Source organism: Pecten maximus, chromosome 10 (assembly GCF_902652985.1).
Source record: "Pecten maximus chromosome 10, xPecMax1.1, whole genome shotgun sequence".
NCBI classification, from domain to species: Eukaryota; Metazoa; Mollusca; class Bivalvia; order Pectinida; family Pectinidae; genus Pecten; species Pecten maximus.
Genome location: NC_047024.1, coordinates 37,977,024 through 38,049,112, shown reverse-complemented (window position 1 = coordinate 38,049,112; position 72,089 = coordinate 37,977,024). Strand labels below are relative to the sequence as shown.

Here is a 72,089-nt window from a genome sequence, read left to right as displayed (position 1 = left end):
ACAACCATCCTCTTATTACCCCTAGCTGTTGCGAATCCCAAATAAGCAAAACAGTCAGCAAGACATCCCCGTTCGATCTCACAGAGGCACAGTTTTTATTATCTTGTTAGATTACAGAACCATTCTTGTTTCTTGCACAAGCCGTGCTTGGGATGAAGAACTAATTTTTTTACTACAAAACGTGAACAAAATGGCGACAAGATACGGTAACGAATAGCTTGAGGTTACTAGATTATTTCTCAGATTCAAATAATGCAAATAACCTTCTGTCGTAGCCTCCAGGGTGAACACTTATCGACAGATGAATTAGATATAGTAATGTAGTAAGGATATATGTATGAATGCGACACGGAACAATAAGCTAATACTTCCTCTCCGGTTAAAACTCGAAAGACCAGAACATTACATACCAACGGTAAAAACACAGATCGTTGCAAAGCGAGGTCGTCACTTGAGCCTATAATTAAATCATTTGCTAAAAATAAAAACATGGTTAACCAGTAACTACCTTCTTAGGAAAGTCATTGTCGTATAAATCTTTAGTTGAGCTTTCATCCATGTGAGGAATGCTTTGTGTTCTGTGCCCTGTCTGGGGCATACCAGTCTATAATAATGGTAGTTGCTACTCCAACTTAGCGCTAATGTGAGTGGAACGACTGGTTCGTCCATTGAGCTTTCATCCATGTGAGGAATGCTTTGTGTTCTGTGCCCTGTCTGGGGCATACCAGTCTATAATAATGGTAGTTGCTACTCCAACTTAGCGCTTATGTGAGTGGAACGACTGGTTCGTCCATTGTCAGCATAATGTGACCAGCTGGAGTGTACTGCTAGATGTCTTCGGCAGGATGCTTCAGTAAGGTAGCACTATAAAGTCGGCATCAGGGATCAGATAACCGAAACGAATGGGTTTCAAATGGGCTGAATGTCAATAATCTTCTCATTCAGATCCTGATATGTCATAATCCAGTACTCGTCAGAATTGGTCCACGTGACTGAGGTAATGGCTACACGCACCTGAGAGAGCTCCTCGACGAAATGTGGTGTTTCTAATTATTTCTGAGTAACCTACAACGGGAAAGTTGACAAACCACGCACAAAAACATGACTATGTTTTAGTGTTGTATTCAACTGACAACATATTTGTGATATATGCTGGAAATACGAGTTTAACAACAACGGCCACAGCTGGAATGTGAGTACTATTTCACCTGTACTATCGTACCTGTATACCTTTGTACGTGTGCATGTTCATCTACACACACACATATTAGCCGTCCGCTATAGCCCATGGCCAGCTCTTCTGCCACCCCTGTAGTATCGAAACGCAAAATTGAAGACATTATCAGTCCAGAGTCATATAACGCCACTTTACCTTTATCTTCACGTAGAAGGTCTCTACCAGATATACCAAAAATGGACACCCTAACCACTACCCAAGGCGAACCCATCAATCTGTCTCAACTAATTCAAGACGTTGTATCTTCATCTGACTTTATCAGTGAATTGGTTCCCAAATTAGCTAAAGAGTTAGGGTCTACCATTAGGAAACAGATAACTGAAGCAATGTCTCCCTTCACCGAACAAATTCAAACTTTAACTGACAAACTTGAAACTGTCACAAAATCCAACGATTTCCTACAGGGGAAAGTTACAGTCCTTGAAAATACAGTGAGAGATCTCGAGTCCTCACTGGAGAACTTAGAGCAATATGGTAGGCGCACCAGTCTCAGATTCCACGGAGTAACCCTGGCTGATAGTGAAAAACAAGTCACCGACGACAAAGTTGTTGAAATCTGTAGGAAAATTGGCGTTAATTTATCTAAAGATGACATTAACAGGTCACACACAATTGGTGAAATCCGTCACGGGAAGGCCCAAATCATTTGCCGATTCCGCAACTGGAAATTAAAAAACCAGGTATACCAAGCGAGAACCCAATTAAAAAATCTGCAATCAAACAGTGCGCGTGTATTCGTAACGGAAGATCTGACCCGAATTCGTCAAAAAATCATCAGTGGCCTGGCGAGAGCAAAGCGAGAGCGAAAGATCCACTCATTCTGGACCAACGACGGTCGGATATTTTACAGAACCCAGCACGACTCCCCAAAAGTACTAGTCAAACAGTACGACGACATCGCCAACCTGTAACTTTTAACTCTAAACTGTAAAACTCCAAAAACTGAACTTGTATATAATATAAAACCATGTACTATGTTTACTATGTGTACTATTTAAACTTATAAGTGTATTGCCTAGTAACTACAGATATAACTCACAAAATACTGTCATACACTAACGAGCATTACCATTATATGTTCTTAGGATCTTTTACAGATGACATGTAAAAACAGTTTTTTTATCACCTGTAAATTGTTAATAACAACGTAATAGGGTAAAAAGTGCGTGAATCATTATTTTTACACAACTATACTTTTCTTTTGTAGTCAAATTACACATTATACCATGCTAACGAGGTTATTCTGTTTGATATTTGTTACCAATTAACAACAATTATACCTAAACCAGTAATATAATTTCAAACGCCGAATGCCTATTTGAATTACTGAAATGATGCTAATGTGTTTATAAGTATACACCTGAATATGATGTTATGAACATGTACAAGCATATAATATAGTATACTTTGAATACTGAATATGAGGTCAAAATGAATATGTACATTTGTACAATGTTTGATAGTATATATACAAACATATAATATAGTCTACTTGGACTGCTGAATACGATGTTAAAATGAATATGTACACTGAACAGTAGTATATATGCGTATCATATATAATTATATATGATTTATAACTTATATTGTATATCAAAATACGGTGTATGTCACCGGTGCTTAATTTTTGTACACTATAATAGGTGATATCTATATACCCAAGGTAACACATTTTACTTCTGTACTCTAAGTACGTATTTTATCATGCAGGACATAAATGTTCCCCTTATAAAATTACAGGTAAAAAAACTACAAGTATACGCACATAGCACACGACACAACGCACAGCTAATCGCTATTTTGAGTTTGTGTAACAAACTGATCGCGAATGGAATGTACACGTGCAATGTATGTTCGGTAGTCATGGTTGACTTGCGCTGTGTCGTAGAAATGTGTGTGACTTTAGCAGGTGTTGTCAACGATACTTGCTTGCAAATATACAGTTATTATATACTAATAGGCACAACATTTTATTTTTCAATAGCAGTCTTTAAATTTGATAGTCATGGTAGCCTTACGATTTGTTGGGAAAATGTCCTGGATGTATACGCAATGCTTATATTCTTATTATGTTTATAAACTACAGGCTGTTATTCACACACACACACAAAACGTGACAGTACCGGCCAATTAAATAATAGTAATAAAATAAGACATGCTGTTACTGTGTTTTAACATTTGCTTTTGGAATCTTAAACATACGTGTATAGTTGTATGAACCAACACGTCTGAGAAGGTAACCATGGTTAACTTGAGTTATGATGTAAATTATGATTTGTATTTGTGAAGTTGTTTGTAAATTAGAATGCTCACACTATTATTATGCACTTCTTCATAAATTTATATTGAACTTTGATGTCCCGATTGTAAGTATATGTATGAACCACATGTAACATTTTGATAATTTTTGTTGCTTCAACGTTATTCTCCTCCTCTTATGTCTCTTTAGTTTGCTGTAAATACGTCTGTATGTTATTTTCCTTGAATTCTCTGTCCCCAATCAACATTCTTCTATTCATTTCTATCTATAATCCGCCTTCTCACAAGTATACTCTGCAACCTGGCCATTTGAAAATTGATATCGCTTTATTTCTTATGGAGTCCATTAGCAATCTCCTTGTCAAAACTCTATACTATTTCTATCCTCCATGACAGGATGCTCTTTGTCTGCATGGAGATGTGCTATTGGACTACATTATTTTAAACAGTCTAGTTTAAAGTTAACCTACAGACTTAGCAACGATACATACTCATATCACGATCTTATTTATTTAAACTTTACACTTTTGCCTATTTTTTTTACCCTTTTCATTTTTCTACATATTCATAAAAACCTTAACAATATTGCTACTGTACTGATTCTAATTCTACTCCTGTCTGGTGATATACATACAAACCCAGGACCAGCGGCTAGCTCATCCTCATCTAATACATCTGACACTGAATCGTTTTCTCACCCTGACAATTCACTTCATATAATGCATTTGAATATACGCAGTGTTAGAAATAAAATTGATTTCCTTGATAGCTTTACTGATGACATTAATATCTTGTGTTTAACAGAGACACATTTAGATCCTTCAGTCCCTGATTCTGACCTTTCACTTGCAAACTTCACAACCATATTCAGAAAAGATAGGAACGCTTTTGGTGGTGGAATAATGATCTACACAACTAATGAAGTACTACCCAAACGCAGATTTGACCTTGAAGCCCAAAATGATGAAATAATGTGGATTGAATTTCAAATTGACAATAATAAATATCTCCTTTGTGTACTTTACAAACCCCCCTGGCAACATTCAAATTCAGGCATCTGGACAAGACTTAAACACTCCCTTGATCTAGCTTTTAATTACACTCCACATGTTCTACTGACAGGCGATACTAACACTGATCTACTACTAGGTAATAACAACGATCTTAGCATACTTACCCAACTATATAATCTAACTAACATTGTCACCAGCCCAACACGGGTAACTAATACAAGTCAATCCCTAATCGACCCATTTTTCACTAGTGACTCTATCAGAACCGATCTATCCATGGTTATACCTGTTTTAGAAGCCATAAGTGATCATAGAGCAGTTCTTGTCTCTATATCATCCCCTTTGCTCAAACAAAATTCTTTTAAGCGAAAAATTTGGCTTTTTAACAGAGCAGATATTCTGAACCTTAAAACTGAAGTTGCTCACGTAAACTGGAATAACCTTTTTTCCAATGTTGAAAATGTAAGTGAAAAAACTGATATCTTTACTAATACCCTTACTAGAATTTTGGAAAAGCATATTCCTAAAAAAACTATTACTGTGAATAAAAATGACAAGCCATGGATGAACGGAGATCTACGAAAGGCAATAAAGCGTAGAAACAGACTAAGGAAACACTTTATAAGAGTTAAGTCACCACAATCTGAAATTAAATTCAAACGTGCAAGAAACAAAGTAAGTAACATGCTCAAACACGCTAAGGCTCTTTTCTACGAGAATATTGATGGACAAATAAATGATAAGTCAGCTAACCCTAGAACTTATTGGAAACTAATGCGCATGCTGCTGAAAGGAAATACAATCTCTGATCTTCCTCCTTTGCTAAATCCAACAACTAACTGCCTTACTTCAGACAACTTTGAAAAATCAAATATTCTTAACAACTTTTTTCAATCTGTTTCTAACCTGGACAACCCCGATGATGATACACCCTACTTTGAAACCCAGACTGACACATCCCTTTCCGAAATAATTATAACTGAACAAGAAGTGTCTGATACTATCAATACTCTAGATACTAACAAAGCCGCTGGTCCCGACGGTATTAGCCATAAGATGTTAAAAATACTTACCCCGGAAATAGTTGCGCCGCTTACTCTTATATTCAACGAATCTCTTCGTACTTCTGTATTTCCTGAATCATGGAAGCTTGCCTATGTCACTCCCATTTTCAAAAAAGGTGAACCTGAACTTGCTAATAACTATAGACCCATCTCACTTCTTAGCTGTCTTGGAAAACTATTTGAACGCATTGTCCACAAGCACATCTACAACTATCTTTTTAGTAATGAACTTATCTATAACTTACAGTCTGGCTTCCTACCTAACCACTCTACTACTCACCAACTAATCGAATTATATCACAACATACTTCTTGCCCTGGAGAATCATGAATATACTGCTATTGTTTTTTGTGACTTTTCTAAAGCTTTCGACAGAGTTTGGCATAAGGGTCTCTTAATAAAACTAGAAAAATATGGAATAAAAGACAAACTTCTGGATTGGATAAAAAATTACTTAACAAACAGGCGTCAATCAGTTGTACTGCAAAATTTTATTTCTTCACAATTATCCATAAAAGCTGGAGTTCCTCAGGGATCAGTATTAGGGCCACTTCTCTTCCTGGTTTATATTAATGATATCTCCAACACACTACTTTCTGTTACAAGACTATTTGCCGACGACACCGCACTAACGCACTCTTCCAAAAATTTACTCGATGTTGAACAGGTAATAAACTTTGACATGGAACAAATGAATCTCTGGTCGAAAAAATGGTTAATGACTTTCAATCCCACTAAAACGGAAATAATCATGATTTCTAATACCGCAATTCCTTCTAACCCTAAATTTCTTTTCGATAACACGCCGATCCCTATTGTAACCAGTCACAAACATCTAGGTGTAGTCCTTAACAGTGGCGGTACATGGAATACCCATATCGAAGACATTATAAACAGAACCATAAAATACATAGCAACTTTACGAAAATTAAAATACATTTTAAAAAGGAAAAATTTAGAAAAAATATACCTCGTTTTTATTAGACCACTTTTTGAGTATGCCTCTGAAGTATGGGACAACTGTAATGCCACTTTAACTAACAAACTTGAGAATATGCAGTTCGAAGCTGGTCGAATCATAACCGGTTTACCTATCTTTACTAAGAAAGAGTTTATATATAGTGAACTAGGGTGGCAGTCATTAGCTGATAGACGGAAAAATAGAAAATTGTGTATGTTTTATAATATTCGTAATGATAACTCTCCTTCTTTCCTAAAGTCCCTACTCCCACACACAGTGTCTAACTATACTAACTACAACCTAAGAAACAGAGATGACTATCAAAATCCTTACTATAGACTGCGAATTACAAAATCATCTTTTATCCCAAACACAACTAATTCTTGGAACAACCTACCAACTGAAGCAAAATCATCGCAATCCATCAGACAATTTAAGACCTTTCTAACTCACCAAGATACTAATCCACCACAAATTCAACAATTCCTTGAATATGGTTCAAGAAAAGCCAATATTTTACATTGTCAATTACGTAATCGCTGTAGTCCTTTAAAGCACGACCTTCATAAAGCCCATCTTTCAGAAAACGCTATCTGTGACTGTGGACACTATTGCGAAAATTCTTCCCACTTCTTCCTACACTGTAAAAACCATGAACAGTCCCGTAACAAAATGATTGATTCCTTGAACTGGTATAACAGAATCACCGTAGAACATCTTTTGTCTGGGGACCCAAATCTAGACCCTAACCATAATATTCTTATCTGTAGGTCTGTACAAACGTTTATTCTAGATTCCAAAAGATTCAACATATAGTATCTACTTGCTTGTTTCTACTAATAAGATATCTACCATTTGTATCAAAAGCCGGGTTGTTAGTGCTATTCTTATGTTTCTTCCTTTCTTTTTTCTCCTTACTGTTTTCTCCCTTTTCAATTATTTTTTTTTAATAAATCTAAACCTCTTTTTCGAACACCATAAGTATATCATAAGTATCTTAAAGTATCATTTAAATCATATTATTTTATCATGAAATTACATATATAGACTGCATCGTGTTTCAGTGGTCCTGCCGGCGAAGTAAGGTTAAGTAATTAGGTATTCCATGGAGTGATCAAAGATGGACAACGTCTGACTGGAGAAAGCTTCTAAGCACAGGATGTGACGAACTCTTAGAAAGTAGAAGGATCGGAGTGTATGAACAGTAGTGTTTTACTTGCGCCGTCAGGGCCACTGAAACCTCTTGCATGTATAAACGATAAACATTATATCATACTTGGTGTTCACAATCTATTTCGCTGCTTTACATTTTCCAACCTTTTGTTTAAAAAAAAGTTTAATAATTATGTCACGTGAAACATTGTATATACACATTTGTTACGGAAAGGACGTTGGTAAGTTGCATAACTTTTGTCCAATCCATTTGCCATTATGCAATAAAATTGATTTAAACTAAACTCGTCAGAAATGGAAAGATCTTCAGTTACTTTATCAAGATTGTGAAAATTACAACGGGGCATGACATTTTCCCCATCCCATTTGTATTTCCAGTAAAATTGCAAACTTTTAAAGATAGTCAGATGACTGTTAAGGCCATTGGGCCTCTTGTTTAGTGTCGACGTCACGAACATGTTCATCATTACAGTACACGAAAAGAAGCATGTGCGAATTATGATCTGATAACTTCCCTTTAGGCTTTGTAATGTTATTTGGATAGCTATTTCATTTGATCGATAATCAAACACACAATAGCACAGATAAGACAGCCATAATACTTGACTAGAGATGATTTAGATGATACACGTACTTGACATTCTTTTGACATCCAGTATTGGAAATTATGAAATTCATTTATTAATTGTTGAACTATTGCATCCATCTCCCAACCCCGATTCTGATGTGTTCATGTGTTTCCCTTAAAGCCATTAAGTCCCATAAATATTTACCGGATTTATAACCGTTGATGCCACTAAGCGACACTTTTGTTTGTTTGTTTCGGTTTTACGGCCAATTGACAGCTAGGGTTATTTAGGGCCAAACAATATACTATTTTATTTGATTTGAGGTTAAAATCAGATAAAGATGTTAATTTTTAGATTATGATTTAAAAGTGGGTTAAAACAAAAAAAACGAATAGATTATGTGAGCTTTGTGATATATATACAACGTCAAAGAAAGGTAAAAGTACATCACAGTTTATAACTTAGCGAGACATATTGTGCGGACTACTCATCCAAATACTTCAAACATAGTTAACCAATTTCAAAACTACACAGGACTGTTAGAGAATATGTCATGATGTGTATGCATTGTTTTCATAAATATTGGTTGGCATAGTAACCTAGTCACTATACTTTGTGTAGTGGCTAATATCTCGTCAGGCCTTCGATCAATGTTATTCAAACTTGGTCAGGTGGTATATCTAAATAATGTTTTTATTTAAGTTAACAGGCGTTTCCAGAACCTATACTATTGAAATATGATGGTGCTTTTGTAAATTAACATTTTCTAAAGGACAATCATTATTGCAAAGGTCATTAAAGCCAAATAAGATGTGTGTAATGGGCATGACACACACACACACACAAACACACACCCACCCACTCGCACACACACCCACACACACACTCACCCACCCACCCACCCACACACACACACACAAAGAAAAAAAAATCAAACAAAACGTAAACATGTAAATGAACGTGTATATTATATGGAATGTTTTCATTGGTCAAAATTGAGTTTCATTCAGCTGGATCGGTATGTTCGTTTTTTGAGGAATGGTGCTTCAAAACAATAGTATTAGAAATATTGTTATCTTCAGTTATAGTTTTTGCAGTCGTCTCCGTGGTATGACAACTTCAGGACCTAACATCTCAGACGAGTCCTAGAACGACGACACAGCTGTATGATGTCCCTAACATCTCAGACGAGTCCTAGAACGACGACACAGCTGTATGATGTCCCTAACATCTCAGACGAGTCCTAGAACGACGACACAGCTGTATGATGTCCCTAACATCTCAGACGAGTCCTAGAACGACGACACAGCTGTATGATGTCCCTAACATCTCAGACGAGTCCTAGAACGACGACACAGCTGTATGATGTCCCTAACATCTCAGACGAGTCCTAGAACGACGACACAGCTGTGATGTCCCTAACATCTCAGACGAGTCCTAGAACGACGACACAGCTGTATGATGTCCCTAACATCTCAGACGAGTCCTAGAACGACGACACAGCTGTATGATGCAGTTTGATTCGTTTTGTGTCTATTGTATCTATCTCTCAATAACTACTGAAATATACTATGTATTTTGTCTTTGTGCACTCATCTGAAATCTTCGTATAAAAGTTACGGAGGTGAGAGTTGATAAGAATATAGAAAGAACAAATACAATTTACTGTGTTATAGTTATTTGATACTTCACTGTCTAATCCATAAATTCCTAATAGTCATACTTCTGGGTATAATTCCCCTATCTACTGCTAGCATTGGAAGCGGCAATAACGCCAGTTTATGGTGGAGAAGTGTGGCGAATTTTATATGCACGACGCAGAATATCTAGTAGTATCGATTTATCAATACACAGAAAGCCCCATAAGAACAGCAATTTGAACTAACATAACATTTCCTGTAGAAACCTAGTAATAAATGACAGGTCATGTAAACGCATTTACCTTTATGACGGGCTGTAAACTATTGTAATATTGTAATTAGTTAAAAAATATATAAAAAAAAAAAAAAAAACAATTTGTATTCCAACAATTCACCTGTTACAGTTTCGTGATGAACCACAGGGCACACTGTTATTTTTATTTTTTTTCACATTGATACATGTTTTATAAACAATTTCCGTAGCTGCGTTGATTGAAAAGTACTAAAACGTTTATGAAGTATGTAGTCCGGTCTGCTTCTTTTTTATTTTATTATTTTTGCGATACGTCTTCCGAGGGTTGATCTAGTCTTCCGTCATATTATTTTTGTCATGTGTATTGAAACAGGTACACTGAATAATACTTATTAAAACAAGTATGTGTATAAACTGGAAAAGACATCTTCAAGACATAAATGCCCGCGCTGCCACTTGACACCCAAAACAGTTTGGTGAGGATAGGATCAGCAGTTCCTGAGATTAGTTAGTTTCACTGTATCGGGACGGGACGGACACTATATATATCCCCCACTTCACGGCGGGGGCATAATATATATATATATAACAACACGAACACAGACTTAGACAAATTTTAAATGGTATTTCATCTTAACCACGTCAGAAAAAAACTACGAAAACCGACAATTTAAGAAGTAGAATAATAGTTTGAAATGAGAGGCAAGGGAAAACTTAATAAATAAATGAATACTTTAAGAAATTAAAGGAAGGGTAGCACTCAAACCTTGGTTGATAAATCTATTTTCGGATGTCGTTTGATATTCATTTGATATCAATACATATTTGTTTCTATAAACAATTTTGGTAACAAGTAATTTCTTATTCTATGGCTATAAACAAAATAAGATATAATTTCATTTTATTTAGGTATTCTTTTTTCTCTACGTAGAATGTTGTCCACCGTGATGTGATTTGGTTGATGTTTTGCCCGGACGGATGAATGTGGCCTGGTTGATGGCTGAACAAATGACTTAAGTTAGATGTTATATCTTGTAGTGAACTGTATACGGTGCTGCAGATTGATTACTTGTTATTATTTTAATATCTCTCACCTCGGTCGTTCAAATGTATCACCATATTTTATATCATATCTTTGAGTAAACTATAGTTACACTAAATCTCAAAGATCATCGACGAAATACAGCGTAAGCTTGAGAGGTCACATGATTATCTTCATAAGATCACGTTTGGATTACGTCTTCTGTAGACAAAAGATGAATGGAATTGTTTTCTGTACTTTTGGTTGATTGAGAGACCGTGCCGACGGCTCCTTCCTTTACCACTTAGCCACTGTTGGTTTTGGCCTTCTCGAGTACCATTACTTCAACCACACCGGATTACGACGGAATAGGTCGGTGCTCTCGTTACGATCCCGGCCTGACATCGGACCATGGTCACTCAATATTACTATGATAAGGCTCGAGTCCACCAGATGGCACTTAAGTGGACCTCTTTATCGCCGATGAACACATGTTGTCGCAAACAAGTCTGTTTCCGGTCTAGGATTACTAAACAGTTGTCTACCCTTAAGTAATGGATGTTTTTGGAAAGCCTTAACTGCCGAGCGTCACATAAAATGTGATTTATCATTCTGTGTGGAAAAGGAATTAATTCCGGTGTGTTTTGAGAGCAGGGAGGCTTTTTTGGTATATTAACTGTTAGAAGTGATAAAAGTAAAATAAAAAGTCAATAAAATCAAATAAACATAATTTAGAAGACAAGGGAATATATCCTATTCATTGTACTTAGCCCATAAACTTTAGAATGTAAATTATCTATATTTCCTAAAAATTACAGAAGTTGCTTGGTCATTATTAACACCTGAATCAAAAGTACATACCGTAATTTCCTGTGTATTGCAAGTTCGGTGCGGTTGCCCGCACGAGCCGAAATATATGTTTAATAATTTAAAATATGCAGATAGCCCGCTCCAGTGCATTGCCCTAGGGTTATCTGCCACGTACATTTAATTTGTAATTAAGCTCAAGTTCACCATCAGGGGAAACACTCACTTTGTGTGTTTAGCTTCCCCTGTTTAGACATGAATTGCCTTGACAAGTGCAAAGTTTTAATAAATGTATTTCTAGATATACTTGTTAGTTATTTTTACTTTATTTATCCATGCACAGGTAAATGTACCATTCATATTTCGGATAGTATCGTATAGCCCGCAGGGTTTTTTTTAGGTTTCGGAAAACATTTCGTCAAATAACCTGCAGAAGGCATTTTTAAATATTTTTACGAAAGTAATAGCCAGCGGACATTACGCTTCTGATAATTAAGATTTAATATCGTATGAATTCGTTAAACATAGTAATACGTTAACATAAGACCTTTTTGAGAAAAAACATCAGAAGGCTGCATTTTGAATTGTGATCATAATTGGCTGTAGAGTTCCCATTTTACCTTATAAGACGATTGTTTCAGGGAAGCTCAGAAAAAAACCACAGAATATTTGGTGTTTTAATCCTGTGTGTATTTCACAGAACATTGTCTATTTCATATCCTAAATACAAAATTGATGGATCCACATACAAATCTTCCTTGACTTTTATCCGACCATGAGGTTTGGTTAATTTTGTTTAACGTCCTATCAACAGCTAAGGTCATTTAAGGACTGCCTCCCGTGTGTGCGACATATATGCGTGTGGTGGGTGCGTATGTGTATTTAAGGAGACTAGGGTCGAGTCTCCTTGTGATAGTCCTAACTTTTGCCGATTTATAGTGCCAACTCATGATCACTGAAGCATACCGCCGAAGACACTCGTATATATACATTTATTACATAATGCGTTTGATTTTCCTTAACTATATGCAAAAGAACACCTTTGACGTTTCGGAATTTAGTCCTACCCTTTCAGGCGTCTAAGTGATCAGATGTCAACACTGCAAGACGACAGGCTTACAGGAAAGTTGAGATTTCAGTTATTCTAAGTGTGTTTTAGTGATTATGTAATACAACAAGTATATCATACATGTAGGTGTCTATGCAAAAGTCCATAATATTTGACCCTCGGTACTGGTAATCGACCGCTGTTCTATTGCACGCGTTCGGCCTCGTGCAATAGAACAGCGATCGATTGCCAGTACCGAGGGTCAAATATTCTGGAGTACAGACACTAAAATATATTTGTATAATATGTAACTTCACATCGTAAAAGAATATAGCCTATTCGCAATGAAATAACAATAACGACCCTAAAATATGCCTCTGACCCGGGTTTCATCACGAAGTTTGAGTATTGCTTCAACATTTTAGAACTACTTTTACGGTCTGACTCTGAAGTCAGACCGTAAAACTAGTTCTAAAAGTCGTTACAGCATGTCTGTATTAAAATTTCCAATAAAAACTATACAACCAAACGCGCATTTGCATAAACCCCCTTGTAAGTAAGAGAGTTTGCTAGCACTGTTTAAATGTTAACTCGCAACACGACTTCACCCGGATTCAACCAAAACCTCGGCGCAATCATCATAACCTTTTGTAGAGCCCAACTACAATTCGTTACAAGCAGCTTCACTTTACCATGGGTTTCCTATAACAAATTGAATGTCAGCCTAGCTTTCCTGGACTGCAATAACACATCTGTAATCAGCTAATCGTTCTGAACAGTATTACTAAAACGTTTCACAATCGTTACGCCCTTAAGACTGGAAATTATTTCTCTACAGCCAGTATTGTAGAATCACCGATCTTAGAATACTAATTGATGCTAAGGTGATAATATACATGTATTGTTTAACATTTTATAAGAAATGTGGAGGTACTGTGATTTCTTCATCGATAAGATATTTGTAGTGAAACGTTTTATTGACAGCAACGCGCTACATTAGCAACACTTTGTATTGTTACTTTTTCTTTGCTAATCCAATCCATATATAAACGCATTTAACTGATTAATTTCATACACCTTCCATTGAACTGTTTTAACAGCTTTTATTAATGAATATTAGGAATCTTTTATAATTCTATCTTTATTCGACAGGTATTTAATGATTTTTATTCCTTTATAACCAGTTAATCTAAAAAGTTCTTCTCTGACCTTCTAAGTCACGACAAATTATAACATCTTTTTCAAGAGGATTTCCTGTAAGGGACTTTGTCCTTCAAAGTCGCCAAACTATGGTACGAGTTTCCAACTCCTGAGAGAACTATTACGTTTGTTAGAAAATGTCAGCTTATTTGGGTCATTTTTATCAAATCCTTGTATTCATTCATACAGACGTTTATATGTCTATACACAATAATCTCTTATTTTGGAATACAAATTAGTCAATATTTCATAGAACTGTTAATCAAATAAACTGCAATGACGGAACGTAATCGTCCTCATCAGAAACTCATGGTAGATTAATGTCGTCATCTTTCCAATTATTAGAGTAATTAAAATTTCCAAATTCATCACATGGTTGCCTCGTTTGCTTTATTTCCTGTCAAAGCGAACCGTCAATCTTTGAAATGACCCCAATAACGTTAGATAGGTGAACAGATGCTTGAAACAATCTAAAAGTATAAACGTTAATTTTTTATTATTTTATACTCGAATATGCCATGAAGAGAGAACAGATGAGCGCTTGCGTGAAGCACAGAAGTGAAAAATAAATATTATTTAATAAATATACATTAAATTGGCGTACAGACATATATCTAGCTCAGCTAGATTTCCTGAGACACATAAAATAAACACAATCGCAGTATATACTTTCATATCATGCATTCCTAGTGTTACTAGCATTCACCTACAGAAAGACCACATGATAGCACTATAATATGTGTAGAATGTTTTGAATCACTCGCGGTAAGGTGTGGTGTAGAATGTTTAGGTTAAACTATTGGGTTCAATATATTTATGGAAAAAAAATCAACAAAACTAAAGGCAAAAGTGCATTGCAGAATATTTTGGATCACTAGGGGGAAGGGGGAGAGATTTGTAAAATATTTAACATCACTCGCTATAACGTCCACTGTAGAATATTTGTAAACATATCAGTGTTAAACGTCTGGTATAATGTACATTGTAGAAAATTTGATCACATCACGGGTAAATGTTTGATAGAGAGTTTGTCATTACGAAAATCGTTCAAGGTGTTTCGACGGTAGGCGTACTTCATAGGAAATGTGGTTAATTTCTCCCATTCCAAGAAATGTTACCCGACACAAAACGTATGATACCGCTTTCATACTTCTTCTCAGCATCACCGAAATACTTAAGCAGCATCGGCAATATCAAAATGTCACGCTTTGTTTTCAATGTGCAGTAGCACTGTCGCTTTGCGCCATTGTTAGAATAATTGCAAAGTATGTAGTTATGTTCCACTTTAAAGAAAACTCAATTGGAAAAAAGTTCTTATATATGGTTGATTCCATAATATATTTAAAAATCTCTGTGTTGCGGTATTCTTGTTTGAAGACAATAGAAAGACAGAAATTCTGTTATTGACACAAATATTGAAGCGCGGACAAAAACATGAAGAGTTCCCATTTTTGAAAAAAATATGGCAGAAAGTCAGAAAATCATTTCCCATCCCTAACGAAGAAATTACAGTTGTCGTCCTCTGAAGAATATAGATGGTGTGGTAATTGCGTCTTTTGCAGTCAGTTTAAGGATGGACGGAAGCCTAGGCCGAGGTTAGATGATTTCTACAATAGAAAACAAGTACGCATCACATACAAAGCTGTTGTAGATAAATACTTGTGTTTTATAGCCTGATTCATTAAAATTCTTCTCTCTATATTTTATAATCAATTAAATTCAAGAATGTATTAAGTAATTTAGAACTTTAATTCATGCCATCAACAAACAATATTTTTTTACCTTTTCTTTTTTTCGGTGTGTGTGTGGCTGGAATATGAGTTTATTGTAAAGCTACAGAGAACTCGTCTCGAACAACCCTGATCCCCCTCCCCCACTTGATCATCCCTCTTCCATACGAACCTATTAGCCAATGGCACGCTATTGCCTCTGACCAAACCTAATATTGTTTTCCTTATAAATAATCCTGTATTTTCTGTCTGGACCTTGTTACTTTCTAGACATATATTGATTAACTAGGTTTACTGCAATGTCGCTTGACACCCTAGGGGCCTGGGTATGATCATGCAGGCATTCAATGGTCTATCATATGCCGCATGAAGAGCAAAAACAACATTATCTCGGGATAAATATTGCGACGCATTTAGGCGTTAAATCACTGTCATCCTCGTCATCCGAAACTCTTAATAGGCGAAGTATAGACAATTCCGGACGTCGATTGCTTAAAAAGCATAGATAATAGATTTTTAACAAGCGACTTCATAACGCTATAGCGCATTGAGTCGTTCCGTAGTTAGCCTGTTATAATAATAAATAGTGAACAAATCTGGCAACTACATAATTTACTTGTTAGCTTTGAACTTTCCTGCTGGTTTTTTAGTCGTTTTCTAGTGGTAGTTAATGCTAAAATATGTTTTAATGTGTTTGAATCAATCTTCTTTCATATTGAAATAAGAGACCCTATATAATATTTCAACATCAAATTGCTATTGCTGCTAACTGATGAACTCTGTTAAATGCGGTTTGAAACGTCCCCACTCAAGGTAATAAACTCTTAATATTCCGATAATCGACACAATTGTTTTACGGAATAAAATCCAAAAGAATTGAATATATCATGTCAAATGCTTATTTTGGTTCAAGAACATTGACGAAAGGAGGTACTACCCCATCCGAGCTAAATTCGGTAGTGTTATTGATTTCTTAGTTTTTTCATAGGCTACAGAGAAGTTAAAATATAATTAATATTATATAGTTAAGAAACACGCTGACGTATTTCATATAGTAACAGTTCAATTTAGGCTTCTTATATCAATTGATGTGGATTCTTAAATTGGTGTACTTTTATTTTAGCTATCCATCTGTGGCGAGATTTTAAATCTACAAGGAAAATGTCTGTCATCATATGATAAGATATGACATCATAAGGTCAACATCCACATTTTTATACTCCAGATGCAGGCCGGGATCCAATTATCTTTATTTCTATACAAATTTATGTAAATTCACCACGAAATCATTCCTACATTGTCTGGTGAGCTAGCACAATACTATTACATCAGTCATGGCTTTCGTATTTGCATATGATATATAATTTAGTGAATTGGCTATCTCTTGAGAACATCATACCCATTTTATATCCGAGTCATACGTAGGTGATTTTGGGCGCATCCGTGTTATACAAGTCATAATTTATATAATATGTATGAATGACATGAATGTATTTACATAGTTCTGTTGTTGTCTTGCTTTATACATTTTGATTGTTTGTCAAGCTATGTGCTCCGATATTCCCCATGTTTTTTTCAGTTAAACATTTGATATATAATTATAATTAGATAAATGAACCATAGAATTTTTTTTTATTCAATTAAATTTTGGATATGTTTGATGTTGAAAATACAATAAACTACATCATTATTATTTATTTTTCATTTTCTTATAATAGTAAGAGTTATTTCCGTGACCGAGTAAGAATATTACTTACCTATTTCATCACAATTTCTCCGGAGATTGGCGTAAAATTTTATTTAATATTCTCTGTGCATTTAGTCCTCTGAAATTTGGTATGCTGGATACATCTCTTTTCTTTCTACCACTGTAAATACCATCAGAATATGTTATAGCTTCGTTAAATTAATTAACGTATAACATGTTAAGTCATTTAGATTTTCATTGTTATTTATGAATTATGGTAGACATGACAAAATCTCGTTTTGTATTTCATATAATACAGATTATAAATTAATCTCATAGGACTATCTCATTGAAAATAACGACCTGCAAAGATGATAAAACAACTGTTTATTTAGAAACGTGGAAAATTGAAATAGTAATTATCTGGAGTAAAATGTGAAACATGACCTACAAAGATAATAAAACTATTTGAAAATTGAACTATTTGACTTTTTAAGCAGGACATTTAAAATATTGCATTGAAATAGATAAATCAAGAGTGAAATTTAAAGTGGCAAATGTTCAGGAAGAGATGGGTAGCATAAAGATTTTTGATCAGAATCAAAAATGACAAGCGTTCTGTCAGCTTTAATAAAGGAACACGATGGCTTGATGGGAATACACTTGGGACGATAGTTAATACAATGTTAAGGCTAGCAGTCGTACTAAGAGTTATTGAAATACGAATAGCGTTTGAAATAGAGTAACTGCTTTGCTTACCTATATACATAGTCACAAGGGCTAAGAGATATATTATCATTGGTATATGTTAACAGTTGAAGCAATAGGAAACAGTGATATAAAGCAGATGACATCATAACAAGCAGAAAGGTTGGAATAAAGCATCAACTTGACGAACTAGCATGATAGTAGGCAGAGAACAACTCGATGGAATTATACACAGTAGTGAAACAGAGATCAACATCTCTCTCTAGCGATGTAACATGTGAAAGTAGCGGACACTGAAATGTAGTGTACAACATATTTTTAAGCATAACCTTGACCTTCTTACGTACACGTAGTTGGGGTCAATGCGACCGTGACCTATCATACCACCTCCACCACGTGACAAGGCTATGAGCGCCATGAGTTCAGCAATCCTCTGATCGGAGGACGTTCTCTTGATCAATCTGTTGTATATAGATACATTGACAGTACCTAACGGGGCTCAGTCAGAATGACTTATCATTGAACAGACACCACGGATTCACCGGTACATATAACACTGAGTACATTTACCACGATATGATAGATATGAGACACTTCCAATATGAACAAAACACTAAGCCATAATGAATATTCACATGTCTGAACGATTAGACCAGACCAACACACCATTTTCTGGTACCAACATTTTAAAGTTAAATATCTGTTGTTGCTGAACATACTTTTTATTAAAGCATAATATATATATTGGTAAAATGGTGGTATTCAATCCGATACATATATGTTAGATGTTGTCCCTTATTCCTATCCGCATTTCGCAAGTATCTACTGTAAATTTTTTTCAGAAATCTATAATTAATCAGTTACTTTTACAATAAAACTTCAAAAGCAAAAGCAATTTTTTATTTAAAGGTTATTTTCTCGATGTCCGATTTAATCATAAAACTGGAAATACTTAATATAACAAAAAAACTAAGCACTTCAAACATGTGACATCCGTTGTAGAGTATAATTCACTGGAACCCCAATAAGGACATCACTAATGCCACAATATGTACACATTTCAGCTAAAGCTAATGATGGCCACACATACTATTGAAAAAGATTAATGTCATGAAGCTCTTCATGACGAACACTTGATGTTACCTATCATACTTATGGTAATCCTTCTTTACAAGGAACAAACGTATGTCTGCCGTATACGTGATGATAGCGAAACAATCAGTTGAGACGCGTTTGAACGATCAAATGCCGCATTACTAAACTGGCATTGATCAAAATGTAATCAGTGTGCAAGGTATGATCTAGAAGTCGGCAACAATGACAGAACATGATGAAAGGAAAAGGTGGCATGAGCGAGATATGTCCCCTCTTAGACAGACATAAGCCATGTTGACCAGCACAGATATAACTACTACACTAGTTTAGCCTCTATCTTGAGTAAGCGCAACAAAGTCTACCCTACTCTGGCAATGTCATAGATTGCACATGGACGGCACACGTCACAGCTACGTCACACGGCTACCTACGTCTTATAGGGATCAACCTGTCCGTGACCTACACCATTACGGCCTAGTAAAGCAATTTCTGCTTTTATTTCCGCTATTCTTTGATCCGACCAGGATCTCTTGAAAAATCTGTGGAAAATTCAAACGTATTATCATGACATGCGGGCGGTGGCACAACCTCGTGTATGTATGTCTGCATGCTTATTGAGTTAACCTCTAGTCCAATAATGATACCATGCCCGCTTTATACATCAAGTTCAGGTCGAATTTTGGGTAGATTGAGTCTACAAACTACATTGAAATTTAATGTGGATAAATATATAATCAAACAAATTGACGACAGATTATAATGTTATTTAACAAGTCTATGAATATAAAAAAATCAAGTTCAAACATTTCTTAACAACTTCTGACAAGTTATAAAACACTTGAAGCGTCTGTTTTTATCATGATCTAAGCTGTTGATGGGACGTGAAACAAATAAAACCAAACCAAAGTATGTTTAAATTGAAATGCATACAACGTTAATTCAATCCTAGTTTTTATATACAATGTAGAAGTATTTAATCTTTTATGTGTATATGAAACTACTGTGTTTATGTGTACACAACCCTTTTGGTATGAATTTGATAAGTTCTGCCGTAAATACACACACTTTAAGATATGTCGCTGGTCTATCAGATGATACCTCATGTGAAAACGCCATTCCCAAAAGACTAACAACCTGAGAAGAGTGTCATGTTGGGAATATTTACGTTTATTGAAGTAACGCTAGAGGCGTATAAAACCTTATACTGGAATGAAGGATACGGCAAACCTATCAAAATACATCACATCAATAGTTCCCACCCGTTTGTCACGGAACGTAAGTAATGCTTCTATCACGTGACACGGTAATTGAGATATTCAGCAACCGGTATAAGACGTTTGTTACAGGATAAGTATTTAATACTGTTACTGCGTTTTTGAAGCTGTCCGATTCATTAAGCTAAACAAAAATAGACAAAGAGCCTTCGACTAACTTACTGATAAAAGGCATTTCTTAAATCTACGTTAATAGGAAGTATTAAGAAAAACAGTTTTGAAATGTAAGTGTTTTGGTCAGCAACATAACTTCAATCGTGTCAAACATGATATAAACAGATAACTTTCGTTATTATTGTTAACATAAAATATTGCTAATCAATATTTCAATTGTTTTTATTGATTTCAATTTTCGGTTTGTAACATGATCGACCTGAACGAGATGTATAGCGGACAGGGTTTTGTGGAAGTCCAGAGACGGGACGTTACCTTTCGATATCTATTAGACCACACCCCAGTTTTTCACAACCCTGGAGTCGTCGCTCTAACTCTAACAGCGCCAGAACTTCCGCCATTCTTGCGTCTGCTACTTGGCGTTTAACACTGCAACACGGACAACACACATAGACACCACAAACAAACAGGACAATTTAACGTCGACATGTAGACACAAAATACATATTGATATCATTTGAATGTTTGATATTAACGCAGAGATAAAAAAGATCACCCGAACCTTACAATATCAGTTGCCTTGTATAAGACGTTTTTAGAACACCTTAATATGGTTTTCCGAATTATCTCGTTACAAAAAGGCCAAATTTACGGCAATGATGCAATTTAACAATTCGCATACATTTAATATACATTGAATAGAAACAATATTATGTGATCGAAAAGCAACGCAGACTTTGTCCATAAGCTCACAAATAATACATTGTACAACATAAACTTTACTCAAGTGTACACAAACGGGAAATTCCATACAAAAGTACACACTAGAGTTCTTGTTTACATATCGATACATTGTATCAACTTCGTACACTGCAAATATATAAATATTTACACAAGACTGACATTTACCCCTCAAAGCAAACGACGTAAAACAAATAATAACACAAACATGAATGATATCATCAGTTAAGTTCATCAGCTATTGATAACGTATTAAAATAAATTATCTGTCGGTTAACAAGGAATAGAGTAAATATAACATCATGCTAATTAACGATTATTATAACTATTAGATAGAGTACATTGTTACAGCTCTGTAGTTTGATCGTATGTTCTGTATGATTTAAAGCGATTTACATTCGACATATGTTTTAAGATACTACTAGAAAGTGGTATAAACAACTATTAAGTATGAACCACATTAACACCAGCATACGATACTATTATAAGATATATGACCGTAAACGAGAACTGTTCTGTAATGCTAAATCAATGTTTAAGCGATGTAGCCTAATATCACGTACCGATATGTTATAATTTTTTTAATATCAAAATGATCGATCAATTGTTTGAAAGTTCCATCTAACCTCGGTTTATAACGATTATTCCGATGTGGGTGGCTTACAATATATATCTGCAGTATCAGAACATACCATAATACTTTGATTTTACGTATACATAGCGAGAAGCCTACCGTGAACCCAAATCGTCGTCCAGAAACCTAGCGTCTGTTACACAGGCAACGAGAAGGACTGCCGCACAGGTACAGCTTACTAAGTATGTCCTCAACATGTCTGAAATATAAAATATACATCTGAATAGGTATGTCCTCAACGTGTCTGTGGAATACAAAATACACAGCTTACTAGGTATGCCATCAACGTGTCAGTGAAATACAAAATATACGGCTTACTAGGTATGTCCTCAACATGTCTGAAATATGAAATATCCATCTAACTAGGTATGTCATCCATTTGTCTGTGAAATACAAAATGCACAGCCTACTAGGTATGTCATCAACATGTCTGTCAAATATAAAATATACAGCCTACTTAGTATGTTCTCAACATGTCAAATATAACAAAAAGATCTTACAGGGATCTTGGCGCCCTCCATCAAATTGACCTTTCATTTGGTTTTAATTCTGTATTGTTTAACTTTTAACAACAGCTATGGTCAGACGTGCATGCGTGAGAGGTCAGATAATATTTGTCTCCTAGTGATAGCTCGGAACTGATGTAATTTTATAATGCTACCTCAATGAAACATACTGCAAAAGACTTCCAGCAGGAGGGGAAACTACATGCAATCTGAGAAATATCCACCAAGAACTAGAAATAAGGATATCAAACGTCACTGATACAAAAGGAACCTACTTATACAAATCGAGAAAAATTCAAGATCTTCATGAGAAAACAACTATAACCATCGTCATCTATCAAAACTCGAAATGACAACATGACGTCCGTCTTATTTTCCGATCAGTCTCAAAATTGAACATGCATAACTAGGGACAACGGGAATGTGTTAGAAACATCCGTGAGATTATTTCTGAGAAATACCGATATCAAACTTCCAACTGCTTACTGAGAATTTGATTCCTTCAGTGATTCTCAAGAAATAGCGATAACAAATTTCAACAAACTTTCATTGTCAAGATGGTCGGCTGTCAGTCATTTTGGCTTTAATCAATCCGAAAGGAACACAAACCAGGAACAAAAAATGACTCTTCAAAAGAAATTTTAGGTGTCCATTTTTAATCTTCGCAAGAAATAGCGGGCGGAATTACCACGGTTGCAAGGTGATTGATGTGTACGAAGTTGTGGAATTAATTTAGATGCTCTTGATATCCCGTGGAAATGTTTGGATGCAGAAATTTACAATGTTTCAACGGTAACCATGGTAATATTGAAGTTGAAAATTTATTCCAATAGTCAATCGCACTGCTAGACCACTATAATGTTTGTAACGTTATCTTGAGCGGTTTTAAAAATATACTCCGGAAACGCCCTATGCTGCAGGTAAGGCGTAAGAATTTGGGATCTTATCTTTTCACTTTTATCTTTTCTTCTTTCTAATGTTTCCTTGACAATGCCTCACATTCGGCCTTTAGTTGAGCGTTCGGCCCTGTGAGGAAGGCTTTGGGCTCTGGTTCCCTGGCCGAGACATACCAGAGATTTTAAAAAATGGTAGTTTCTACTCCTGCTTAGCGCTCAGCATATTTGGAGTGGGACGACTGGTTCGCCCGTTGTCAGTATAATATGGCAATATGGGGTGTCCTGATAGGTGTCTTCGGCAGTATGATTCAGTGAGGTAGCACTATAAATCGGAAAAAGTTCCGGACTATCACAAGGAAACATCGCAGCCTCCCAAAACACGCTCCGCATGCATATCACACGCACGGGAGGCCGTCCTTAAATGACCTTAGCTGTTGGTAGGAAGTTTCACAAATCAAACCAAAGCAAATCCGGAAACGCCGCCGGGCGGACGAACGGACGGATCCAACGCCAACCTTCGTTCGGCGAGGAATACAAATTACGACAGAAAATAAAATACATATTCTATAAAGACTCTACGGAATGTTGAATAGAGGAAACATCTCGGAGATTGGGCTCCATTTCCTTTCAAGAAAACTTATCACGCGGTTTCCTCTGGAGTAAAATGTATTTTAAAAGTATAATCACACACACCCCCCCCCCCCCCCCCCTTTTTTAGCACGGCTGACTGTGCAAACACCAATGATAATAGATATCAAATCGACTAAATGACATTACACTTTAGCTTACTTATAATGGGGAAAAAATGCTACTACGCAATAAACATATACCACACAGCATCAGTCGAAGTGATGAGACTGTACGTCAAATTAATGCAAAAACAGACCCCGATGAAAACCGAGGTAAATCGGTGACATTTCCGTCGTCCCAATTGGTTTTCTCTCTTCATTCCAGACAACCATAAAGGCCGCTAACGTCTCCTAACATATTATCATATACTTCTATCTGGCAGGTACTGAAATTGTTCAGTTCAAATAATGGTCATGATGACTCACTCGGGATTCCTGAAGTATAGTCTACCATCATACATTATCTAACACTATGTGCAAAATATTTTAAATCGAATTTTGCTTCCAAAATTTAGTAAAATGGTGTACATTTCAACTTTAAATATAAACGTTCATTTCCTTTATAACAACAACGACACAAGTTAGTTGGACCGGATGGAAGCGCGTAAGTTATCACACTGTGAGAAGAAACTGGAGTACTCGGAGAAAACCTGCAAAAATGGTAGCTGATACTCCTGCTTAGCGCTCAGCATATTTGGAGACTGGTTCGCCCGTTGTCAGTATTATGTGACCGGGTGGGGTGTGCTGCTGGGTGTCTTCGGATGTATGCTTCAGTGAGATAGCACTATAAATCGGCAAAAGTTCTGGCCTATCACCAGGAGACTTAACACGAACATACCACAGCCTCCCAAAACGCACATACGCACTCACCACACGCATGCATGTCGCACGCACGGGAGACCGTCCTTAAATGACCTTAGCTGTTAATAGGACGTTAAACAAAATAAACCAAACCAAAGCAAACCTGCACGGTCCGACAGGTAACCTCATATCTGTTCATGTCCTACCCGGGGATTGAGCCTATAACACTACCACCCAGCCACTCATTATGACGGATAGCTCATATTACCCACTGAACTGTTCGGTAAGTCACTGAAGTGATATATAATACCCAAATTATAATGCATTCATGTCATTTAGTGTTATGGACAATAACAAATATCTGTATTATGATGTTGGTATAATGTACCTCTATAAGGACATTTTAATCGAATTTGGGTGACATCAGATACTGTTTACTTTGTTGTCCGTGCTGTGATGTCAAGGTTCTACTAAATATACATTAGTTTCACCTTCAGGCCTTGAAAATAATTTTTCTTCATTTTTTTTCACTTGTAAAAAGTAAAGACTTTACTTGTATTTGATAGTTTGAGGATGTCGATCGACAATTCTGATTTCAGCACATTTTGATCACATACTTTTTTTGTCCCAAAACCTCAGGCTACCGCGATTTAATGTATCACATGATAAATTTTCGTATGTCGATTGGATGACTAAATGTGGCCTCAGTGCTACTTATGTTATATATAATACAAACGACAAAAGGTTATTATGTTTTTGTTTTATTGCTGACCGTTAAATCGCCATTAATGGACACCATCAAAACAGCAGCATCCACCTTTTATACGTTTTTAATATTTATAATCAAGTTATGTGTTTATTATCGGACAAATATCACGGTTTCACCTCTCGATAAACCTACGCTGTCGTAGGGTATAGATAAAATAAACCATTGAACAATTATTACTCTCCACGGACCTATCGAATCTCGTTTCGAACATTCTTCGAAAACCATCCACTCAAATAAACTTATTCCTTATTTGACCGCCAAACCAAGAACGTACATGTGTACTCATCAATCACATGTCTTTTTAAGTTAAGGAACATGGTTATTTTTAATTATCATCATTGTTAGAAGGATTTTTTAAAAATCAAATGAGACTTAAACTTTTATTTTTTTGGCAAATCTCGTTGCTAAAATATAAAGGTAGTACTGGAAATGCGAGTCCTACACAGAAAAAATACAGTTCAGGACTCAAATAATCGAGTATAAAAGCACTGATTACTACACAATAATTCATTTTACCAATGACCGTTAGATGACACCTCGGGTGGTATTAAGTCCTAAAGATGAGTACCGAATAGCAGTCAATAAGAGCTAATAGTAATATGTTTGTAATTATAACGATTCAGCTCTGATTGATAATGTTTTTTCCTACGACGCAATTTTTATCAAAGCAGACCCTTATATAATATTTAGATCGTCGATAATAACTGAAACTAGAAATTATACTTCATATCTGGAGTCTTTGACTTTGGTCATTCCGAAAATGTTATCAATCAACTATATAGGGAATTAAATCATTCCTGTCAGTTTTGCAAATTAGAAACGTTGTGTGAACGTCACTGTTAACGTTAAAAAGGAGGCTGTTGAGGATTTTATTACAGGAATGAAACGAAAAGTGGAAATCATATCTATGTAACCCCGCTTACCCTCTGTCATCCCTCTTACTATGGCCGCCACTAGGGTAAGGCCTGAAAGTGTATACTTAAAAGACGGAAGGAGCTCTTACAATGGTTTATACTAGATTCGCTTTAATAAGGCAATGAAATAATGTATTGACATTCCCCTTCCCTGCTTAGTGTATCGTATAATCCTCACGAAACACAGTACATATTTTTCGATATCTGGCCATAATGAACAGACTGAATTTCGTATTTTTATGTAGCATAGTGATGGGTGAGTGCCAATTGAATTATCTCCAGGGAGGTAATTAAACAGATGTCTCACAGTTTACTGGGCACGATTTTCATCCGAGAAGACAGGCAATCAAGTTAGGCACAATTAATAATTGATCGTATCTACTAAAACCAGAAATAGCGAAAGGAAATTATTGCATTCGGCTAATTGGAGACACAGTTAAATAAACGGTCTAAACGAAACAAATAAATGAGAGTAGGATAGTCAGAGTGTCACGAAAATCCTGTTATATTATCATTACTAAAATAGGCCTATTAACGATATTATGGAAATATATAGCGTCATTCAAATATCAATTTTCTTTAGTGGTGGTACCGATATTAATCTCTTTTGTATTAAATTGACAAAGAATATGCATTGTTGTTTATGCATCAAATAAAGTAAAAATCATTTAAATTTTACATCTTTATTTCAACCGTAGAAAATACATATCCACCCTATATATTTTACCAATGTTCTAGAAAAAAAGTCGTCCATTTGAACAGATAAACAGTAAAATTGTACACTCACCTGTGGCGTTTTTGTAAGTCCTGATTCAGTTCCAGGTATAGTTATCCCACTTAAAGTGTCTATGTTTCATAGGTCCGGAATAGCAATCGAGTCGACTTTTATACAAGCTCTTTAAGTTGTACCAATCCCGAGACGTGGGAGCAGGAACCAATGAGAGCCAATGTAACATTCATCTGAAGGAGTAACAAGCGTCACCAAATGTGACGATTCACTATCGATATAATCTGTTAAACTCCGTGAAGAGCTTCCCTTTACATTTCATTGATCGTTACCGCGGCTACTTGGTGTGAATCCCTGGAGGTCACGCCTGCCTGTGCCTTTTTTCTGGGGTCGACCAAACCGGGAATTACGTGTCATATTACACGTGGTCATTTTAAATGACGCTGATATAAACGAACACTGTAAACCAGCTGATCATACCCGATTTCTATTTTTATTTTTGACTAACCTATACTTTTCAATAACAGTAGAATTTATTATCATTTTTCAGGTCTTTAATATATACGTTGATTGAATCAATTCACACGATTTCATTACTCAAGTTTTTAACAGGCATTTTTGTTCTAACACAAAGATGTCGACTGGAATATAATGTTTTAGTTATTAAATCTAAAAGGAAGTACATTTGTAAACTGACAATATACTACGTAATTCATTATCAATAATTGTTATTCTTAAATAGTTTAATTCTGTGTTCAAATCTAGTTGTCATAGTAATGCAGCATACCCATTATCTTCTATATAATTGCTGAGTGCCTTGACGACTAGAACACAAGTGTTTGTTACGTGGGGTATCCTACCTATCTTTACATCCTCATAGTGTCGGCTCAACACGCCAATAACGATTTTCGAATAAAGAAATTATTAGACAAATATCAATTATTAGATAGTGGGATTATCAAAATTTCTGACAAGCCTCATAATTCATTATAAAACGTCCCAGTTGATGTGAAATATGTTATGTAAAAGAATTGCTGATGCCATGGACATGATCCTAAATCTGGTCTTGATTATTGTTACTTAAAATAGAATTTCAACCATTAACCTCCTTACCCCTTGGGTGGATTACTTCCAAATTTAATGTGAAACATCATTTGGGAAGGGCAATCATATTTTATATAAATGAGACTGGTCCGCTCCCTAGGCCAGAGGGTCGAGGCCCAAAACAGAAGGTCTTTGATGAAAGTTTGCTTTAAAACCCTACTCCTCCTTAGCCATAGGCTAGATTACATACAACTTTGGTGTGAAACATCATTGGGGGAGGGTAATCATATTTTATATAAATGAGGCTGGTCCGACCCCTAGGGCCAGAGGGGTGGGGCCAAAAAAGGGGAACATTGCTAAAATTATGCTTTAAAACCCCACTCCTCCTTAACCCTTGGCTGGATTACATCAAAATTTGGTGTGGAACTTTGGTTTGGTTTATTTTGTTTAACGTCCTATTAACAGCTAAGGTCATTAAAGGACGGCCCCCGTGTTTGCGATATGCATGCATGTGGTGAGTGCGTATGTGTTTTTTGTGGAGGCTGTGGTATGTTTGTGTTAAGTCTCCTTGTGATAGGCCGGAACTTTTGCCGATTTATAGTGCTACTTCACTGAAGCATACTGCCGAAGACACCCCACCCGGTCACATTATACTGACAACGGGCGAACCAGTCGTCCCACTCCAAATATGCTGAGCGCTAAGCAGGAGCAGCAACTACTATTTTTGAAGACTCTGGTATGTCTCAGCCAGGGGACAGAACCCAAAGCCTTCCTCACAGGGGCGAAAGCTCAACTAAAGGCCAAAGGTGAGGCATTGTCAAGGGAGACGTTAGAAAGAACAAAGTTGTTAAGAAGAAAAAAGATAAGATCCCAAATTTAATCGCCTCTTACGATCATGCAATTGGGGGCAGCAGGTACAATTCTTAACCATCATTGGGAGAGGGTGTTCAAATTTGATATAAATGAGGCTGGTCCGACCCCTAGGTCTAGAGGGGCGTGGCCCAAAAAAGGGAACTTAGATGAATTAAAACCCTTCTCCTTTACCCTTGGCTGGATTACATCAATATTTGTTGTGAAACATCATTGGGAGAGGGTGATCATATTTTTTATAAATGAGGCTGCTCCGACCCCTAGGGCCAGAGGGGCGGGGCCCAAAAAGGGGAATTTTGTAGAAAGTCTGCTTTTAATATTCTACTCCTCCTGAACCCATGGGTGGATTACATCCAAATTTGGTTTAAATATCATTAGGGGATATGTTATATTAATGAGGCTAGCGTGACCCCTTGGGACACAGGGTCGAGGCCCCAAAAGGGGAACTTAGCCAAAAGTTTGCTTCTTAATGCCTTACTTGATTACAACCATATTTAGTATGAAACATCATCGGAGAAGGGCAATCCTAATTGATATAAATGAGGCTTGTCCGACCCATGGAGACAGAGGGACGTGGCCCAAAAATGAGAACTGGGCTGAAATTTTGCTTTTAAGTTGCTGCTCCTCCTTTATCTAAAATAGATAAAAACAAAATTTGATGTGAAACATAACTGGCTGCGTATAGACAATTTATGGTAATGGTGCTTAATTGAGGGGTGTGTCCCTGCTGTGTTTGTCAGATGACCGTTAAGGCCCATGGGCCTCTTGTTTTTTTCTGTGATGCAGTAGGTCAATCATGGTACCTGGGACAGTTTTTCATTGTAGAATTACTTCAAAATGCTTCATTGAAGGTTAATAAATCAAAGATAAATACCAAGCATTTTTTTATCTAAACTCGTAAATAATACTTTTAGAAGTTATGTTGATATGAATTTTATTTGGCAAGTAACAAATAGTCAAAGTCATCGGGTCAATTAAAGGTTACAAAATTTGTTTGGAAGGGGAAGTCTATGTGTTTTGTTTATGAAAACTTAATGAAAATATTGCAACACATGAAGATATACTTTCTGTTTAAGTTTCACATAATTTTGTGTTGGTACATGTGTATGATATTGATTTCAATAACCCAGTGAACTTGCATGATCTTTGTTATCCTATTCGTGTCTACTGCAAACATTTCTTAATCCTGAATATTCGTGCATACAACCCCAAGAGGGGTGACCGTAGCATTGTCCCTGGTAATGCCGGATTAACGTCATTGGTAAGTCGTCACTGAATTCTCATTATTGACAGATTCAGCTGTATGTTTATCTGTCCTCGTGTTACTACAATATTTACAAATCTCTATTTCACACCCACCTCAGTATTATATTGATCCCGATCTTAGTCCAGCATATATACAGTTGTTTAAAGATCGCCACTTTTGATTTGATACAGACATTAAATTTACATAACATTGTGTTATATGTCAAATGAATTAAACTGTTATTTTTATTCCAATTTTGTTACAATAAGCATTGGCAAGTTATGAATCCGTATGCAAATATAAACTGATCGACATTTTCTAGAAAGACGAAATAGCTACATGATGCAAGTAGTCATTGTTGTATTCCTATGCCTGTGGGTTATGGAGAAGAAGTGTTTTTTAAGGTTCTCATTAATTTCAGCCATGAGACCTTGAACGTAGGTAAAGTTAATTATTTTTGACCACATCGGTAGCATTTCACACCAGCCTGCTTCTGGGATAATTTCATTACTTTGGGCCTCTATTAAGAAGGTAACATATTTGACCCCTGTGACCTTGAAAGTAGGTCGATTATGTTTATTGAACATGTTTGGTAGCCCATTATTCCTGCATGCTACTGGTCTTATAGGATTCTTCACCTCCTAGTTAATGAAAACGTTTTTAAAAAAATATATTTGTGATCCATGTGACCTTGAAAGTAGGTCAAGGTCATTCATTGGAACAACTTTCGTTGTCATTTAGAAGACGGGCGACACCGGACAAAAGGCGATCACGACAGGTCACTTGACAATTTGTCTCTGTTGATCTAAAATACAGTTAAGGTAGCGCAAGAAACTTAAATTTATTACAATAACATCATAATAATATATTTTAAATTTTATTTTTAAAACATCTAATAGGTACCCAAAACTGTATTATTCAAAGAAGTGAAAGTTCAATAAAAACATCCAGGGCATTGTCTTGGCCGTATTTATTATATTAACTTTTAAAGCATTCAGCAGAAGGGGAAATACGGTTGCGTAAAAGAAAATATGGCAATACACATGAAAACAATATCAGGTCACGGTAAGGAATATTAATTAAGAAAGACTGATAACAAAATAATCCCTAAAACAGTCGCGATTCCGTTCATTTGCCACATGTAAATGTGTGCGATGCTGTTATCAATATATACATGTACCATACTGCTTTCTTTTAAGATTTGATCATCAATGATCCTGTTTTACAGTGATATGTACATCACAGTGGAATTCTTTCCAAAATATCGATCCTTTAATAGAAAACTGATACATTTAATATACACAAAGGTATTAATGTCTAGTTGGAGACTTGAGGTACACAATATTCACAATTATCCATGACATGTTACGTGAATCGTTACAACAGCCCATTAACACTGTAATGTTCATTAGGGCCAAAGACTGGTAAGCTCAAATGGGCACAAAACGTAACAACATCACACAAACGAAATATGTAAAACCAACAGGTATACTTTAAAATATAAATGTGGCTGTATTAGTCGTAGATTGTGGTAGAGATCGACAGCTTATAAATAGTTTAAAATGTAAAGGGTTTCGAAAAGTTGTGATAAATCTATTCTACACACGTTTAATGGCCCGTCGACAGCTATGGTTATATTGGGCCAAACAATATTGAGCTGTCGAATATGAAATATTAAAACGGTTGGTGTGTATAGGAATTTAGAAGCAGTTGCATTTATGTCTAGTAGAAGACGTGAGGTGTACCACATTCACTCCTGTAATGATGAATTCCGTAGCGTGGGGTCACTTTTGGTGTGAGAACTAGGTCAATGGGACAAGTGTTATAATCATGCACGTGTTTAAAACATGTGCACAAATATTAAATGGGAAGGGGATATGTAACACTTATCCAACTGAGTATCATAACTTCTACTGGTGTTATTTGAGATATTACATATAAAATATCTGGACATTTTGTTATGCAAGATTCCCCTAGTTTGTGTTAATAACTGTATGTAATGCTTTGTGTTATGATAAGCAATATGCATTTCAGTGGCAGTGACCTGATTTCAGGGATTGTCCTTTTTATTTTATTATTTGCGGTTTTGTTTAGGTTGGTTTTATTGTAAAACGTCCTATCAACAGCTAAGGTCATATAAGGACGGCCTCCCTTGCGTGCGACATGTATGCGTGTGGTATGTGCGTATGTGTGTTTTGGGAGGAGGCTGCGGTATGTTTGTTTTAAATCTCCTGGTGATAGTCCAGAACTTTTCGTTGTTCTTATTTTGTTTAGTTCTGATTTTGTATTTTCTAATGTCCTATCGACAACCATGTTCATTTAACGACTGCCTCCTCTTTGTGGGGGATGATTGCGTGTGTGTTTAGGGAGGCTGCAGTGTGTTTCATCACTGAAACATACTGCTGAAACACCAAGCGGGGCACCACACTCGGTCACATTATATATAGACGATACTATAGACAACGGGTGAACTATTCCTCCGACAACCGAAATGTTTAGCGCTTAGCATTAGATACAACTACATAATTTGACTCGGGTATGTCTTGGCCAATGACCAGTTACTTATGAATTCCTAATGGCCCATCAACACTATAAAGGTCATTAGAATCAAAATAATTTGAGTAAAAGTCGGCAAACGAAATGACATCAAATAAAACATGTAACAATGCAAATATGTAATAGTATATCCATGTATAGTTTAAGCCAAACGAGAGGCAGTGTCAAAAAAGATAGAAGGATGTTGTTTTTTCAAAAGATGAGAAATGCTAAGACCAAAATGTGGTTGCTTCTGCATTTGTGACAGCTACTACAATTCTTATGTCAGATATACTATGTGTTGGTTGTAAATGATGTGTGGTATAATGTAAATTAAAACAAGACTTATATAAACGAAGTGTATACTATAAATTAAAACAAGACTTGTATAAACTAAACTGTCTCGGTCTCTGATCGAAGTAACCTTCTTGGTTCAGAATGGCAAGCCCATCTCGGCTTCGTGCAGAAGCAAGTAGACATTCAGTAGATCTGGCCAATAGTTGCAAAAAATGTAACAGTAGTGTAATAAAAATTTAAAAAAGGTAGGTCAAACTGAAATAACACTGATATACAGACAATACAAACAGTTTTATTTTATACCGCATGCGACACGATTTCGTTTCATATTAGCCGCTAACCTGTTACTTGTCAGTTTTTTGTTGTTTTATGTATCTCACTGGCTGTTTTCTACTATTATTCGACCTTCTTTAACTACTTCCACAGCTTTACTTTCACATCACATGCGCAAATATAGTCAGGATTTAGAATGCGTTAAAACTGTTGTCAATACTTTACCGATGGGAACTAGAATGAGAGTACAGGGAACACATTTCACTCTTAATTACACAAAACTGTTGAATTTAACTCTGTATAATTATTTACCCAAAAGAGACATTTCTTTCTGTGTGATCCGTTCCATTCTACATGTTATAGCTACCATAAAAGGTTAACACAATAAATTGCATCGAGGACATTCCTTGAAACACTAATTCGTTCCTACAAGTAGCACCAAATGTAATTTAATGGGTTTCTTGTCGATAACAATCCCTGTCATTGATTAAATTTATTGTTTTATAACATAAAATTTATAACATTTTAAAGTCGAAATGAAAAATACCAATTATGATTTGTTAATATTGCTATTTCAGTATTTAACTTGTCTCTGATCTGACGAAGCTAACGGCTGAGAACAGCAGGTATAAAATTGTCTATGTTCTAATTTACCAGTTCAAACGAACAAAAATTATTTATCAAATAAAACTCAACACACTGTGTTTAGAATACCGCTTATATATAGGAAAGCTTTAAGATATCAAGTATTGCGTGGGGACATAGATTCATGTTTAGTATCTCCAATGTCCTCTAAATATAAGTAGTATCGACGAATCCGATACCGTTTGCTAAAATGGATAATTCACTCTCCTTGACTGTACTTAAAAGGAATAGTAGTTACCATGATCGTGATAAGGAAATTCATGATGTTAATGCGGTAAATTATGGCCCAAGATTATGATAACGTACTTTTATAATACATATTTTGTCATATTGTCCTGGATAACACTGGAAAATGCTAGAATAAGGCCCGCTGTATACAACTGCATGTTGATTGTAAAAAGCTATAAAAGTGGCCCCCTGAAAAATCGTGAATTTTCTTCTGATTCGCTGCTGATCTTTTAAAGGTCAATTAGTGTACTTAGTTTAAATCACATAAACTGTTCAGTTGATTTAATGCAAGTAAATAATTAAACAACTAAACTATGTTATTATAACTAGTATCAAATAGCTAACATATTCTTTTCTGACTTATTTCAATTCTCTTATAATGTCAATATTATGTTTATTGTCTATTCTTGTTTGTGATATTATCAGAATAGTTTAGGGGTTACTTAGTAATTCAACGAATGCATTTGATATATATATATATATATATATATGTCACAATGATTTGTAGTGAAGTGCTAATTAGTTGTCAAATTTATAAACGACCTTGGGTGATCGTTTCCTTCCCTTTATATATCCAATCCCGCCCACGTGCCAGTTCAGCACGTACGGTCATGTGTCAACATGGGGCAACTCGGTGTAAACCCATAATGTAATATTATCATTAAGAATGTACGAGTTAATATTAGATACGGACAAATGATTGTAGAAGGCGGAAGGGCATTGCGTAGAAGGGGCACGTCTTGTGTTCTCGACTAATAATAGATTAAAAGTAAGGTCAGTAGAGTAAGGTGATACTACTGAGTTTATATTAACCACGCCATTACAGAAATATAGACCTGCTTTAGGGAATAGGGTCGTTTTTCCATGTTTTTAGTCAGGAGATCTTCCTGTGACTTTTTTGGGTTTCATTTTGTTATCATTTAACTTCCATAATAGCTTAGGAAAGGTCTCCCCTGTGGGCAAGATGCGTGCATGTGTTTGGGTGTGTTTGGGTGGCTTCTGTATGGTCTCCCTGTGGTACAAGGAAATGATTCACTGTTTATAATGCTACATCACAGAAGCATACTGCTGAAGACTCCAACCAAGGTACCCCAACTGGTCACAGAAACCAAGGTTTTTTTTCTTCCTTCATTTCAACGTTATCGTAGAATGCCAGTAAGTACATGCATCCTGCATACTCCGATGTTTGCATCTGTGGCAAAAATGGCTGTCAGTCGGGGATGGCCTCTCCTGACATATCTATAGATGACATTGGAGAACCCAGGAATAAAACCGGAGTACCCCATAGCATGTATATCGTAGAAAGTGATAACATTGACCACCCCTTCCCCCGGAAGAATAGGGGGTTTTCTATGTTCTTTCTATTCCCTTCTAATCTGTCCTGTGATTTTTTCTTGCTCTATACGTCTCTTTGGCACCCATCCTCGTATAACCGTGGCAGTTGCCGGACCTTAAACCCACCAAAACTAGGGGGATAAAATATTCACAGAAAACAAACAATTGTCGTTCTCTTTTCTCTCTTGTCTCCTCTAAGCGTGTACCGATTCCTATTGTTGATGTATTTATTGACACCTGTATTAACTACGACAAGCCTAGCAAATCATCGACATAGAAAAATCTTACCCTAACAACATCACCGTGTACGGTATGGACCCCGATACCGACATTGAAATACTAAAAATACATAATGTTAATATTCATTTAATTTAGGAATTTCTTGTGTTGAAAATATTAATTCAGTAGCTATTCTAAGTAAGATTTTTTCATTGCCATTTTGTATTCAATTCATCGTTGAACCAGAAACGTACGCGGCTACCGACATATTAACTAATCCGTAATTTTAACTCAAAATTGATTAAACGAGTGCAAAGTATGAAATATAATCCCGATTTAGACGTAGACCCTGTATGTCTCCAGAACAGAATATCAAAGCGAAATTATCCCCGACCCTGCAGGTGCCCCACAATTAATCGCCCCTTGCGAAATATAGCGAGATACAGCAGGTATGTCATTTCACCGCTCCTGCACGGGATATATTCTAATGTCTCTACTCTTATGTGCATCGGGTATATTGGCCAACCAAGTGATTTTTTAGGTGACCCTGTGGTATATTGTTGAGCTTATCCTAGGGTTTTGGATTGACAGCCTTCAGGGTAGATTCAGGCGGAAAACGAGTTTCTTGAGAAAACTATGGTGTAAAGCTGAATCAATCGTCGGGTGTTGTGTTGGGACTTTTAAGTTAGTTAGTTAAAATGCTTAACGGTCTATCAACGCACATTTCAAAGTACGTATTTTGATATAACTTATTCTCATAAATATAGGGAAAATATAATCTGTGAACAGTAAAATCCTTAACATGACTTTCTCTTAATGAAACAGTAAATTACTTGGGATATTAACATTAGCCGTTATGTAATTTGTCCATTAAATCACCTAGGGTATTTAAAGTATTTGTTGCATAATTTTAGCTCTAGCTATGTTTTGTGCGAGTGTTTGTGAGTCAGCGTGGTTACTAACCTGCACGTCGTGACTTCGTTGTGTACCTTAGGGATTAGACATGACCAAGCGGGAAGATAACGCCTCGCCATGCCCTGCGACATATGGTCACTCGAGTGGTCAATGATCTTAAATCCCCATCCTCAATCGTATAATGGTTATTCACATGCCTATATTTCATTCATTCATTCACGGATCATACTGATCATTCCAAAAACTCTAATGCCATAATGAAACTTATTGGAAAAGACCGATAACAAATATGCCTGGTCACAAAACGATGCATACCCTATTTGATTTTGATTCTGTTTGCAGTATTTAGACTTAAAATGAAATAGTGACGAGATTATATGATAATGCGTTCTTCCAAGTTGTTCTCTCTCTCTCTCTCTCTCTTCATGTTTGATTTCTTTTCTTTTTATTTCTGAAAGCTTCTGGTGTAATTGAAAGTTATGTTTTATATTTGTTTTATACGGGTTATAGTGTTACATTTGTTCCTATTTATATTAAGGAACAAACTTCTCATCATTGGTACATTTGTCTTCTAAGGGATACCATATATGATGTTAAGATAGGATTCAATTACTAAACCTATATTAGAAATTGTAAAATATATATTTAAGACATGATTACCACAAACGGATTGCATTTAATAGTATGTTGTATATCTGCTAATTATCAATATGATAAATAGCTGTTAAGGCTAGTAAACCAAGTGAATCTGTCTTATAAATCATAACAACCATTTGGGGAGAAAATGGTCGACGATATATAGAATGACGCAAATCACCTACATGGCGTCATTGATTTGTTAGCTTACACACTTACATGGGGCTAAAGATAACAACAGACTTGTTTTCGCATGTGTACGTGACAAACAGTTGGTTTTAACGATTTTTCCATTGATGGTACACGTCCATTCGTTTGAAAGTGACACAAATGGATATGGATGTTCACTATTGGAAACACAGCACTAAAGAATGATGACAGATAAATATTGATATTTTAAAGTTTCTTTCCATTTCTGTCAATTCTTTGAGATTTCCATTCATTGCTTTTATAGAAAACATGCATTGCTAATTTAAACAAATAATATTTCTCTGGTGGTAAGCACAATTGCTTTCTATGTAGATGATGTGAAGCTACGTTCTTCGTTTGAGAGATTGGCAAATTTGACGAAACATGTGTAGGATATCTCAAACCTCAAATCAACCAACCATCCATTTAAAAAGCGTAATTCAAAATTCTTAGTTTACCTGAACAAAATAAATATAATAATATAGTGTTTACGTTAACAAAATAAATATAATAATATAGTGTTTACGTTAAGTGAACTATGTGTAATTAGCATTGTGTGTCTTACTGCATTACACAATGCGATCACTAGGTACCCAGACGCTAACAACTCTCGTATACCACCTTGTTTGTAGACAGTATTGGCGTGACATACCGCCGTTTTGCACGCATGCTTCTTGTTTGCCACAGACGCGCCGTATTGATGAAGGGAGGTAGAATTATTGGCAGTATCGTATTTACCGAAGGGCAAATTAATGTATCAAGTATTCGTTCGTAGAAATAATGGAATACGGGCTACATATTGATACTATTCAAACTTTGAAAATATCTACTGATAGTATCAAACCAAATTATCTGAAATAAAGGGAAAAAAAATAGAAAATCGTAACTTCATCATAACATTCTTATCAACGCTGTTAAGGTCCAAAATATATTGGTAGACTCACGTATATGCACATATAATAGGTACATATCTATATCTAGTTTATATGTATGGTTACTAATAAATTGTGGTACAGAACAGCAGCTTTAAGATATTTGGTACATGTTCACAGTTTTACATGTCATGCCGATATATTGTAGGTTAAAAACCAATGCAATCCAATAAAATATAGCGAATATAATTCGAGATGCGGAAAAACAATGCTTTTAATAAAGGCTAAAATAAAATGTTTACGTAGCCACACACTAAATAATAAAGTTATATATTTTGTCGTGGTGTTTTGTCATAAAACTGCCTTCACTGCTCACATATAAAGGAACAAGCAAACCAATATGATTGTGTTGCGATTCACATACAATTTCTGCAATGATTTGTACTTAATAATAACTATCCCTTCAGATATACATGTTTTAGTGACGAGAATTATTTTCAAATACTCATCGATCAATATGCCAAAAACATTACATTAAATTCTCAGCTTGAGTAATAAGGTAACTATATGAATTATGTACTTTACCTTTGATGTATGCGGGATGTTGAATCTAACTAGGAATGTAATTATCGTTAACAGTGAACGAAATTGTAAACATTACTATATTTGGCCCCCATACAGTTCAGTTTTCTTTTGAAAATTGTGATTTATAAGACCTTTAACACTAAATCAATCAATTCGTCGTAATAAAACATTTAGTGAGTGAGAAAAATGCGTATAAGGTAGCTATATATACATGAAGGAAGCAAAACACGCAACTCTCATTGAGATTGAACCTGTATTATAACATTTTTCCCAAACAAAAGTAAATAGTGTATCATTAATATGTTGTGTATTCCGTTATATAATGCGAGAAGTTAATCACAAACGAGGGTGAAATCAAACCCATTTCTTATGTTCATACCTCAAAGCAGTTTTTGGGTCCCACGTTATTAAATAGCAATATATATCTTTATGTCTAATATCGTAGGCGTCACAAAACGACACCAGTGAGTATACGTATGTCCGCATCAACAATGTCAACGGCAGCAACTATTTTCGGTAAATTTATGAGGACTGTTGGAAACATGAATTATAAACATATATATATCATATATATCGGGCGTAAGAATTGAACATTTTTTTGTCCGTGTGGTTACATACAACTAGGGCCATATAGGGACAAATTGATTATCTTCCGGACTAGGTTATGGAAATTTGTTTTGTACTGGAAACGGGCTTTAGTGTAGGCGTAACAGTATTACGCATAGGCATTGATTTTGTGGTATTTGTTTCCCATCTCTTTCCCAAACGTCATCATTGTCTTCTATCCGTAAATCGTTATGTTTTTCTATTTGTCGAGGGAACAAAATCATGCGGTTGAGGTAAACTATAACGTCAGAAGACCACTCCTAATAATGCTAGGGATGGGACGAGATTCGAACCTATAGCACGTCGTTATATAAAGTCATAAGAAAAAGCGCCCAACATTTCACAGTAGGTGGGCGTGTAAACCTTTTCTCTCCACATCAGGTCAAAAGGATGTCCTTACTTTCGACTGTTTTATTGTTCACTACTGGAGAATTGATCGTCCGAGAGCAACTTCATTATTTTCTGAAATAATCATGTTTTCATTTAGTTCATTTTTATAAGCGAGATAATTTGAATCATTCAGCAGATTTGAGTGTTAACATTTCCAAGAAAATCTAAGAAATATCTTCGCAGTTAATATAGAATTATAACGTTGAAGTTTTCGTACAACGACAAAGTTTTAACTTAAGGGGATATCCACCCATTATTTTATTGAAAAATTGTCCGGGTTATGGCAAATCTTCAACGGAAAATATACATATCCCTCTCAACATTTTCAGCCAATCTCAGGTTTTTTTAACCTGTTCATAAATGGCTGTTTGTCCGCTTTTCCTGTACAATGAAAATATATCTTATTATAACGAAACTACAATTCCAACTCGATTAAAATATAGTTATTACATTCTTAACGCCTCATCAACACTGTTATGGTCATTTCGGCAAAAAAAAATCGTAGATAAAAATGAACATAAAAAACGAACTAATAAACTAAATATATAAAATATGTTTATAAAACATATTAGTTCACTCATGCACAATTGGGAACAAATTAAAATAACGTAGTTAACACTGTAGTATACTAGATATAACACTGTAATGCACTGGTGTTAACACTGTAGTACACTAGAGATACTGCCCTGCATGTAGGGCGCAAGAATTGTACCTGCTGCCCCCATTGCATGATCGCAAGAGGAGACTAAATTTGGGATCTTATCTTTACTTTCTTAACGGCTTTCTTTTTCCTAATGTCTCCCTTGACAATGCCTCACTTTTGGCCTTTAGTTGAGCCTTCGCCACTGTGAGGAAGGCTTTGGGTTCTGTCCCCTCGCCGAGACATACCAGTCTTTAAAAATGGTAGTTGCTACTCCTGCTTAGCGCTCAGCATATTTGGAGTGGGACGACTGGTTGGCCCGTTGTCAGTATAATGTGACCGGGTGGGGTGTGCTGCTGGGCGTCTTCGGCAGTATGCTTCAGTGAGGTAGCACTATATATCGGCAAAAGTTCCGGCCTATCACAAGGAGACTTAACACGAACATACCGCAGCCTCCCAAAACACACATACGCACTCACCACACGCATGCATGTCGCACGCACGGGAGGCCGTCCTTAAATGACCTTAGCTGTTAATAGGACGTTAAACAAAATAAACCAAACCAAACCACTAGAGATAATACTGTAATGCACTGGTGTTAACACAGTAGTACACTGGAGTTAACAACATACGGCAGCCTCCCAAAACACACATACGCACTCACCACACGCATGCATGTCGCACGCACGGGAAGCCGTTCTTAAATGACCTTAGCTGTTAATAGGACGTGAACCAAAATAAACCAAACTGTAGTGCACTAGAGATAATGTAATGCACTGGTGTTAAAACAGTAGTACACAAGAGTTAACAGTGTAGTGCACTGGATGTAACACTTGAGTTAACGCTGTGAAGAATTAGCATTGTAATGCACTGAAGTGCACAGTAATGAACTTGAATTAAGACTAATGCACTGTAGTTAACACTGTAGTGTACTAGAATTAGCACTGTAATGTACCGTAGTTAACTGGAGTTAACACTGTAGTACACTGGATGTAGCACTACTATACTGGACTTAGCGCTGTATTTCACTAGGGTTAACACTTGTCAATTGGATGTATATTTTTGTTATTAAAACATATTTATTGTCAAGCCTCTAACAAAGGATTAGGCACATGTTATTTCAACTTATCAACGCCTTCCAAAATATACATTTACACATAGAAGACAATATTGAAGACAATATCATGCAATGGGGGGCAGCAGGTACAATTCTTGCGCCATAAGGGTTACAACATGCACATGCAGAATTATATACAAGGTTTGCCCTAAATAAATTATAATTAACGAAACTACACTGGTATCTGAGCCTTGTGTGCGAAATATTCACCTTACGATCACCAGTCCCGAAATATATAGGTGGGAGAATCTGTAAATCTGACTTTAACGAGGATATGAATAAATCTAATGTAGGTAGTGAACGCACTACATCATTTAAGGCATTCAAACTGTGAAGAGTATAAGGTATAAAGAAGAGCTGGTAAGAGAGAGTCGACATTGAGGAAACCTACAGTAATTGTTTCGCAGAGCATATAGGGATTGTTTTAACCAATGATTTGTGGAAGTAAATGATTTATTTAGGAAGTCTGGAGTTAAAATTGTTGTGCATCTTATATGGCAGTCGTAGTTTTCTACGGCAAGCAAAGTAAACACTTTAGTGCACTGGAGTTAACACCGCAGTACACTCGCGTTAACACTGTGGTGCACAAGACCTGATAAACATCATACTAGTGTTTGTCATATATACACATTTTAACCCCAATATTTCAAATTAATGACATTTTAAAAAGTTAACCTTAAATTACAAATTATTATCACAGAATTTATAATGAATACCTTTACCTGTGTATGTTTATTATAGGTGTATACAATGTTTTTCTTCACTTTTGTTTTTATCAAATCGCAATATTTTTATCTTACATATGGTATGCCTGATTCTTCCTTTGCTAAATTGAGGTACATTCTCTTTCAACGGAAAGTACACAAAAGCATCAAGCTACAACCATAGTAGGATTGATTGAGAGATACACTTGAAAATTCACAAATATTTACATTACTTAAAACGAAACAAAGGCAAGTAAGGATGAAAGTATCGCTAAAAATCGATACATTATTAACGAGACGCCTTAAAATACGTTCGAGGAGTATGTAGATAGTTAAATAGCAACACAAGTTCTTCGTCCCTATACCGCATTTTAAAATTTGAATTAATGCTGGCACCATTTAAAAATTCAATTGTACAGCATCTGATACAGAAATTTCTTCTAGCAATGCATTTGCAACATAGACACATAAACATTCAAACACTCAGTAGCGAGAAACCCAACATTAGGTTTGTAGCATGCTTGGATGAAGGGCTACAAAGTTTGTTTAAATGGATGACCTTGATCTTCATTCAAGGTCACATGGGTCAAATATGCTAAAATATTTGAACGACTCCTTGATAACCAAAAGGCCAAGATACCCAATATTAGGTATGTAGCACGCTTGGAAGAAGGGCTACAAGGTTGATTAAACGGATTACTTTGACCTTCATTCAAGGTCACATGGGTCAAATATTCTTAAATCTTTAAACAATTTCTTCCTGATAACCAAGTGGCCCAGAGACCTGATATTTGGTTTGTAGCATTCATTGGTAAAGTGCTATAATGATTATTCAAATGAATGACCTTAACCTTCATTTAAGGTCCCAGGGGCCATTTGCTAAAATATATCAAAGCTCGGGTGACCGTTAATGCCCATGGGCCTTTTGTTATTGTTGGCAGAATTTAAAGGTTTTGCATGCAATGCAATTATACGAGGTGCGATCTGAGCATACCGACATAATAGCGCAATGGTAAATACAACTTAAAATGGATAAACAAGGACAAAATCCTAACATAAATTAAAATTTGCGTTAGGATTGTTTTCGGAAAAATACAAAGAAAATTAAAACATAAGAGCCAAGACGGTATCATTCTGTAGAAACCATCGCTACAAAATAGGTCGGATCCCTATGTTGAGATAATAAACGTTTTACTCTCAGAAAAGAACTACCTTTAGAGGGTCCACTCACACCAAGAAGAAAGATTTGGTTCAATGATGAAAAGAATATTTCGTCTGGCACCATCGTTTTCTTACACTAGTCTAGAAAAATTTTGGACGTTTTATTATGAAGGTCGTAGTCAACAATATCCCTGTTGACAGCTATATGGACAGGTCCTTTCATGAGATGTACTCCAGCTGGACACTTTCCTGCCTTTATCCACATCTCGTAGATTTCGCTGAAATAATCACAAGGATATATTACACATGGAAATTAACATAATTAATAGTTTTCTATACGTACGTTTTAAATGAATCAATGTACAAACAAAATAGGAGACAACGACTACCATCTTGGTATCAGTCGTATTTTACCATTTGAATCGATCTTGGATTTTAATAGTTGAATGTTTTATTGATTTATTTCTTCTTGGTTCTTTAGAAGAGTTCATATGTAGATTCCCCATGTTATAAAATGATTAAGAGGAAGAGGAGAGATAAGGGAAAAGTAGGGGGACTATCCGTTTTGCATATGGCTGATTATTATCACTCGATGATTCCTTTAATTACATCTGCTTGTCAACTACATTCCGTCTGCTTGTTTGTTGACTATATGCTTCAATACGATTTTGTTTTTCATCTCGCGCCCAGGCCTGTGACACTCCCTTTGAGATTAACAGTGTCCTTAGTGTTATTAGAAGCAATTGCTAACTCGATTTACAAGATGTACGATTGAGGTTAATGCCGTTCACTACCGACAAGGGACTATAGTAGTTCACGTGTGTGTTCACGTGAGAATGTAAATCCGGAATAGTGAAAGCCTTTATCTGAATGCGTTTTTTGGCATACTCTTGCTAATTTAAAATGTATTTAATGTGCATTTCATAGCAGATGTATTATACTTTTAACCATGCATGAAACCATAGAAACCAAATTAATTAAATCTCGTCATACATACAGCGACATTCTCAACATTTATTTGGGATTGACAATTTATTGATAATGAAATTGCAAAGACAATACTACATAAAGATTTTTATAAAAATATTCAAATGAATTTTTGAAATAGTTTTAAATCAAAATGACCAATTGCATAATCTATCAATAATGTAGTGTAAAACAAGAGGTCCAGAGGGCCTGTATCGCTCACCTGGTTTATTTGAGCGAACATCAAAGTAATTATGTTCATTTTGTGATGTCTAACAATTAGTAATGTTATATATACATATGATTATGGGGTGGGGATCTCAACTGCTTCACAGATATAACCCAGAACCGAAGTCAAGATTCAACATAGTAGTGTTTAAAGAAACTATTAGTCCCTTGGGGTATAGAAAGACCTCTGGGCCTATTTTAACATCAGAAATGTGTCGACCATTTGCACAATTTTGAATCTGCACACCTTATGGATGCTACCAGTCATATATGAGCGATATCTACCGTATAGCGCGAAATTTTAGTCGGGCTTTAATTTGGCGATTTGGCGGGTCCGTATATAGATCTCCAAAATTTTACACCATTTAAATTTCGCCAATAGTTTCCGTTCCGACCGACATTTACTTTTGATAAACTCCCGAGAGTTGGTTGTTGCCTGGCAACTGTCGGCCAAAATGCCGATAGGTACGAAAAGCTAGTGAACAACTACTCACGATACATGTATAGCAATACAAGTATGACATATACGCATCATAATTATTTTTTGTAAAAACCAAGCCATCTACCAATACCATTAAATGAACTGATGCTAACACTTTACCTATAGACGCATTGTTAAACTTACCTGTACGTATACAGATCATACAATAGATGACCACTGCAATATCATACGGTTGATTAAATTCTTTGTTGCTGGAACACATACTCATATAAACATTAATTTGACAAATCTACATGTTGCTTGTATACATACTCATATACACACTTATTCAGAAAATCTACATGTATGTGTTCATCTGAAATTCTTTTGTAATAGTTTCCGGTTTCGAGACAGAGGATCGATAATACACAACACACTTAATCAACATTGACCCTTTTTGGTCCCGCCCTTAACCCCGTCCGTAAGAAAACATCTGTTCATAACTGTAACTATGATCCTATGACATATCGCATCATTATGTCGCCTGACTTCTGACTTTGGCTAACTTGACTAACTGAGCATTAAAAAACAACGAAATGAGATGACTGATTTCTTCTTAGGAGTGCTCTCTCTAGCACTACAACTGTACATGTCTATGGGACATTGATCATATCATTTAGATTTACATGCAAACTGGTTTATCTAAGACTGAATAATATGAATGTTAAAGGATGTTGTTTTTTTCTTAAAGTTCCAGATGAAATGGAGCTGCCATGGATTCAGTACTAATTTACATGATATTCACATTCAAAAGAAGAAAGTTTTTTTTACAACTTTAAAAGATAGACTGAGCATGAAAATATCCCCCTTTGCCACATACAAGATCAATAGAGCACTGAGCACATGTTAAAATCTTGCTTTTTTATGATACACTATAAATTTACAACAATATCATTTACAGAATTCAGTATCTTTATTGGCAATTATAGATTACAATGAATCTACCATATGTGATCTATATTTATTGTACAAAATGACTATTTAATTAAATTACCAGGCTTGGTGAACCTTAAAGGCCTAACTGTATTTCCTAAACAGCAGTGCGATTCCTTCCATGTACTTGTTCATATGTCCCTACTTAACAAATGACAATGACAGTTCGACTCGGAAGCGTACCCCTGAGAATGTCTACTTGAGCGTGAGCGTCAGGAGACCCAGCAATCTGTATACATGTAGTGCCAGCCCGAAGTGCTCCTTTACTTGCCCTGGTATTACTTGGTGCTTGGGTACTACGGAACAGACATATTGGTGTTGAAAATAAATGTTTTCGGCGATGATCCGGTTGGTGCAAGTCATTACCGACAAGGTCGCCGGAATTTAGCACGTAGCTGACGAACAAGATCGAAACACGTGCGAAATACGTGGATGCGTATTTTCTAGACTGTGGCAAATTAGTCCTTAGACGTCCTAAAATGGACTCTATCGTTACTATGCTCTCAAAATTATGCGAGAAAAGATAAAAAAAAAAAAAAAAAGACTTCAAATTTAACAGTGAAATAAAGGTTAAACAGGTATTATCTCATTGTGATGGACAAGCACTTTAACTAACATTTATTTTCACGCACGCATACATACATACATACAAAAGAAAAGTGAAGAGTACGACCGTCATTAGTTAATATCCTACAATAATACGGAGCACATGCTATACAGTTATCGACTTCTGTGTTCAGGTGTCTGTCCTGCAGGTAGGGCGTACGAATAGTCCTCTGCCTTCAACAAGTAAGAAGGCGTTATATATGTATGGCCCAGCCTAAGACGGGCAAAAACAACCTCGTCTTGTCGATTGTCTCTGTAGCAAGGATACCATTCACAGTATTTCCTTTGATGGAATGCAGTTTATTGTCTCATACTGATTCAGATCTCTGTTGATTATAGATTATTTTACCTTTAAACATTTGTGTTAGTTGAATGTGATTTCATTCTGTCGGTGTGCTTTTAATCATGTGTTGTATGGTCATAATATAGTGCACTTCAGAGATAACTCTATAGCTATACTTGCCCTGCAGGGATAAGAATTGTACCTGCTGCCCCCATTGCATGATCGTAAGAGGCGACTAAATTTGGGATATTATCTTTTCTCTTCTTTCTGAACAACTTTCTTCTTCCTAATGTCTCCCTTGACAATGCCTTACTTTTGGTCTTCAGTTGAGCGTTCGCCCCTGTGGTGAAGGCTTTGGGTTCTGTCACCTGGCCGAGACATACCAGAGTCATTAAAAATGGTAGTTGCTTCTCCTGCTTAGCGCTTAGCATATTAGAAGTGGGACGACTGGTTCGCCCGTTGTCAGTATAATGTGACCGGGTGGGGTGTCCTGCTGGGTGTAGATATATAAGACAAGTCTCATGAATATCAATGCTTCCTTGTGGTTCCCCAATAAAGAAGTCTTTATCGTTAAATGGCATTAAACGACATAGAATATTTGCACATTTTGAACTATCTAAGAGGTGTCTGTCTGCATCACCAGACATGATTTACCGCAACCACATTTGTAATTTTATAACTACAAACATTGGCATAGAGCTTACTTAACAATTATAGGCCCAAATGACCTTTTCATTGTTGTTCGGCCATACAGAATGTAATAATAATATTGACAACAAATAAACATCGATCGTGTGTTTTCTCGCGCAACTCTTGCCTATCAGGTCGGTGACACTGTCCACTGATGTAAGCCTTTTGGTCACAGGGTTTAATGTCAAGTGCCTGGCTGTATATTTGTGCATGTCAGCAGGTCATTACACTTAAACCTTGCACGTATCTAATTCCAAATTGGCTGTTAATGAACTATACTGCCCGTGTAGCGTCTACATCAGACAAATCAATTGCTATAACAATTCACATCATTTTTATTGATATATGAAGTAAGAATGGCGTCAGAGTTTAAAACATACCTCTTTGGTCTAATGCTGATAAGGTGACCAAAACACCGCGTTTCTGTAATAAGCCGTGTCAACTCAACTACTCTCGTATATCGCATGCAAACAAGCACGTTTACAAGTAAACATCTTGTTTACGCATTTAATATAAAGTAGTTAAAAAATCGATACTTCTTGATCAGAGTGACATATTGATGACAGTAACTATCATTTGATTTCCTCTACTAGTCATGTAAATGTGATTGCTGTAGCTAAGTTATGTCAAATATTTTCCTTTTGCTTTTCTAAGTTTGGTACCAAACACAACTGATCAATCCTGGATTGAGGAAACATTTGTATTATGCACTTTTTACTTACTATTTCATCCAACATCATATAGAACAATCAAATAAGAATCAAGTAGCATTCAATATTTACCGCATCTTTTTTCTATCGTAAGCTGTGTATTGATCGTGTCCACGAGGAGTTTCTCAGCACATGATAAATCTCGCCCTTTAGTATCATACGAACAACAGGTTTTGGTTAGGTTTGTTTTTATTTGTTTATAATTAATTGTCCATTGCTCGTATGCAGAATGCGGCTTTCTGATTGGTTGAGATTTTTAGGTCATCTGACCCAAAGGGTTAGGATGACCTATAGCCATCGTGTTCCGTCCGTCGTCGTCCGCCGTGCATACGACTTTTTCTTTCAAAACGCTACTCCTCCTTAACCCTTGGGTGGATTACTTCCAAATTTGGTGTGAAGCATCATTGGGGGAGGGCGGTCATATTTTATATAAATGAGGCTGGTGTGAGCCCTGGGGCCAGAGGGGTGGGGCCCCAAAAAGGGAACTTTGGTGAATTTTTGCTATAAAATCCTACTCCTCCTTTACCCTTGGGTGGATTACTTCCAAATTTGGTTTCAAACATCATTGGGGAGGGCAATCATATTTTATATAAATGAGGCTGGTCTGACCACTGGGGCCCGAGGGGCGGGTCCCCAAAAGGGGAACTTCGGTGAATATTTGCTATAAAATCCTACTCCTCCTTTACCCTTTGGTGGATTACAACTAAATTTGGTGTGAAACATCATGGGGGGAGGGCAATCATATTCTATATAAATGAGGCTTCTGTGAGCCCTGGGGCCAAAGGGGCGGGGCCCCAAATAGGGAACTTTGGTGAATTTTTGCTATAAAATCCTACTCCTCTTTTACCCTTGGGTGGATTACAACTAAATTTGGTGTGAAACTTTATTAGGGGAGGGTGGTCATAGTTTATATAAATGAGGCTGGTGTGAGCCCTTGGGCCAGAGGGGCGGGGCCCCAAAAAGAGAACTTTGGTGAATTTTTGCTATAAAATCTACTCCTTTTACCCTTGGGTGGATAACAACTAAATTTGGTGTGAAACTTGATTGGGGGAGGGCGGTCATAGTTTATATAAATGAGGCTGGTGTGAGCCCCATGGGCCAGACGGGCGGGGCCCCAAAAAGAGAACTTTGGTGAATTTTTGCTATAAAATCTACTCCTTTTACCCTTGGGTGGATAACAACTAAATTTGGTGTGAAACTTGATTGGGGGAGGGCGGTCATAGTTTATATAAATGAGGCTGGTGTGAGCCCTTGGGCCAGAGGGGCGGGTCCCCAAAAAGGGAACTTTGGCGAATTTTTCCTATAAAATCCTACTCCTCCTTTACCCTTTGGTGGATTACAACTAAATTTGGTGTGAAACATCATTGGGGGAGGGCAGTCATATTTTATATAAATGAGGCTGGTGTGAGGGGAGGGGCCCCAAAAGGGGAACTTTGGTAAATTATTGCTTTAAAACCATACTCTTCTTTAACCCTTGGTTGGATTTCATCCAAATTTGGTTTGAATTATTATAAGAGGATGGCAATCATAATTTTTATAAATGATGCTGATGGGGCCCCTGGGGACAGAAGGGCGATCGAGGCCCCAAAAGGAGAACTTAACAAAAAATTTGCTTTAAAATGGTACTCTTTCTTAATGCCTTTATTGATTACAACCAAATTTGGTTTGAAACATTTTAAGGGAACAGCAATCATAATTTATATAAATGAAACAGGTCTGAGCCCTGAGGAAAGAAGGATGGGGCGCCCAAAAGGAGCACTTAGGTTAAATATTGGGGAAGGGAAATCCCTAATTGATATAAATCAGGCTTGTCCGACCCATAGGAACAGAGGGACATGCCCCAAAAATGGAAACTTGGCTGAAATCTTGCTTTAAGGACGTTGTAGCTAGTATCCGAGTATCAGGAACGATAACTCTTTACATTCGGAACACCTCTAAATAATTTTTTTTCTGGGGTCATCTAAACGCTTAAATACGCTTCGATGTCAAGCGTATTTATAACGCAGACAATAACACACAGCTGTCAGACGCAGACGACAACATGGATTCTTCCCGGGGTCCTTCCCGGAGTGATAGAGGTCTGTTTGCTGTTGGCCATGCGGGTAAGACTTCCCGAAGATCTAAAAGGGGGGCACATTTTAAAGTTGACACTTCCCGAGTTGATTTAACAGAGGATCACTCCTACGTTTTAGTGAATGAGGCCCCAATTAATATTGTTGCAGACAATCTCGACATAGGTGCGGAGTACGAAATTGGGCCTAATGATAATATTGACCCAACGTGGAAGATTGGTAGGCGGGTTGTTGAGTTAGAGCTGCTGGCTAAAAACATGTTTTGCGATGTATGCAATTCGCCCCTCCATCTCTCCAACACACTGTGGGAGCGCAGACTTGGACTTGGAAGCACGCTCCATATTCAGTGCACCAACGCGGTGTGTGATGCTGTATGCCAAGTGGACACTGGAAAACGGGGATCATCAGGGGCGTTTGATGTAAATTCCAAGGCTGCTATAGGTATGTATTTTATTAAATATATGTAGTCTAGTCAATAACAACAAAAATTACACAAATTTATTGTTGAATAAGGTTATAACTGCCTAACACTGAATAACAGTTTATAACTTTAAGTTGTGTATACATGTATAGCAGCTCACTGAGTTTATAGCTGATGTTATTATTGATGAAGGGACATTGTGAATCATTGTTAAGTCATAAATGCATGCACATGCAGGTACAGTTTCTCAATCTGTGTAGAGGTTAGCCACAGATTGACTAATTATACAACTTACAAGACTAACCTCAGTCCTTCATGAATCATTTTATCATACATGTATAGCCATGGGCATCACTCAGAATAAAGCGTGAACCACGCATACTGTATACATTTTGAAAATGTATAGGCCAACCATGCGCACATTGAAAACAGGAAAATGATTTAATGAGCATGACATGCAAGAACAGATAGGCATAGACGAGGTTACAATAATATTGTTGAAAATGATTCTCGGAATTCGATGTCCAATGCAGACAAGTTATTTAAAATATTTTGTGAAGTCCTACGTACGCCGTTTTGGAGGAGGTACGAGGAAGGTATAACACATTTAGATGGTAGGCCTATAGCAAGCAGCATGAAGCTCGAGAAGAAAACATGCAGGCAATTTCAATTTTTACATTATGATATCATTTATGATAACATGAATTTTTAAGCCAATAGAAATGCTTCTTACATACAGTATTAACTTTTATATGTATGATTTTTTTTTATTAAATTGTTGAATTTCATTTTAAAGATATAATGTTTAAAATTGAAAAAAAAATATGAATGATTAATTGATTTTAGGTATGGTTCATGCTGGAATTGGCCCATCACAGGTTAACAATTTTCTTGTGGAGTGCAACATACCCCCCATTGCTACATCCACTCTTAAAAGAAAAGAGTCACTGATTGGAAAGACTTTGGTGGAAGCTGCATCAACATCATGCAGAGATGCTCAAACTGAAGAAAAAGAATTGAGTTCAGAAAAGGTAATTTTATTGGACATGTTTTCTTTATCTCCTTTTGCATTACATATTTTGTCATATATGTCACAAATGGTAAGTTCAAAATGTACATTTGTAACCAAATTTTCAGCAATTAACATAAACAGTAATTTAAAAAATTATATTATTAAAATTCCATTTCATTATGTAAAGCATTGAACTATACTTTCAGTTGTTATAGTTCAATACATAATATTAACCATTTTGAATGTTTCAGTCTTGTAGAATTTTTTTTTAACAAAATTCAGCATTTACTTCAAATAAGTGCATGTATGATATCGCGTGTACCTGTTTACTGATTAGAACAGCCATTTTCAAGAGACGGTCTGTGGTATTCAACATACGTCATATGATGATAATGTCAACAATTGCCATTCCTTGGCCGAACTTTGTGAGGTGTTAATCAGCAACTAGTTTTGGTAAGGTTATATAGTGAAAATACCATATACTGGTGAATATATGCCAGGTAATAATAATGAATTATTTTACTATATAATTAACAGTATTAACATGTATGCAATATTATTTTTTTTATAGTTACAAGCCAGTTTTGATGGTGGGTGGCAGAAAAGAGGAACTGGTTTCAACTATAACAGTAACACAGGTAATGTATAATACAATCATTTTAGACAAGTATGCATATAAAAAGGCAAGCAATTTTATCTGGCGTCAATCTGCCCTGGATGAAAAAAAAATTCTTTTAAATAACCATGAGCCGTATGCTTAGGGTCACATGGCATTAATATCATGCTGAAATTAAACCTAGTAAGTCTGTTCAAATGAATGACCTTGACCCATTTTCAAGGTCACTTGGGTAAAATTTGTTAAAAATCTTATCAATGACCAAGAGGATGACCTATAGTCATTGCTTCGTCCATCGTCATGGGCCACACGTAAACTTTTCATATGTTAAACTTCTCAAGTTCCACCAGTGGGATTGAGCTGAAACTTCAAAGCCTCAAATGATCTTGAGATGGTCCTGACCAAGTGCTGTTATTTTTTGGGTCGGTCTGAAATCCAAGATGGCCACCACAGTCGCCATTTTGAAAAACACATTTTAAACTTGTTCTCCATAAAGTGTTGTTATTCTTCAGGCCGAAAAGAAAACCTTCACATTACAGCCATATTGGGTGTTTTATAGTATGATGTACTCCATGTAATATGTATTCAGATGACCGTTAAGGCCCTTGGGCTTTTTCAAGGCTCGATTAATCTTGTTTAAATCTACAGTCGTGCTGTGGACCCGACCTGAGTCAAATATGTTAAAAAAATTAAGGACAAGGTTAACATGGGGTATATATAACTTCATGATTCTGCTTTAGATTTAACAAACCTGATCTTAAATTTAATAGCCAAATGTCTGGCTTTTTCATAACTGTTTTAGACTTCAGAGTTCTGATATATTTGGTTTTGATTTTAGGACATGCAGCTATGATCGGGAAGACCACAGGTAAAGTTATTGCCTACGACGTCAGAAGCAAATCCTGCAGAATTTGTGACATTCACAAAGACAAAAAAGAAACAGTTCCGAGTCATGTATGCCCACGCAACTGGGAGGGGAGCAGCAAAGCCATGGAGCCAGATATGGCTGTGAGCATGGCTCACAGGTGAATATTTTGAATACCGTATTTATCTACAATATAAAGTCCACCCCATACTTTGAGAAAGTTTTAGTGTTAATTTAGCCCCCAAGGCTAATTGCATGGAGCGGAAATGGGAGGTGTGTGTGTGTGTGTGTGTGTGTGTGTGTGTGTGTGTGTGTGTGTGTGTGTGTGTGTGTGTGTGTGGGGGGGGGGGGGGGGGGGGGGGGGGGGGGAGACCACTGATAATATTGTTAACAGAATTAAAGAACATGATATCTATTTACAAATCCAATAAGATATCTCTCTGACCAGCATGGTACATAACAGGATATTTCTATCCTACATATATTATATATGTAATAGTAATATCATAGTCATATATTATATATATTTTACCTATGTAAAACATTAACAATGTTCTTAATAATACTGAACAGTTATTAATGACAATAATGTATCTTATATGTAGCGGGACAGGGCCGGTGACCAGGTAGCTCAACTGGGTATAGAGCATCCGTCTATGTACTACGGAGTTTGGAGTTTCTGAGTTCAATTTCTGTCCTCCTGGTCCCATTGCTTTACAATTCCTTCTCCTGTTACATCATATATGGAGCATATATAAATTACGTTGCTGAGTACAATTATCCAATTGTATGACTATTGTTGCTTTATACAGACTCTCCGATCAAGGATTCCAGCTTGATGTGTTTCATGCAGATAACGACTCCACAACAACTGCAAAAATGCTTTTGGACTTCCCAAAATTAGAGAAAAAAGATGACCAAAATCATGTCAAAAAAGGGATATCAAAGTCCCTATATGAGCTATCCAAGAAGTAAGTTTTAACTATGATAATTATAGTATGCCACTCAATAAAATGGGAGGAGGGGTAATTAATAAATATTTATGCATTCATGGAAAAATTACATCATGTGCTGTCCATATCCACGAAGCATTTTGTTTTAGTTATGTAACATAGAGGCTATTAGAAGACAAAAAGTAAAGATAATGTAAGATTTATCACAAACAAAAGGGTGTCCCCCAATGTTTATTGTTTTTATTAGTAAACAAATGATAATGCTCTGTATACATGTAGCTACTTTTCCTTTAAGACACAAGGAACTCAAACATGCTGAAGTCATACCATACATCATGAGATGCTTCATGTATGCAATGACGGGAAGCAACACAGAAGCAGAACTGGAACTTTCACTAAAGAGGATCGTTCCACATATCTTTGGTGAACACACTGGTTGTTCTACTGTCAAATGGTGCACATATAAGGATGATCCCCAAAAATTCAGGTAAAATACTTATATTATCGGTCCAGTGACTGTCTTCATTTGTAACTATTGTGTAAAGGTTAAATTCAATATTACATGAACACTCGTCCTAGATCCTCTGTATCATATTTCAATTTAACCTGTTTGTTAATAACTGTAAGTTGTATAAATAAAGGATCTTAAATGAGTGGCATTATAATGTATTATGAAATTGATTGAACAAGTTCTATAATTTGATATATCATGAGCCTTTAGGCGAGTTTAAATATAATCAACTCCATATTACATTGACACAAGTGTAAGATTCTATTTATCACGCAACTCATATTTATGAGAAAATAAACAAAAACCTCAATGTTTTTCTCTGCAAGACGGGTGACGTCATTTATTAATGACCTCACAATAGTACTATTTTAGATAATATATGTAATACAATAATTATTTATTATTTATGACATGGGCATATATTACATGGGAAAACGGGTAAGCTAAGTGATTAGGATATAATTGATCCTCAGACATTGCAAGTCTACATCAGTTATATTGTATCATTGAATGTAAATCATTCTGAAAACAACAAAGGCTTGTTTCATATGAATTTAACAAACTTGTCCATTAAATATTACTTGAACACAATGCATATACTTATAAATTATGCAAAAGAAAAATTCATTGATTTATATAAATAATATAATTTGAATATGTAGGTACAAAAGTCTTCCCAATGGCACTGCCTTACAAGATCCCACACTGAGGACACGCCTGGAGGAACTAGTTGCCAAATATTCATGCCGGTCTGGAAACCTCCTGAATTTGGGCTCCACACAAGCAAATGAAAGTTTTAACAGCCTTGTTTCCACAAAAACACCGAAAGCCAAGTAAGAGTTGCAGTAGTTGTAAGAAACTAATTTCTTTAATATCATTAACCTGGTCCGAATGACCAGTGAGCTTATGCCGTAACGCGGCATCCATCGTCCATCAGCTAGTCTGTCCACTTTTGCCCTTCAAATGACTTCCTCTAGAAACTGTAATAATCAGGGTCCTGCTATTTGGCCACTAGAAAACTGTAATACCCAGTAACCTGATATTTGGCCAGTACTTAGGTACCTGCAAAGGAGTGCTACAAAGTTTCCTCATATAAATTACCTTGACCTTTCTTATATATTGTGTTTAGTTCAAAGGTCAGCTTTATGCCCTGGACAGGGTCAAAGGTTAACATGAATTATCATGGGTAAAAGTTTTAAGAATCGTGTTTCATTAGGCCCAGGGTGCCTGAGAAGGAGTGCTATAAAGTTTCCTCAAATAAATGACCTTGACCTACTTAGCTATAAAGCTATGAAATCTTACAAAGTTTTCTGATGTTCTGTGTTCATGTGTACAACTGGCTTTATATTTTGTGTTTTCAGATTCTATGGCAGCTCAGATTCATTAATGAATAGGGTATCTGCATCTGTTCTTCAAAAGAATGAAGGTCATAATTATTTACCTAAGGTAAAGTTTATTTTTCAATTGCAGTAAAGTCATGTCAACATACATTCGAAAGTTTTAATATAGATCTTAAAATGTTGTAATACAATTTCCTGTATAATTCAATTCCCTATGTCAGACTTCTCATGGTCTCATACCAATGCTAATTTTAATGTACATCTTCACAATTGGAATTTGTTTCCTGTTAGTTATGCATACACATTATTAGCTCACCTGACACAAAGTGTCTGTGAGCTTATGGTGTTGATGCAGCGTCCTTCATCTGTCTAGTTTTTCCTTTTTAACAACTTCTTCTAGCTCTATCCAGTGCTATAAAGTTTACTCATATACAATAAAATACGTTATAACGAACATGCTTACAACAAATTCATTGATTTCACATAATATTTCTATTCCCCGTGGAATTATTGTCTATAACCTGGCAATTTCTAAGTATAACAGGTAATATATCGATGCTTAATTGGTTTTAGCCACATAACATATATTTGGGACATGGATCACTTTGGTGAGGTATTGTTATGTATAAAATTAGGTTACTCTGACCTACATTTTGAGCTTTATCTACATCAAAGAACAAATTTGTCTTCGGTTCCATTTTCTACACTACTTGTCACTGGAACTTCATACTTGCAGCATGGGATCACCTTGTCCTTCCACACTTTAACTTGTCAGCCGGTTCTATCTCTTACACTACTTGTCACATATGTTTTGTAATTCGCTGAATTGTCTCCTTGTATATGCATATGTAATAAATAATAATATTTTGTCACAGGTAAATGAATCGGCCCTTCTTTCCCCTGGCGAGTTCACCGTCAAACTGTCAACAAAATTGGACAATGCTCGGTCAGCCCGTAAAGAAAAGGAAAAGACCAGAGAATACAAATTAAGAAGGGTTGAGTTGAAACGGAAAAAAAGGTTGAAAGAACAGTCATCATATGTAAAGGAAGGTACTACCTATGAAACTGATATTGATCTAACCATTAACAACAGTAGTGATCCAGATGTACAAACTATACCATCAGTATTGTCCTTGGATGAATCCAAATCTTTGGTTTTCTTTGATTTGGAAACAACTTCTGCTTCACGTCAAAGTGACATTACTCAAATTGCTGCTGTTGTTAATGGTGACAATATTTTTCATAGATATGTCCTGCCAAGGTGTGACATAGCAATCAAAGCATCGGAAGTTACAGGACTGACCTATTCAAGGTCATTAAGTAAGATGTACCTCAGGGGAAAGGAGATTGAAAATGTGACCTCCATCCATTCAGCTTTGTTGGATTTCTTAGATTTTTTGAAAACTCTCCCCAATCCTATTCTTGTTGGTCATAATGCAGCATCGTTTGATATACCTATCCTTACAAACAGATTGAGAGAGTTCCAGTTATGCTCGTCATTTGCCAATGTTGTAAAAGGATATATGGACACTCTTAGGTTAGCAAGACGCTTGTTTACCAAGAAGGAGGTTGGATCTCACAGCCAAGAATCGTTGGTAAGGAAGTTCCTTGGGATGTCGTATGAGGCACACAATGCAGTTTTTGATGTGAAAGCCCTCCAAGACTTGTTTAACTTAAAAATGAGTGCAAAGTGGTCAGTTGACGATGTGTTCAGTATGAACTTTTTATCTTGTAAAAAGTCTTATGACACCTTGGTAAGCAAGAAAGCCATGAACAAATTATCAGCTGAGAAATTGTCCAAAAATGGTATCCATTTCAATCACTTGAAACTGGCATACAGCAGGAATGCTATCTCTGGAGTGAAAGTAATTTTATGTGAAAATAAAATACAGAAATGTTTCATTTCCAACATTGTCAAATGTATTCAGAAAGAAGAGTGATGTATCAGATGAAAAATCACTTGGTTGTGTAAATATTTGTATTTGTTTAAAATTGGATAAGCAAGATGTAAGTTATCTTTAGATTCATGAGATAGATCATGATGAAACTGCTGATGATTTATTTATTGAGAGGTTTAGTTTCAGGAGACAGATCCTGTGCTCATAGCTATTGCTCTCAATTTTAATTTTGTGTGTCCATTATTAACAGTTGCTGTATTCAGTGTTTCTCATAACATTTATTTTACATGATCTGTATGCGATAATTTATCTTTTGTTATCACTACATTTGTGTTCATACTTGTTTTCAATTTTATAAAAAAAAAATAATGAAAAAATATTAAAAAAAACTTTAAACCAGCCCAACCAATTGCAAGACAGCTACATGCTGCATATTAGTTATAGCCAAACTTGAACTGAAAGTTTATATAATGGTTGTGTCCGTCCTAAGCCGGAGAAATTTCAGTCTGATTAGAATACGAATGTCATTATCAATACAATAATTAATAATGACACAAGTATTTCAATCATAATGGGAGAAAAATGGTGAAGGGAGTTTTTTTTAATTTGGTTTTATTATTTGACTTTGAACTCTCATTGTATAAAGAATAACAATTGTAGAATGTGACTAGAGATGTTGCAACTTCTGTTGCTTCTAAACAAAATTTGGCTTCATATCGAATGAAATCATATGCTGATGTACATGTCAATAAAATTGCAATTTCGTGAAGACAATATAACTTACATTTGTGAATGATCTAAACCAGTAATCTCAATTATTGATGCTATTTTAAGTTTATTCATTAAATAACTGAATTATATTTAAATGATGTTGTTGGCTTTTTTCATAACACCCAATACCCTATATTTTGGTAATGTGTGCATTTAGTAATATATACTGAAACATTTGAATTAGGTACTCGGGGTTCATTTTGGAGGGGGCCATATGGGGCCATTGGCCATCAAATTTACTGAATAGCCCACATGATTAGGAAAAATCTTTAAATTTTCTTATGTAATGACCCACACATGATATTAGTTTTCTTGAAAATCAGCTAAATTTAATGGCCCATCAATTTGATAAACCGAAATAATCCCTGTGTACTGATGTTTCCAGTATATGACGTCATAGAATAGAGAGATGTACCAAAATTGGAGTGAAGTATTTAGGGGGGTGGGGTAAGAAAATGTCACATATTTCAAAAACTGACCATAGAAAGTTTCCGTAAAAAATCATGGCTATGCAGTAATATTGATGACATATCCTGTTAGTTTTTTGAGAAAATTAAATGACACAATTATTTTACAAAAAATTTTGAAATAAGAAACTAATCATAAAAATGACCATATAAAATAGAATCATGATAACGAAATTTGCGGCTTCACATGCTATTATTTTTATAATAAGCATCCAATACATAATAAAATGTGATATATACATTCACTAGAGGTTAATCAAGATACAGAAGCATTTATTTTATATTCAAAAGTAAAAACATTGAACTTGTTGCCATTTTAAATGCATTAGGTGCATTTGGGTTTTGTCCACAAAGAGCACCAGAGGTGTATAATTATAGGGGGTCTAAAGGGGGGTCTAAAAAAAATTTCAACCACACAAAGTTTTTCTTCATTTAGGCAGTGATACATAATTATCTCCTGAGCAAATAACCAAAATTTCAGAAAAATTGAATGTCAGGAATTTTTTAGCCTCACTAGCTCCAACCCCCTTAAGATGCTGCTCCTCCTTTAAGCCAAAAAGGATAACAACCAGATTGGATCTGAAACATAACTGCCTGCATATAAAAAAATTATGGTAATGATGCTGGATTGAGGAGTGTGTTCCCACTGTAAGTGTTTCAGATGACCGTTAAGGCCCATGTGCCTCTTGTTTTTTCATACCACTTTGAAAACGATTCCGAGAATGCCGCGATAAATATGACATGTGACGTCACAATACGACAATTGACGTTGCGTATTGATTTGAGAAAAAGAATCCCATATAAAACCAGTAAAATTGCACATAAAACATGTTTTAAATTAGAAAATTATTTTCAAAAATTAATTATAAGCGTTGATGTCAATTATTTTTTAGTTTCATAGGGGTATGAAAAAAAAATTGTTTGCAAACAAATTTTTTTTCATACCCCGATGAAACTAAAAAAAAAAATGACATCAATGCTTTAAACATCCTATCAACAAATGATGTGATTTAAGGACGGCCTCCGGGTTATGCGTATGTGGTTTGGGGGGCTGCCCCCATTGCATGATTTCCCTGCAGGTAGGACGTAAGATTTGTACCTCCATTCCATGATCGTAAGAGGCGACCAAATTTGAGATCTTATCTTTTCTCTTCTTTTTGAACAACTTTCGTCTTTCTAAATGCCTCACTTTTGGTCTACAGTTGAGCGTTCGCCCCTGTGAGAAAGGCTGGGTTCTGTCCCCTGGCCGAGACATACAAGAGTCGTTAAAAATGGTAGTTGCTACTCCTGCTAAGCGCTCAGCATATTAGGAGTGGGACGTCTGGTTGGCCCGTTGTGTGTATAATGTGACCGGGTGGGGTGTTCTGCTGGGTGTCTTCGGCAGTATGCTTCAGTGAGGTAGCACTATAAATCGGCAAAAGTTCAGGCCTATCAGAAGGAGACGACGTAACACGAACATACCGCAGCTGCAGGTAGGGCGTAAGAATTGTACCTGCTGCCCCCATTGCATGATCGTAAGAGGCGACTAAATTTGGTATTTTATCTTTTCTCTTCTTTCTGAACAACTTTCTTCTTCCTAATGTCTCCCTTGACAATACACCCTGCAGGTAGGGCGTAAGAATTGTACCTGCTGCCCCCATTGCATGATCGTAAGAGGCGACTAAATTTGGGATCTTATCTTTTCTCTTCTTTCTTAATAACTTTCTTCTTCCTAATGTCTCCCTTGACAATGCCTCACTTTTGGCCTTTAGTTGAGCGTTCGCCGCTGTGAGGAAGGCTTTGGGTTCTGTCCCCTAGCCGAGACATACCACAGTCTTTAAAAATGGTAGTTGCCACTCCTGCTTAGCGCTCAGCATATTTGGAGTGTGACGACTGGTTCGCCTGTTGTCAGTATAATGTGACCGGGTGGGGTGTGCTGCTGGGTGTCTTCGGCAGTATGCTTCAGTGAGATAGCACTTTAAATCGGCAAAAGTTCCGGCCTATCACAAGGAGACTTAACACGAACATACCACAGCCTCCCAAAACACACATACGCACTCACCACACTCATACATGTCGCACGCACGGGAGGCCGTCCTTAAATGACCTTAGATGTTAATAGGACGTTAAACAAAATAAACCAAACCAAACCAATCCCTTGACAATGCCTCACTTTTGGCCTTTAGTTGAGCGTTCACACCTGTGAGGAAGGCTTTGGGTTCTGTCCCCTAGCCTAGACATACCAGAGTCTTTAAAAAATGGTAGTTGCTGCTCCTGCTTAGCGCTCAGCATATTTGGAGTGGGACGACTGGTTCGCCCGTTGTCAGTATAATTGTGACCGGGTGGGGTGTTCTGCTGGGTGTCTTCGGCAGTATGCTTCAGTGAGGTAGCACTATAAATCGGCAAAAGTTCCGGTCTATCGCAAGGAGACTTGACACGAACATAACGCAGCCTCCCAGAACACACATACGCACTCACCACATGCATGCATGTCGCACGCACGGGATGCCGTCCTTAAATGACCTTAGCTGTTAATATGACGTTAAAACTTTGGTTTGGTTTATTTTGTTTAACGTCCTATTAACAGCTAAGGTCATTTAAGGACGGCCTTCCGTGCATGCGTGTGGTGAGTGCGTATGTGTGTTTGGGAGGCTGCGTTATGTTCGTGTTTTTAATCTCCTTGTGATAGGCCGGAACTTTTGCCGATTTATATAGTGCTACCTCACCGAAGCATACTGCCGAAGATTGGTTTGGTTTGGTTTATTTTGTTTAACGTCCTATTAACAGCCAAGGTCATCCAAGGACGGCTTCCCGTGCGTGCGACATGTATGCGTGTGGTGAGTGCCTGTGTGTGTTTTGGGAGGCTGCGGTATGTTCGTGTTAAGTCTCCTTGTGATAGGCCGGAACTTTTGTCGACCCATAGTGCTACCTCACTGAAGCATACTGTCGAAGACACCCAGCAGGACACCTCACCCGGTCACATTATACTGATGACAGGCGAACCAGTCGTCCCACTCCAAATATGCTGAGCGTTAAGCAGGAGTAACTGCCATTTTTAAAGACCCTGGTATGTCTCGGCTAGGGGACAGAACCAAAAGCCTTCCTCACAGCGGCGAACGATCAACTAAAGGCCAAAAGTGAGGCATTGTCAAGGATGACATTAGGAAGAACAAAGTTAAGAAAGAAAGGAAAAGATAACAGGGATCGACACTAACGGTAGACCGGAGGACCGAGGCCCCTAAAAAACAATGTCGGTCTTCTCGATCCTATTTTTTGGAGGACCGACGGTCCTCTTAATCTCAGAACCATTTGTTATCCCGCGGATCACAAAATCCACCAAAAAAACCTGAAATCGTGTGCGAAATGTTCATGCTGAGTTTATTTCTTGACCACGACCGTCGTCGGTAGAACGATGACCTAAACAATCCTGTAGGAAGTATTTCCGGTTGAAGTCAGGTGCGTATTATCATTGCTGATAACTGTTTAAAGTCTGAATCATTTGTACGTTTGTAATAAGGGCCCGTGTAAGTCAGTACGCTTCAAGCGTTTGAATAACAGTCTGTATCATTTGTACGTTTGTAATAAGGGCCCGTGCAAATCAGTACGTTTCAAGCGTTTGAGTAATTATTCAGAAATCGGAGACCCCAAGGGAATGTTCAGTTTTTCAGCGGACAGATGGGCATGAGGTCATCCCAGTTTCCCTTGATTTGCATGAGGACCAAGCTGAGCATGAGGGGGAGGAAGAGGTAGATGAGGAAGATCTTCAGGAAGGGGCAACATTCACGCCAGATTCCCAGTCTGATGATGAGGATCTCTCCAGGAGAGACCTTCTTGCTCTCCAGCAAAAGTCATACAGACTTTTCATTGAAAACTTAAGAAACTAGTTGAATATGGAATAACAAATACAAAAACTGAAATGAGCATTGTTTTAGTTGTTTTTTTTTAAATTCTTTTCCTTTCAGCATATTTCCTCAAGCAATGATCAAGTATGATGGACCACCAAACATAATTTACTATGCAAACCATGTTAACTGCAAAAAATATCTTTAAAAATATCTCAAATACAAAAGCTCCAAAATACACCAAAAATGGCCTAGAATGCACCACAGAGCATCTAGAAAAAAAAAATTCCGGGGGGGGGGGGGGCATGCCCCCGGACCCCCCTAGAAACTTACGGCTTGCGCCTTCGGCGCTCGCTGTTCGGGCTCCACAAAATTACATAGGGCCCCTTGAATATTTATTTCAGTTAGTGTCAAACCCTGGATAAGATCCCAAATTTAGTCGCCTCTTACGATCATGCAATGGGGGCAGCAGGTACAATGCATACGCCCTACCTGCAGGGAAGGTTTTAAAAACAAAATCAAGCAACCAACCCATTGCATGATCGTAAGAGGCGTCTAAATTTGGGCTGTTATCTTTTCTCTTCAGGGCTGACAATGCCTCACTTTTTGCCCGCAAAACACCCTTTTCTAACAGTATGTTTTGTTACGCTTGTTTACCTCCCCTTGGAAGGCCTCTTTTGCGTTCCGATCGAAAACGAGGCAGCCGGTGTTGACTTGATAGCTCATCTGGTCCGAAGGGTGAGGCTGACCCCACGTGGGCCTGAGGGGCGGGGCCAAGAGGGGTCAGTTTGGCTAAATTGATATGAACAACTTCTCTGAAATCAAGCAATAGATATTGCTCGTATTTGACTGAGCATCCCTTTGGGGTCAGGGTTCAAAATTGTACAAATGGTGGGGCCAACCTCCCTGGGTGCTGAGGGGCGGAATTTTGTCAGAAGCATCCCTATGGGGTGTGGACTCAAAATTGTACAAATGGTAGGCTGACCCCCCCAGGGGTCTGAGAGGCGGGGCCAAAAGGGGTAAATTTGGCTATATTAATATAAACGACTTTTTCTCTGAAACCAAGCAAAGGATATCGATCCTATTTGCCCGGTAGCATCACTATGGGGTGGGAATTCAAAATTGTACAAATGATGGGGCCGACCCCCTGGGGGCTTGAGGGGCGGGGCCAAATGTGGTCAATTGGGCTATATTGATATAAACGACTTCTTCTTTGAAACGGAGCAATGTATATTGCTCATATTTGCCTGGTAGCATCACTATGGGGTGGGGATTCAAAATTGTACAAATGGTGAGGCTGACCCCACTTGGGCCTGATGGGCGGGGCCAAGAGGGGTCAGTTTGGCTAAATTGATATGAACAACTTCTCTGAAATCAAGCAATAAATATTGCTCGTATTTGACTGAGCATCCCTTTGGGGTCAGGGTTCAAAATTGTACAAATGGTGGGGCCGACCTCCCTGGGTGCTGAGGGGCGGGGCCATAAGGGGTCAATTTGGCTAAATTGATATGAACAATTTCTCCTCTGAAACCAAGTAATAGATATTGCTCATATTTGACTGAGCATCCCTGTGGGGCCGGGATTCAAAATTGTACAAATGGTGGGGCCGACCTACCTGGGGCCTGAGGGGCGGGGCCAAAAGGGGTTAATTTGGCTAAATTGATACAAACAACTTCTCTGAAACTAAGCAATGGATATCACTCGCATTTGTATGGTAGCATGGTCATGGGGTGGGGTTCAAAATTGTACAAATTTTGGGGTTGCCCCCCCCCCCCCCCCCCCCCCCCCCCCCCCCCCCCCCCCCCCCCCCCCAGGGGACTTAGGGGTGGGGCCAAAAAGGGTCAATTTGGCTAAATTGATATGAACAACTTCTTCTATGAAACGGCTCATATTTGACTGGTAGCATCCTTTTAGGTAGGGATTCAAAATTTTATAACGGAAGGAACTGACCCAGGGGTGCAGAGGGCGGGGTCAAAAGGGGGTCAATTGGTTTAAACAACTTCTTTTCTGAAACTAAGCAATGGATATCGCTCACATTTGTGTGGTAGCATCTGGGGTTGCGCCAAAAGTAAATTTCATTTCATGGATTAATGCATATTTTGGCATAAAAACCTCGCGTACCCATATAAAATGCCTATTCATTCTTGTTTCATTTCTCATGAAATCCAGGTGAGCGATACAGGCCCTCTCGGCCTCTTGTTTGTTGAGTCAAAGTCAAAGATTCGCTGTACCGGCTTTGTCGCACAATTTTGACAAATAGAATAAATTCATTATTAATTGTGCATTAAAACCATACAAAGATTTTCTGTTTAACATCAGAAGGTAAAAAAAAAACACCCCGATACAATGTGGGTGTTGTCAGAGGGGGCGGGGGTATTGTTGTTTTTGCAGATGTTTAATGTTCCTATCGGTCTTTAAGAAGGACAATCACGTAGTTCACTGTTGTTGGTCGGTTAACTACAGTTGTCTTGTCAGTAGACGGATCTACGAGTACGATACCAAGAACTTACATACAGGGATTGGTAGCCTAACTGTCTCTTTCTGTCTATCTATATTAATAACGACGTATAGCAAGATGACATCCCTACTTCTTGTCAAATCCTTTCAATTTTTGAATCAGTAAAAAGTTGAATGAATTCCACGTGCACTGATTAACATATTTTGTCATAAAGTTATTAAAATTTTGCATCAAAAGAACTGATCCAATTTTTTTCACTATCAATTAAAAACGGAATACATTTACATTGCTTGTGATCAAGTTTAATAGCAAACGATTTTGAAAAATTAACTTAATTTTACATCAATTATCAGACCTTTGATGAAATTTTAATAGGACGTTAAACAAAATAAACCAAACCAAACCAAATCCAATTTTACCTAATTGCTGGTATAGTAATAGTGGTAATCACACCTTCACGGCTCAGTGCACAAATACAAAACTCACCCTATGTCAGTCTCTAAACTAGTAGAGTTGTTTATCCCTCTATTTATGTCCCTTACAATACTTTAGTACATTTTTTTCCCTGTTATACAGAACGACGGGTTTCCGGACTGGGTGTATCCCGGGCCAATTTAACTATTTATAATAACATTTTTATGAAATGCCTATTGATATAGCTCGTTTCCATTTTACTTAGTCCAACCTGTGTAAAAAATAATATCTATGCATTTACATATACTTAAATATTTTCAATAATCCATATCCACAGATATGCCGACATTCACTTCATATCCCCCACCATCTCACTATTAATTCCTGATGAATTTTCCCGATATTTACATTACAATTCAATTGCAGAACAGTGTCCCAATAATAATAATAATGTAAAACATATATACCATTCATCACAACCATTAGACCAGCTAAGCTGTTAACAATTTTATTACCTGTAATCATTGGTCCATTTGCACCAAGCAGAAGCATTCTCATATTTCTGGGAGTATGCAGCCGATATAGCGCTTCACATTCACATGCCTAGCACTAGTACCACATAGTAATGAAGAGTGAAGTGAAGAGTGAAGTGACTTGCCTAAGGTCACAACATGTAACACGGCTGCCCCCACTGGGGCTTGAACCTAGGTCCTCTGGCCGGGTTACGAGTCACACTCGATACCACTGCCTCATCCCTCCTAAACTTCCAGTTGGGAGCTCGAGGGATAAATGTTGTAAAACTAAATGTAATTTACCTAATGTATATATGTATATATGGAGTTTAGATTTTTTTGTTTGAAGGATATGAAAATTAAATGTGTAATGAATTAATAAAAACTATATTTGTTTTGTTTTAGGAAATTGGAATTCAAGCAGGTCCTGGCACTAGTGATGTAGGCTGCCAGACAGATGATGGTGATGTGATAAATGTCTGATCATAACCACTCTACTTATAGCGACCACATTCTTGACCACATTTACAGTTTTCTTGCCGATAATGATGGCGAGAATGAAATTGATAATCTACATTAAGAAATTGAACAAGGGCCCAATGGGCCCAAATCGCTCACCTGCAATGCAGTGATCTTTTCATATATGGATCCTGCAGTTATTTGAAAGCATGCTACAGGACCAATATAATAATGTCTCTCTGCACTTTGGCTTTTCACTAAAAGTCATTCAAAGATTTAAACATACTTGATCGACGTGACCTTGAATGCGAGTCAGGGTCATTCATTTGAACAAACTTGGTAGCCCTTCACCCCAGCATGCTACAGACCCAATATTGTTGGTAATTGAGAAGAAGTTGTTAAAATTTTTAGCCTTTTTGACCGCTGTGACCTTGAATGAAGGTCAAGGTCATTCAATTGAACAAACTTGGTAACCCTTTACCGCAGCATGCTACAGACCCAATATCAACTCCCTGGGACTGTTGGTTATTGAGAAGAAGTCGTTTAAAGATTTCAGCCTTTTTGACTCCTGTGACCTTGAATGAAGATCAAGGTCATTCATTTGAACAAACTTGGGAGCCCTTCACCCCAGCATGCTACAGGCCAAATATTAGGTCTCTGGGACTCTTGGTTATTGAGAAGAAGTTGTTTAAAGATTTTAGCCTTTTTGACTCCTGTGACCTTAAATGAAGGTCAAGGTCATTCATTTCAACAAACTTGGTAGCCCTTAACCCCAGCATGCTACAGACCCAATATCAACTCCCTGGGCCTCTTGGTTATTGAGAAGAAGTCATTTAAAGATTTTAGCCTTTTTGACTCCTGTGACCTTGAATGAAGGTCAAGGTCATTCATTTGAACAAACTTGGGAGCCCTTCACCCTAGCATGCTGCAGGCCAAATATTAGGTCTCTGGATCTGTTGGTTATTGAGAAGAAGTCGTTTAAAGATTTTAGCCTTTTTGACTCCTGTGACCTTGAATGAAGGTCAAGGTCATTCATTTGAACAAACTTGGTAGCCCTTCAACCCAGCATGCTACAGGCCAAATATCAACTCCCTGGGCCTCTTGGTTATTGAGAAGAAGTCGTTCAAAGATTTTAGCCTTTTTGACTCCTGTGACCTTGAATGAAGGTCAAGGTCATTCATTTGAACAAACTTGGTAGCCCTTCACCCCAGCATGCTTCAGACCCAATATCAAGTCCCTGGGTCTTTTGGCTATTTAGAAGAAGTCGTTTAATTTTTTTTAAGCATATTTGACCCCTGTGACCTTGAATGAAAGTCAAGGTCATTCATTTGAACAAACTTGGTAGCCCTTCACCCCAGCATGCTACAGACCTAATATCAACTCCCTGGGACTCTTGGTTATTGAGAAGAAGTCGTTTAAAGATTTTAGCCTTTTTGACCCCTGTGACCTTGAATGAAGGTCAACGTTATTCATTTGAACAAACTTGGTAGCCCTTCACCCCAGCATGCTACAGGCCCAATATTAGGTCTCTGGGCCTTTTGGTTATTGAGAAGAAGTTGCTTGAATGGAAAAGTTGACGCCGGACGGACGGCCGGACGGACGCCGCGCCACGGCATAAGCTCACTTGCCCTTCGGGCAGGTGAGCTAAAAACTGTCAACACAAATAAATGATAAGGAAGATCGATTGAATGAATATAAAGGGAATCGTTTTTCCATTGAAAAAATTGAAGATGACCCAAAAGCAATGTTTTTTTTATACAGGATTTATCAACTATTCTGTGTTTGAGTGCATATTAAAATACTTATCTCTAAAGCAGAAAAACTACGTTATTGGCGAGGTAAAGGTGAAAACATCGGTCCAAATAATGATGCTAAAAATGATGAAAAATAACGTCCAGCAAGAAAACTTTCAATTGAGGAGGACTTTTTTAAGATTCTTGTTAGACTGAAAGTTGGGACTTTTCGTTCGTGACATTGCATATAGATTAAGTATTTCGCAGTCTCAGTTTTCCTAAATATTTACTACATGGATAATGTTTTTATATCTTGAACAACCAATGATGTTTCCATTTCCATCACAAAAGCTTGTAAGAAAAAATCTTAATCTTAAGTATCTTACATTGTAATGAAATATATGTCGAGGTTACTTGCTCAATCACAGACATGGCCATCCTATAAGGACCATAATACATACAAGATTCGTATTGGCATTAGTCCAAATGGAGTAATTACATTTGTTTCTGATTTGTGGGGAGGTAGAGTGACGGACAAACAAATAACAAAAGAAAGTGGTGTGCTAACATTGTTAGAATCAGGCGATAATATTATGTGTGATCGAGGGTTTGAAATCCCAAGATATTCTTCACAAAGGCGTAACTCTGAACATTCCACATTTCAAACTTAATAGGAAACAGCTCACGGCGAAGGAGATAGAGGACACAATGAAAATAGCGTGTGTAAGAATTCATGTTGAAAGAGCAATTGGGCGGACTTTCACATTCTTGATGATATTATACCTTTAAGTTGGAAATTATTAGGGCATTCCTAATACAATGTAGCTATGTTGAATTCCACAATTTTGAAAATACACCATTTGTTTGCTCATCTGAGAAAATAAAAACTTTTGAATTTTAATTGATGTTTTTGGTCATTCATTGTAAAATTAAAAAGTTACAAGATTTTTATTTTGAGAAATTATGGTAATATTAATTAATAATATATATCACCGTGTATTATAATTTATCAATATACAATACTAACTTTGGAAAATTTCATGTACCGGGTAATTAATATGTTATTTTACATCAAAAAAATTATCATATTAGCGTTTACATGAAAAACTCTTCTTCGTTTTACTAAACCTTGGCTGTGGTACTTTTTACCTTAAATTAGAAATAATATAACATACACCATATAACATATATGTAGTTAAACAATTCAAAACGTAACACATTGTATTAATTGTATATAATATTTAAAAATTATTTTCACTATAATTTGTCATTACAAGGAACCTCGGTATATATAATACATGAAGTCATGAATCACCGAAATGTATCTGCAACAAGGCTTTCGATAACCTGCTGATTATTAAAGCCCTCTGTTGTAATTTTGACAGTGAGCAGAATATATTTACTATTCAAACCATGAGCAGTAGCCTAACTATTTAACCACTTCTTTAACCACTTGGGGGGTGTTTATTTAGAAATAACTTCATTTAACTAAACTAACTGCTTAGAAATTTGTGAAATAATTATAACTATCCATGTTGGTATTACTAGTCAAGGTCTCTTATTTTCCCCTCAGATTCTCAATCTTCTTAGAGGTAATCCCCGCTTTACCCTCAGTGTATGTCCACGATTTACCTTAAGCCACCTGCCCTGCAGGTAGGGGCAGGTAGGGCGTAAGAATTGAACCTGCTGCCCCCATTGCATGATCGTAAGAGGCGACTGAATTTGGGATCTTATCTTTTCTCTTCTTTCTTACAAACTTTCTTCTTCCTAATGTCTCCCTTGACAACGCCTCACTTTTGGCCTTTAGTTGAGCGTTCGCCCCTGTGAAAAAGGCTTTGGGTTATGTCCCCTAGCCGAGACATACCAGAGTCTTTAAAAATGGTAGTTGCTACTCCTGCTTAGCGCTCAGCATATTATGAGTGGGACGACTGGTTCACCCGTTGTCAGTATAATGTGACCGGGTGGGGTGTGCTGCTGGGTGTCTTCGGCAGTATGCTCCAGTGAGGTAGCACTATGAATCGGCAAAAGTCCCGGCCTACCACAAGGAGACTTCACAAAAACATACCGCAGCCTCCCAAAACACACATACGCACTCACCACACGCATACGCACGGGAGGCCGTCCTTCAATGACCGTAGCTGTTAATAGGACGTTAAACAAAATAAACCAAACCAAACCTTAAGCCACATGTGCCCGATTCGTTTTATAAAATAATAACATATAAGAGTACGTATAAATGTATGAAAAGAGTCGGGCACCTGTGCTTTATCACTGGAATAGGGCCTACAACGCGTCATAATCAACGTCTCCTTCACTTGGTTTGGTTTTATTGGTTTAACAGCTATGGTCATTTAAGGACGGCCTCCCGTGTTTGCGATATGCATGCGTGTGGTTAGTGCGTATGTGTTTTGGGAGGCTGCGGTATGTTCCTGTTAAGTCTCTTTGTGATAGGCCGGAACTTTTGCCGATTTATAGTGCTACCTCACTGAAGCATACTGCCGAAGACACCCAGCAGGACACATTATATTGACAACGGGCAAACCAGTCGTCCCACTCCCAAAATGCTGAACGCTAAGCAGGAGTAGCAACTACCATTTGTAAAGACTCTGGTATGTCCCGGCTAGGGGACAGAACTCAAAGCCTTCCTCACATGGGCGAACGCTCAACTGAAGACCAAAAGTGAGGCATTGTCAAAGGAAGTTGTTCAGAAAGAAGAGAAAAGATAAGTCCCAAATTTAGTCGCCTCTTACGATCATGCAATGGGAGCAGCAGGTACAATTCTTACGCCCTACCTGCAGGGGCTTGGTTTGGTTTGGTTTATTTTGTTTAACGTCCTATTAACAGCTAAGGTCATTTCAGGACGGCCTCCCTTGCGTGCGACATTCATGCGTG

The 72,089-nt window shown here is 36.9% G+C and overlaps 2 protein-coding genes and 1 long non-coding RNA gene across 6 annotated transcripts; 2 read left to right on the top strand and 1 right to left on the bottom strand.

The window, feature by feature from the left end:
* Positions 1-14,618: 14,618 nt before the first annotated feature.
* Positions 14,619-27,757, bottom strand: LOC117336331. 4 transcript variants are annotated; one of them, XM_033896823.1, is made up of 6 exons: positions 27,531-27,757; positions 22,328-22,427; positions 19,897-20,004; positions 18,718-18,831; positions 17,733-17,843; positions 14,619-15,852 (listed from the first exon to the last, which is right to left on the bottom strand). In XM_033896823.1, exons 2-5 carry the CDS (start codon positions 22,423-22,425, stop codon positions 17,741-17,743), a joined length of 423 nt encoding a protein of 140 aa, XP_033752714.1. In that variant the 5' UTR covers positions 22,426-22,427; positions 27,531-27,757; the 3' UTR covers positions 14,619-15,852; positions 17,733-17,740. The 4 variants fall into 4 exon arrangements, 1 of the variants encoding a protein (XP_033752714.1); XR_004534583.1 differs by lacking the exons at positions 18,718-18,831; positions 19,897-20,004 and adding an exon at positions 21,169-21,282 and having other exon boundaries at positions 27,531-27,755; XR_004534584.1 differs by lacking the exon at positions 18,718-18,831 and having other exon boundaries at positions 27,531-27,754.
* Positions 27,758-50,835: 23,078 nt separating this feature from the next.
* On the top strand, positions 50,836-58,604 carry LOC117336678. The gene is made up of 9 exons (XM_033897287.1): positions 50,836-51,387; positions 52,214-52,398; positions 52,951-53,017; positions 53,834-54,020; positions 54,673-54,831; positions 55,109-55,300; positions 55,987-56,157; positions 56,686-56,770; positions 57,540-58,604. The coding sequence occupies exons 1-9, from the start codon at positions 50,916-50,918 to the stop codon at positions 58,602-58,604; spliced, it is 2,583 nt and encodes an 860-aa protein (XP_033753178.1). The 5' UTR covers positions 50,836-50,915.
* Positions 58,605-62,983: 4,379 nt separating this feature from the next.
* Positions 62,984-63,700, top strand: LOC117335374. Its single transcript, XR_004534383.1, has 2 exons — positions 62,984-63,380; positions 63,412-63,700. It is a non-coding gene; the product is annotated as an uncharacterized LOC117335374 (long non-coding RNA).
* The last annotated feature ends 8,389 nt before the right edge of the window (positions 63,701-72,089 follow it).

Coding starts and splice junctions, on each gene's coding strand:
- LOC117336331 (XM_033896823.1), bottom strand. CDS start 22,425: ATGTTGAGGACATACTTAGTAAGCTGTACCTGTGCGGCAGTCCTTCTC. Junction 18,832..19,896: donor CAGGTTGATCCCTATAAGAC/GTAGGTAGCCGT, acceptor TATATACAACAG/ATTGATCAAGAGAACGTCCT. Junction 17,844..18,717: donor CGCATTGACCCCAACTACGT/GTACGTAAGAAG, acceptor TGGTATTTACAG/TGGTAGAAAGAAAAGAGATG.
- LOC117336678 (XM_033897287.1), top strand. CDS start 50,916: ATGGATTCTTCCCGGGGTCCTTCCCGGAGTGATAGAGGTCTGTTTGCT. Junction 51,388..52,213: donor AAATTCCAAGGCTGCTATAG/GTATGTATTTTA, acceptor AATTGATTTTAG/GTATGGTTCATGCTGGAATT. Junction 53,018..53,833: donor CAACTATAACAGTAACACAG/GTAATGTATAAT, acceptor TTTTGATTTTAG/GACATGCAGCTATGATCGGG.